General features: G+C 37.1%; 1 protein-coding gene and 1 pseudogene across 1 annotated transcript; one reads left to right on the top strand and one right to left on the bottom strand.

Moving 5' to 3' along the window:
- Positions 1-43,615: 43,615 nt before the first annotated feature.
- Positions 43,616-45,354, bottom strand: LOC149155803 (uncharacterized). Its single transcript, XM_089444529.1, has 4 exons — positions 45,095-45,354; positions 44,449-44,935; positions 43,989-44,188; positions 43,616-43,907 (listed from the first exon to the last, which is right to left on the bottom strand). The coding sequence occupies exons 1-4, from the start codon at positions 45,352-45,354 to the stop codon at positions 43,616-43,618; spliced, it is 1,239 nt and encodes a 412-aa protein (XP_089300655.1).
- A 1,036-nt stretch (positions 45,355-46,390) lies between these two features.
- On the top strand, positions 46,391-47,013 carry LOC149155804 (NAC domain-containing protein 68-like; annotated as a pseudogene).
- The last annotated feature ends 25,076 nt before the right edge of the window (positions 47,014-72,089 follow it).

Raw genomic sequence — 72,089 nt, forward strand, 5'->3', positions numbered from 1 at the left:
ATTATAAGTAAGGAATATCGTCGCTACAGGTAAGTTGTATTTGATTCTATTTTTCAAAAATTCTATGCTAATTAGCTGAATAGACATGTGTTGATTATTAATCATATAAATTGTTAGATTTAATGCTTATTTAATTTCAGGGTTGTTACATTATTTCCTTGCGCAATTCCTGCTCCTAGAGAATGGGGAAGCTCCTATTTCCTTGCGCAATTCCCAAGAGAAATGGCTCACTTGCTACATGCAAACACTGTACAATCACTAGTATACAATAATGATTACTATTATGCCTTTTTCCTCCACTCCACTAGGCAATTTGAATTGCATGCATGGCTAGGACTATTTATAGTAAATTGACTAGTTAATTGAGAGATGAGTAAGTTAACAACATTTACAACTACTCAATTGAACTCATACTAACTCTATTGTAGACTAGATCTCAGATAACTAACTTTTACAAAATATAACTCCACTAGATAGCTAGATATTAAACAATGTAAACTTTGAAACGGGAACTCTAGCAAAAAAACCCCAAAAAAACTTGAAAAACAGTGCTAAAAACGAAAGTGTTGATGTAGGAAAAACATTTTTTTATTCTAGGGGAAATTTTCAATATGTTTTAAAAATGGTAGTGAAAACAATTTTTTTGTGCAAAAAATACCCTCAAAACGAAAAGTGTTGATGTCGCAATAACAATTTTATTTTATTTTATTTTTTTATTTTGGGAAATTTTCAACGTGTTTTAAAAATGACAACGAAAACCATTTTTTAATGCAAAAATTGTGCAAAAAACACCCTCAAAATGAAAAGTGTTAATGCTGGAATAACATTTTTTTTATAGAGTAAATTAACAACATTTTTAAATAATGTTGTAAAAGAATTTATCATGACTCTAAAAAACATTAAAATTTCAAAAGAATAATGAAAACATAAAATTAAAAATTAAAATTAAAATTAAAACAATGAAAAAAACAAAAAAAAGAAGGTAAAAAAAATAGCAAAAAGTAAATAAAAATTTATATTAAAAACAAAACATAAAGGTTAAAAGAAAAGAAAAAAAAAATCAAATAAACAAAAAGACAAAAAAAAGGTAAAAATAAAATAAAATAAAATAAAAATTACAAAAAAAAAATCAATCATAAAAATGCTAAAAAAAAGAAGCAAAATTAACCTATAAAAAATAAGAGTTAAAAAAATTAAAAAATAAATAAATAATAAGAAAAACATATTTTCAGAAGAAATTACATTTTTTTTTTAATCTTCTAAACCATAAAATAATTTTGAAAAAATAAAAAAAAAGAACAAACTAAATTAAAAATAATACAAAATTAAAAAAAAAAAACTTAAAACCTACTAAAATTAAGATTAAAAACATTTAAACAAATAAAAAAAAAAAAATATGTGGGAAAAAAAAAACCCAAAAAACAATTAGAAATTTAAAAAATATACATATTTTCAAATTAAAAACATATATATAATTTTATATTAAAAATAAAAAATTTTGATTTGACATTGATTTAAAATTTCTATTTAAAAAAAATACAAATTAAAAACATTTAAAATTTAAAAAAGCTAAATATATTTTCTATTTTTTTTTAAATAACATTTAAAATATTTAAAATGTTCATGTTATCATGAAGATGAACCACAGGTTCAAAAAGCGTCCACCAAAATTTTCAATATGACTTATTTCGAAAAAATATTTTATAATTAAAAATATATTTTAGAAATATATATAAATTTGAAAAAAAAACATTTAAGATTTATTTAAAAAAAAATACAATTAACATATTTAAAAAAAAATCATTTTTATTAAAAAAAAAACAATTTTATCGGCCATCGCCTGTGGGGTGCGGTCCTGGGCAGCGGAGCTGCCTAGGGCTGCACCCCAATGAGTGGTCATGTGGTGGTTGTCTGATTCCCAGAATCGGACAGCGATGGCCCGGCCACCCGTGGGGGTGCAGTCTTGGGTGATGGAGCTACGTGCAGCTTCGCTGCCCAGGGCCGCGCCCTCACTGGCGGCCGCCAACTTTTTTGTTTTTTGTTTTAAATAAAAAATACTTTTTTTAAGAACATGTTAAATGTTGAAAAAAAATAAATTAAATGTTAAATGCTTTTTAAAAATTATATATATATTTAAATTTTAAATGTATATTTTTCAATCTTTTAGATTTTAAAATATTTGAAATATATTTTTTTAAATGAAAAAATATATGTTTTTTTTTAAATGTTTTTTATTTATTAAAAATGTACGTAGTAATCCGCATGGGGTAGCTCAAGTGGCAATGGCCGTGGAAATGAAGTCTCACCGAACCGGAGATCTTGGGTTCGATTCTTGTGCTACCCTCCCTGGAAATGGGGTGAATAACGGACATGTAAAATCTCGAAAATGAGAAGGTCCCACCTAAGCTTACAAAAAAAAAAAATATACGTAGTAAATTTTTAAATGTATCTTTTTTTTTTAAATCGTAAATATATGTTTTTTTAATATTTAAATGGTTTTAAAAAAAATCATATATATATATATATATATATATATATATAGATATATATATTAATATTTAAAATGTTTTTTTTTTTAATATATATATATATATATATATATCAGTTTTTTTTTTTTTTAAATGTCTATTTTGGTTATTTTAGTTTTTTTTTTAATAGTTTGTTTGTTTGTTTTCTTTTTTTATTCTAGTTTGTTCTTAATTTTTTTGTTTTTGTTTTTGTTTTTTGTTAATGCTTTTTTAATTTTTCTATTTTTAGTTACTTAATTTTATAGCTGTTTTTTTTTTTCTCCAAATTTTTTTATGGTTTACAAGATTATTTTTATTTTTTATTTTTTTACATTTTTTAATGTTTTTTTTGTCTTTTTTCATATATATTTTTATATTTGTTTTTTTTTTTTGTTTTGCTTTTTTATTTTGTTTTTTTGTTTTTGTTTTTGTTTTTGTTTTTGTTTTTGTTTTTGTTTTTTTTTTTTTTGTCTATGTCAAAAATAATTTGACATAAAAAAATTTAAAGTGTAAAAAAATGTAACATTTAAAAAAAATATACACACTTAATACATTAAAAAATTTAAAGTGTAAAAAATTGTTAAATTTAGAGAATAATTATTTACATTTCATATATTAGAAAATTTAAAGTCAAAAAAAGGTCTTTTAAAAAAAGGGTCTGATGCAGAATCGACACTTTTTAAAATCGGCATGCAAATCACTAACATTCTAAAACGCAATGTATATAAAAAAATTTAAAGTGCCAAAAACTATGCTCTAAAAAAATATGTGTTCTGCATCACTCCTTTTCAAAATCGACTCACTTTTTTCTATCTCTACGAAACGGGTAACAATATCAGTTCCCGTTTCAAAGTTTACAATGTTATTAACAGTCAACTCATGCACAACTCTACTTCTTACCCACAAATGCAAATTAATTGACTTAACTAAGTGATTTGGCCATGTCACTCCTGCTAACTACATGTCAACTCATCGCTGAAGTGGAAATTCAAATTTCTCCATTTGACTAAGGCACAAGTCAAATGAATCCTTTTCTTGCTATAATTTAACAATGCATGCATAGTACATGTCAACATTCCAACCAAATTAGTGTGCCCTTAAACCAACACTCTCAACATGTCAATGCATTGGGATGAGCCATATTGTAGATAGTTGTAACTGTTTGGAACTATAATGTAATAACTACATGGTATTATATATATTTGAGGTTGTGAGTGCTAGGAGTGGGTACATGTTAAATTGGCTATTGGATGTTAGGATTTTGTATGGAGGAATAAGAAATAAAAGTTTGAAACACCATGTGGGTATTGTAGGAGACATAGAGAGATTTTGTGACTTATTCTATGGATTGTAATGGGTATGAGTGTAATGTGTTTTTCGTTTCATATTTTGATTGCCTTTTATGTGTAAATGATTGAATTCCTAATGATTAAGTTATGGCATATTTTTTTTTCTTACCATTTACCTCTCTATTTGTAATGTTTATTAGTGCCTCACGTGAGAAAGATATTGAAAAATATTAACACTAAAAGATTATTATTGACTTGAGTGCTAAACTTGGAGCATATTCCTAATAATTCCACTAATTGGTTATGTTGTTAGTGCACATAACATATTTTCTTAGGAAAAAATAAGACTAGGCCTAAAAAACCCTCATGGAATGAGATACAAGATATGATTACCAAAAAGGAGTTTGAGTTTGGAAAGAGGGAATTGTACAACCGACACATAGATCATAAATGGTGGAATGAAAACCTTATATCTTGATAGCTTTCAAAAATATAAAAGCCCAGGTCTAGATGACCTCTCCATTGAATTCTACTTTCCCTATTTTGATTTTATTGGTGATTATTTATTGCATGTGGTGGAATATTCTAAACAACATAGGAAAATCCTTTCCCCCTTCAACTCCACCTTCATCACCCTTATTCCTAAATATGATAAGCCTATCTCTTTTGACCAGAATGAGAGCATCTCTATTTATAGTTATGTTTAAATTATTACCTTTGAGATCATAGCCTTCTGTATAAAACCCTTCTTCTTGATAACATATCCTTGGAGCAATTTGGCTTTTTGAAGGACCGACAAATCCATCAGGCAACTGGTCTAGCATAAGAGGGCCTTCACTCTATCCATACATTGAAGCAAAAAGTTGCTATTTATAAAATGGACCTATTCTAAGGATTTCAATAGAGTGGACTTGTTATATGATATATTGATTCTTCTACACCTGGGCTTCAACCCTCTGTTTGTATCCTAAATCTACAGTTGCATTGGTACATCTTTGATGGCCTTCTTAATTAATGGAACAACTTCCTCCTTATTTAATCCTTAGTGAGGACTTAGAAAAGGTTTCCCCCTATCTCCTCTCCTATTTTTTCTTGTGGTCAAAGCCCTTAGTCAGGCTATCGCCGATGCAAATAGACAACATCTTACAAGGGGTATTGAGATCTCTTATGCTTTTTCTCTTTATGCATATATTATTTCTGTATGATATCATCATTTTTCTAGTGATAAATGGAGGAACTATTCAAACTATAGATCACACTTTAAATTTATTTTCCATGGGTATCAATATGATGATTAACCAATCAAAATCCACCATGTTTGGAAATTCCCTTGACCAGGCAGAGTTTGACCTTGTCTCCAAGGTCCTCTTAGTTACCCCATCATCTTTGGGGGATCCTATCAAATATATGGGTTTATTTCTAAAGACAAATAGTTATAAGAAATAGCATCGGGCCTGCTCATTGCAAAAATAGAACTCAAAATCAGGAATTGGTGCAAAATATGGTTATCTAGAGTTGGTAAACTAGTATTTTGCAAGGTTGTTACCCACCAAAAGTGGGTACCCCTAGGATAAAATTTCTCCTAATCATATTCTTCTAGTCGGCAAATAAAAGCCCTTTACAACCACATTATAGCCAATTTGATGTGCCACCTTATCTCCACCACTTGCATCAGTTATATGCTTCCTCACCCATTTATCAAGAGCACATGTTAGAAGATGAGAAATCCAACCAAAAAGGTATGTTTTTCATTATGAAATCGGGTGCTTGTGATTGTTTTTCATTTGGACATGGATTATGGAGTAACTTGGAGGAAGGAAGGGCTTTGATCATGGTTTTGTTCCCTTACCTTAAATGGGGGGTTAATATTCAATATTAGTCCAGTGGGATCTTCCTGATTGGCCTATGGCTTTAGGAAGGGCATTACTTGGGAAACCCTGATTTTGGTAGCATTATCCCATTTTCCCATTCCACATTTTTCACTTCCCTCCACACATTACAAGCCCTATTCCACCATTTTCATTCTCTAGGTCCACATGACCACTGGGTCCACAGGGAATTGGCACAGCCCCCCCAACCCCCCGCTATCCACATATCTAGGTCAGGCTTGGAAACGTTGCCCCAGAGGTTGATGCAACTAAAAGAATTTTAAATGCATATCATGCCCACAAGTTGGAAACAAAATAAAAATAAAATCGTAAAATTTAAAATATGGTCGAGACATTAATAATAACATGTGGGAAAAGGGAAAGCATGATCTCTACCACTTACCAATATGTCGATCACCCTAATTCATAGGACAATTTGTTTCCCAATCACATCATTAAAGGAACCCATGCACATCCCAACCCCTGGTGGGCAATGAATTTCACCACATTCAAGGGTGCAAATATTGTTATACATCATACACAACATGTTATCATTTCTTAGAGTTTCGAGCAATAATACAAAAAAGTGTAAAGAAAAAGGAAAATAAAGAGGGGTGGAAAAGAAAAGGTTAGGGTAAGTCATGCAACCATGATTGCTCCCTCCTCACATATTTATACCCAATATGTGGACTTACTCATTATTGTTATCCTTGTACCCATGGCATTTAGCCATGAGACCCCTTCATCCCCATTCCATTCCATCATTACTCACATGCCACCTATTGATTGAATGATGTACTAGGGACATGTATTTTCCCTTAGGGGATTGGAGGAGTGTAATAGCCCTATCCTAGGGTCTTCTAACAGATCTATTTCTGATGAATTTAAATGAAATAAGAGGCAATAGTTTACTTTCTTTCAAGACTTTTAAAAAAATAAAATTTTACTATTTACATTCTAATTTCTAATCCTTATAACTTGTGGAGAACATTTCATTTTAATAAATTTACCTGAGTAATCTATAGAGGAATACCTGTATCGATCGCTAGTGGAGATGCCTTTAAGCTGCTACTCCTGCTGAACGCTCCTCTCGACTGACCCAATTGGATTTACCTCCCAGCCAACTAGGAAATAATTTCTAGCCCAGGAAACCTCCACAGGTTCCCTAGCCCTCTCAGCCCAAGCCCAATCAGATGTAGTGTGTGTGTCCAAGATGAATGATCCAGACCAAGATGAACAATATTTCCCTCCTCTCAACAACCCAAGAAACCTCCACAGGTTCATAAGGTCTCCAAAAATCACAACAAATCCTAAAATCACAACCAACCCCAAATCATAAGCAAGGTCCAACCTCCTCCCTTTTCTCCCTTCCCCCTTCCCTTTTATACCCTCCCTCTCTTCTCCATCTCAACCACCTCTCATTAATGTCATTAACTTCTCATCCATCTTTACAGTTGACTTCTCTTCTCCCAAGTAAAGCTGGGAGTATATTTGGAAATGTGACATGAATATAAAATTAGGAAATTAATTGGAGAGGACCATGTCTTCTCTCAAGTAAATCTGAAAGTACATTTGGGAATGTGATAGGAATATATATATTGATAATTAAATGGAGAGGACTATGTCTTCTCCCAAGTAAATGTGAGGGTACATTGGGGAATGTGAGATGTAATTAAATGGAGAGGACCATGTCTTCTCCCTAGTAAGTGCGAGGGTACATTGGGGAATGTGAGATGAATTTATACATTGATAATGAGTTGGAGAGGACCATGTCTTCTCCCTAGTAAATGTGAAGGTACATTGGGGAATGTGAGATGAATATATATATTGATAATGAGTTGGAGAGGACCATGTCTTCTCCCTAGTAAATGTGAGGGTACATTGGGGAATGTGAGATGAATACATATATTATTTGAAATAATGGAAGGAGGCCATATCCTACCTAAGATTCAATTTGAGAAGGTAAGTTGGGAATTTGAATAATAGAAATCATGAAATTTATATTAGACCAATATTTCTCAATATTTTCAAATAATGTAAACATTAATAAAATTTGCAGGATAAGATTTAAGTGGGGCATTACATACACCCCTCCTTCAAAAAAAAATTTGTCCTGAAGTTAGAATGAAAAGATACAAGGAGTTCGAAAGCATAGCAAACTAGAGAGAGTTATAGCAGTAAAGTTTGATAAGTCAGATAATGACATTACTTCCCATCAAGAGTCTCCAACTGATCTATATCCTCCTATCCATCCTAACCTACTTCCATCCCCACCCTATCCGTCCTCTGCTGCTTTATCAGTGGCAATGGCCATACTAACCACTGATAAAATCGACATGGTGGAAGCATCGAATACATCGACCTAACTTCCCCAATAGGCAACTGGAAATTGTCATCACACGTCTAGGGAGCATTTCCACCACTGCCCTCCCATGATTTCAGGTTTCAAAGGATACACGGTGGGAAATGCCTCCACCCCTACTTCAGAACTAGGGTCAATGCCCTAACACGAACCACACTACAAAGCTGGTTGGACTTGTCATTGAATAATCCAGTCAGGTCGTCTTGCCACCTGTCATTTTAATTTTACTCATGTCATAAGAGTGCATATCAAGTAGATACCAAATGTAATAGAACAATGTACATCGTACCTTTCCTCCTTGGTCATCTCAAACTTCCCTAATGGAATAGTAGATCTTGGTTATCATACGGTTCTTTCCAATCTATAGTTTAGTTCTCATCCATGCATATATATAACCAAAATATATATATAGATACATGATCTTAAACATCATGTTTATTAAGCCCAATTTCCACGTGTCAATTTTTTTTGTTCATACTGGAAATAAATCTTACATAAGATAAATCATAATTTCACTAAGTCATTGATTAGATCAATCATATCTATATAAGCCTATATGATGCAACAATAACTCTAACAAGTCATGCACTAGATAAATTGTAACCAAGTAAGTCATACATTTGATCATACATCCAACATTTCCATCATCAATACCAAATCCATCATTTGATTTTCACATGTCCAACCAAATGTATATAATGTTCATAAATAACAACATGGAACTGCAAAATAGAACCTTAACATAGGTGGCTATCTACATTAAAATGGGCATCATAAATGCTCATGTGACATCCTTGTGGAACCCCTCAATAACAATTAGAGTTGAAATAGATTCAACTGTTCGTCATGGAAAATAGCATTTGAACCCGGATATGCTATAAGGTGGTACCAAAACCAAAATAATGGCAAGCAACGGATTAGTGCACTATCAATTCTACTAGAAGGTGCTAGTGTAAGTTTTATGCATATAATTTCTTGAAAACCTTAGAGAATATAAAAGTCCCACTCTTCCAATTTGTTGGTTTTTCATCTTCCAAACCAATTAGTTAATCTTGAAAATAAAAGACTCAAAACTTCAGAAACTGTTTCTAGCATGATTTTCATACTTTATTTTTTTTGTAATTTGAGAGAAATGTCCTCTAAATGTTAAAGGTTAAAATTTATTATATATTTAATCATTGTTTACTAGTACTAAGACAATTTCATGATATATAATGCAGCTCACAATATGACCCATCAAATGAGAAATAATTAAACGAATGGAATAATTGCCTTTGCCCTGTTGCTATTAGTATTTCCCTTCTAAATGGCACCGCATTTCTAAGGATGCCTACTCCTTTCACAAGTGGCCAGTGACCGCATAAGTTGTGAAGAAAGTTGAGGGTCCTTTTATCCAAAACTAGAGACACATTATTTTTCATGATATTTTTATTCAACACTAGAATAAGGGTAAGAGTGTATTCTAATATTTCCACTGGTCTTTTATTGACTAAATAAGCTTCCATTCTAAAATCCCAAATTCTCTACGATTTGATCTTCTCATTTAATTTAAGATCATTAAAACAACTATCATAGTAGCCTTACACAAGTCCATGGTATTCAATCTATGTTGTCACTAGAAAATTCCACCAACTGTTGCATATCCATGGAAAATAATCCAAATATGTGTGATGGTATTCCAGACAATAAACTTCATATTTAGTAAACAGTGAGAAATCCATGTATCAATATTACTTTAAGGGATCAAGGAAATTCACCAGCATTCAGGGAACATCCACCACTAGTTTGTACAAATTATATATCCCAATTATATGTCATGTAAACAGTGTGCACTTAATATGCCATCTGTATATGATGGCAATTGCAAATTTCCAAGTGGAATATGACAGTTATGGCACATGGACAGTGACCATATTTCCCAATATTCGATGTTATCCCCTTCTGTGTATTAGCCTTTAGGCTAAGCAGTCATCACCATAAAAGGTATGCCAACATCAACATTGAGTATGACCATTAGATGAGTTTTGAAACAACAACATATGGATTAAAGGGTATGCTTTATAATCAGCAATTCAAAATGTATCGAGGAGATATTTCCAGTGCTTAAAAGAATGTTCACCTCAAAATTGTCATTATTCATCTGTTGGAAAGTTTTGATCCAAGGTCTTTTCAAGCAAAGGCTTCCAACAATGGGAGTGATGATTTTTGAACTGGAAACTGTAAAGGGAACAAAATGGGGACAAGCCACTGAACAACTTGCTGAAATTCCAATAGATCATCAAATTTATGACATGATTGACAGTGAACGGTCCAAAGGATTGACTGTTACAGAGATATGGAAATGGCTTGGACTTAACAATAAGAGGAATTATTATCAACTCACTAATATGGTCTCAAGGTTTGGTTTGCACTTACAGGCAGAAAGTCACAAGAGATCAATGCTTTACTGTGTCTGGACACAAAGCAATCTTAATTCTTATAGTAACAATGGTCCAGGCAACAATCAACAACATGCATAAAGAGAAGTGGGTACATCTGAACTTGGTTTGCATGGTGGCAAGGATCTTATATTAGTGGGTGATTCATGCAATGCTAGTTCAGAAGCCTTTCTCACCTCTATGAAGAGAAGTCAGAATAAACGAGTAGCTCCTCAGCGTGGCATGTTGAAAATTAAAATAAAACAGATGAGATCAGAATTGGACAAAGAAGATTGTAACCTCGCTGGGAACAGTCGAGCCTTGGTCTAGGCTGATACCACTATAAAACAGTTAGATCCTAATGACCATATAGATGGTGGAACAGAGACTGTATTTCCAAATGATACAAGAACACATCAGATAAAATTTCATGAAAAGGTTCATATGCCTCATCCCATTAATTCTACACCTCCATTACTTCGAGCTGGTCAAAGGTATCCTTGTCTTACGATAACAGCTGCTAGTGCTCAAAGGGAGCAGCGAATATTGGAGAGATTGCAGGTGGAGAAGTTTATTTTAAAGGTTGAGCTATACAGGTGGCTTGAAGATCTTGAAAAGGGAAAAACCACAACCATGGACAGAAAAACATTGACTCGTGCTTTACAGAGACTTCAAAACGAGGGTCATTTTAAGTTAATTGTAGTAAGTGTGCCTGTTGTAACTAACTGTGGATGCAGTCGCATAACTGAAGTGGTCTTGCACCCATCTATTGAAGAAGGGCCAGAGATTTTTGGGCAAATTCATGAAAAGTTGCAGAATTTTGATATGCAAAGTCGTGGACAGGGATTAGCTAGGTAAAAAAAATGATGAATCTGTGCCTATTCTAACTGGTATAAAGAGAACATCCAATGCAAAACCTTCAGATTGTCATTATGAAGAACCCAAGTATAGCATATCCAATGAAGTGATTGCAAGAAAAAAAAACAATGAATGTCATACATATGTTACTGTGTAAATGATGAAACAATGGAGAAATGCTCCCTTAGTGCTTCCAGATGTATACTAATTAATTAGCATTCAAGTGTTATTTCAAATATGAATCAAATTTGAAACAATGTCAAATTTTCCAAAATTCAAGAGAGCAATGCTGTAAATGAAATCAAAGTTTAGATTCTAGCATGTAATGGTCAAAATAGTGCCAAATAAACACATTAATGATGTTCATATATGACAGAAGACACCAACACCAAAGCATGAGACTGTGTATGTAAAACAATGCATCCACAATAATAAAAAAATAGAAGATATATACTAGTTCCAGAACAAGAAAGTTGACATAACAATGATGCAAATACACCCCAAAGTTTGATCATTTAGGATGTTAGCATGAACTCAGGAATTCTGCAGTAAAAGCCAGTACTTGAACCCCTAGCAACAAAAGATAGAACCAGTGTGATGCTAGTATTATTGAGTAGATGTTTGGGCTGTTATCAACACTGATTTAGTTTTGGATATACCTGAGATAATAGTCATGCAAAAATTATCAAAAAGGAAACGTTTTGATAGAGTAGAGTGTGATTTGATTGTAGATTAGCAAACCTTGTTTGTAATTCCAAAGGGCTGAGAGATAGGCTTGTTCATGCGTTAATGTGAGTCTTTAGAAGATGTATCAAGCTATAAAATACCAAACCCATTATGAATACTTGCAGATCAGAATAATGTGATGTGAAACTCCAGACATCAAACTTAAAGAACATAGATCGTTCCAATTATATTAGTCAGATTGTTCATCTTGTTTTGGCATGACTTTGTCCTTGGAGTTTTTTTTTTTTTTTTTTTTTTTTTTTTTTTTTTTTCTGCTGCTAGATTTATCAGAATGATTACAAGAAAGCAATGGAAATACACTGAAAATTAAACCGTTTATGTAGTCAATTGTTCCATCATGAAAGTGACTTGGAATACGTGAATCTCATGCTTTTGAATGTTATGATGAGAAATAAATGATTATTATGCCATTAGTGTGCTTTATTTCTCATAAACAGATTCAAATCTGAAAAGAATTAGATTTGTAGCCCTGAACGTCAAGCAATTAGGGTAGAATTTATTCAAATTGCCAAGCAAGTTGTTTGCCTTGATTTAGGGTCGACGCTTCTGTAATGTGTAGATCAAGAAAATGGTGCAACACTTACCCTAAATCCATAGTATAAGTAACCCAATCAGAAAGATGAGACTTTAAATATTTGGATAGATCTTTAGATGTGACAATTAATGATAAACATAGGTTAATCCTTAATCCTGGCAATGGTAAAGATAAACCATGAAACTATTGTTCAGCATGTGAGATCCAAGCATTCAAAATATATGAGAAACGAAATACCTTTGGATTTAATCAACTTAGACAAAAATTTAACAAGCAACCCTAGGCTGTAAAAACAAACAAAAAGTAAAGGCGAAGAATTTTTGGGGGCTTTTTGGTTGAAGATGTTTGATGGACCAATGCCTTAAGGGACTATGGAGTCACTATGCAAAATCCAAGTGTAGTTAAGGGTTTATGATGAGAAACTGTCGATGCCACCTAGAGGATTGCCTCTCAAGTGTTATATAGGGCTATATTAAGATAAGCTGAATTTGAAGTGTCTTATGCAGTGCCTAAGAATGCTATCATTTGTTATTCGGTATGCAATAAGATAGCAATATCATCTGTGACGGAAAAGAAATCACTTATAAGTGCATCAAGAAGATAAGAGGAATATCTTGAAGCCTTTGAAAGAGGAGGGAAAATTTGATATAGTTGCAATATCTTCCCTAAAATAGGCTGGAAAGAGTTTCTCGGAGATGTTAAGGATATGTTTGTTATCTGTTGTGCCCAAGAGAAAACGAAGGAAATCAAAAAACAAGAAACCTGTAAGTTGCTTACGGTGTAAGACTAAGCAGAATGGCAGCACAAACAAAAGTTGTAGATTATCATAGTCTCTCCATCCAAAGTTCAACTCTTTCTTTAGGAAAGTGCAACCCAAAGACTTTAAAACAGTGTAAATTCCTATTAAAAACCTAGAAAATTATCATTGTGTGTGCAAAAGAAGAGGTTGATCAAGATACCAATGATATAGCATGTGATGAGGAAGCAAAATATTTTGACCAGCAACAACAGTGTTTTACATGAAAATCATCTGATATTGTTGGGTCAGAGCACTTGTGATGATGTAGAGCATGTACGAAATCCCATTTGCAAGATGGATATTGTGTTTTTCAATAGATGGAACAATGCTGGGTTTGAAATGATTGACACCATAGCACAAGGAGAAGGAATCATAGTGTCTAGGATACCACACAGAGCACTTTTGGAAAAGGGCATATAAATGGTAACCCTGTCATGTTGGCTGAACCACAAACTTTCATAAATGTGAGTGGAGAATCGGTTGGGCCATTTGTCGCATAATACAAGATTCCTTTTAATCAATTACTTTTGATATTTGATGATATGGATATGCCATTTGCAACATTCAGACTTCTGCCAAAAGGTGGACATGGAGGCCATAACGGGTAGATTTTAATTATATCCCAGGCCACTCTCATTTAATATTACTAAGTCGTTGTCTCTAATTCCAAAACTGCGCTGTCTTAGTTTGGTGTAAGAAGGACTTTGCATTTATTTGCTTGTCATGTCTCTATTTTGGTCTATTTTATTTTAGTAATTCTTCTTCTTGGTTTCTGGCTTTTTCTGAATTTTGATTTCTCGTGAAAACTCACTGCAAGTTTTTTTTTGTGAGATATTTGTTAGTCATTGCCTTTGTCAAAAATAGCCCTTGTTATTACTATACTTTAGCTACTTTATTTTTTTCTGATCTCGTTTGGTATTTGGGAACTGGTTCTCTGTCTAGAGGATCAGTTGGCTCACTGGATTCCATTATTTCCTACTAGATTTATCTAGGTTTCACCGGAATGCAATAATTTAAAGGACTTAGCTAAGTCAGCATCCCAAATTGTCTGTAAACAACGTAGATATGAATTTAAACTGTTAAAATATATATTAATGATTGTCAAGGATACGTGCTAGCAATATGATGGGTGGGATGAATAAGGCTTATAAAAATCGATGTTGAACACACTGCAAAATACAGACTTTGTACTTGATTTGATGTCGAAGCTTTTATGCATGTAAAATTCAAATTCGGTTGCAGCATGTGAGCTTTCTATGATCCTTGTTGCTTGGATTTAAATTTGCTAGCTCCATATAAAACATAGGATGAAAAGCGTAATTAATCATTTCAAAGGGAGCCGTGAATTTCCGCGTTTAAGAATTGGCATAGGCAGGCCACCTAGAAAGATGGACCCTACAAGTTATGTTTATGAATTTGGATAAGGATTAGGATCATTTATCTAGTTCTTCTCAAGCTACTAATCGGTCGCAGACCTCTAGACTTAAATCAATCCCTGGCTAATCAGAACCTTGTATCATAGTTACATTGTTACAATTCTTTGTTTATGAGCAGTTCATTTCCTTTCCCTGTTTGAACTGATGGAAGACATTGCCCATAGTGTCAAGAAACCCTAGATTATATGTATGCCCATGGTGTCAGGAAAACCTAGATGGCATCAAAGATCCTTCTATTCTGATCTTCCTATACCGACACATGTTCTCTTATAACAACTTGTGCAGACTTCCCAACCCTTGGTAAGAATGTGGGTATCTAATAAGCAGAGTTACCTCGAAGCCTTCCTTATTTCCATATCATAATTCCCCCACCTCCACTTCACCTTCTTCTCTTCTTTATCCTCATTTTCATCCTCAGATGTCTCCTATGTTTCCTTCCTTCTCAGGTTGTAATTCACTAGTTACGGCACTTCCAGCACCCAGGTGGCACAGCATGCCCGAGAGCTTTTCGTCACCACCATTTCCCATTATCAGTGCAGGTAATGAGATTCCAAAGGTTGAGGAGAGTGCTTTGCTTCTTCGAAGTAGGAGTGAAAGCATTCGTTGCAGTTGATCACCTGAAAATGGTGTTTTATCTGAGTGGCATCCTCAGTTCCGTTCCCTTAAGCAAGTTTCCCTCGAGAAGGGTAATGCTACGAAGGGCAATGAGAACAAATTGGAGGATTATAAAAGATCTCGTCCACAACAAGCTGGCCAGAAAGTGGATGGAGAGGTCGATCAAAAGCCTTGAAGAATATTTTTGAATGGAAATTGGTCGATAGTGGGTCACAAAAGGCACAACATGGTACTGGGCTTGGATTGGGGAAGCAAAAATTTGCAACCTCCCATAGAAAGACCAATGAAAAGAAAAACATTTTCAAGAAAGCAGTCTTTGTAATGAAAGATGGAGGAAAAAAAAATAATGCCAAAATTGATAATTCATCAGAAGCAAAGGGCATTACACTTCTTAAGAGGACCCCAAAGGTAGAAGTTGCTGCCAAGAATCCTTCAAAAGTATCTGGCGAGTCACCAATTGCAAGTAACACAGATGCTTATGATTGTCCGAAGGATGTAGATGAAGTGGACTTAGACAATTCTGAGTCTGATTCTCTTGATATATCCTATGGAAAGAGTACCACTATTTCTCGTCATGACGGTGCCTCAAGCCTCCCACGTGCTGAAGGCACCAATTTTGGGGATTTCAGCAACTGCACAGGCAAGGGACACAACAACGCATATCTCGAAAGTAAGGCAAGAGATCACATAAATGGAATGCACAGCGACTATGACATGGAAGAGAGAATACTATTCACACCAGATTATGGAGGCTGGAAGAAGAAGGAATCAGGACTGGAGTTGGCTTCTACCCTTCCGGATTTGAATGATCGCAATCATCTTCCCAAAGGCAGTAATGAGGCTTTGCGAGTTGGGTGCGAAGTTAAATCAAACGAGCCCGGGGCTGTCGAGATTCCTTTGAATCCTGAAGATAGTTCAAAAGGATTGTTTCTTGAAGCCACAGGTGCTCTCAGTCTTGATGATATAGGAAAAAAGGTCTATGTAGTCTCTCAATGTCTCCACATGGCAGAGAACTGGGCAGGTCCCGCATACAACAATTCCCCTCCACCGAGCTGATTATGTTAGGTCCTTGTACTACTAGTGTAAACCCTTATTGTTATTAGTACAACCCCCTTATTATATTGTTGTGCCTATGTAGTCGCCATATTGTTATTATTGTGCCCCATAGAAGCCCACTATTATTATTATTATTGTGCTTTTCATTATTATTGTTATGTCGGTTCTGATTATATTATGACCCCTTAGACTCCTATATATAGAAAGGAGGTCTTTTCATTTGTATCATTCAAGAATTGTTCATTTGTGTAATGTAAAGGAGGTTTCCCCCTCAAGGAGGCTGAGTTCTAAGATGTTCAATTATCTTTTCTATCTTCTTGTGAGCTAGTTTCATAACATTTGGTATCAGAGCTTTGGATTCTAGGGTTTCATTGCTCCAGACAGGTCATTGTGGCATTTGCGCTATAACCTTTTTTCTGCAACATTTCAGACACTACAAAAAAAACCATTTGGGCCGAAATCATTCTAAACCTCACGCCCGAATTTCAGAGCTTTTTGCGCTATATTTGCGGAGATATGATCTGAGGAAGTTGGCCTTTTTGAAGACTCCCAAATTACATTCAAAACAGGTGACCTGGGGAAAATCTTCATAACTTTTGTTTTGAGCATCATATTAAAATTTCGTAAGAAGTTACAGAAAGAGGATGGACTGTAGTTTCCTGTGTATATTTTTTAGATTTGAAGGTCAAAAAAGTGACACGTGGCACTTCATACAAGTTTTCTCTTCTGAAAAGGTATATAATGAGGTCATCTTGGGAGATTGTGCATAACTCTTTCTTGGAGAATCTAAATTTGATCAGACTGGTGGCACTGGAAAGAGGACATACAAGGCTACTACAGGTTGCAATTTTAGAACTTAAAGATCCGAAAGTACAGAGTTACAGTCATTTCAAGATCAAGCTCCTAAAATCAGGAAAAAGCGAGATGAGGAAGTTTGATGGCAAGGATCCTATAAATTGGATACTACAGATGGAGAAATATTTTAATCTACATGGGGTACCACTATTACAAAAGGTATATATTACATCTTCATATTTAGAACAAGATCAATTTTTATGGTATAAAGGGTTTTGTTCTCGTAAACAACTTGTTACGTGGTCAATTTTTACTGAGGAAATTATAGCACATTATGAGAATACAAAAAGAAACACCTTCTTTAGAGCAACACCACAACAATTGGAAGAAAAAAGAGAAAAAGGGATTTGTTACAAAGTGGAAAGCAAAATTATGGAAACAAGGAATTATACTCCTCATAACTATAAAGATGGAATTTTTGTTTCTCCTAGCCTTCCACAACCTACAAGGGTTACACCACAAAAATTAGAAGAAAAAAGAGAAAAAGGACTTTGTTATAATTGTGATAGCAAATGCACTAAAGGTCATAATTGTGCTGAGAATAAATTATTTTACATAGAGTATGAAGAGGAGGAATAAAAGGATCAAGAAATATCAAAAGAAGAGGATATACATGAGGACCCAACCCCAGAGAAAGAAGAAATGAATCCGACCATATCTTGTAAAGCATTGGCAAGAAGTACCACTCCTCAAACTCTTAAGATAGAAGGACATATCAAGAAGAAAAAAGTTAGAAGTGAAATATCACATCAAGAAAGAAGATATGAATCCAACCATATCTTGTAATGCATTGACCGGAATTACCACTCCTCAAATATCTAGATAGAAGGACATATCAAGAAAAAAAATGTTCAAGTGAAAGATCACATCGAGCATCAAGAAATGAATCCGACCATATCTTGTAAAGCATTGGAAGAAATTATCACTCTTCAAACTCTCAAGATAGAAGGATATATCAAGAAGAAAAAGGTTCAAGCAGTGAAAGATCACATCGAACATCAACAACAAGTTCTCCAACTTTTAAAGGATAACGCCACTTTGGTGCAAAATCAAATGAAACAATAGGTAGATCAACATCGTAATGAAAAATGTTTTGAGGTAGGTGATTGGGTGTTTTTACTACTACATCTCAAGCAAGCTATTTATGAGAAGGAAATGTTGACAATACTACATGCAGTTAAGAAATGGCGACCTTATTGAATGGGAAGACACTTCAAGGTAAAAATGGATCATGATAGTCTTAAATACTTTTTATAACAACTGTTATCTTTAGAAAAACAGAAAAATGGGTCACAAATATGTTGGGTTATGACTTTGACATCATCTATAGAAAAGGGAAGCAAAATTTTGTTGCAAATGCACTCTCAAGAAAGGATGAGGATGTGGAAGCATTGTTTTGTGCTATTTCTATTATCCAACCAAATTTGGATAAATGAAGAAAGGGATGAATGGAAGAAGGACGAAGAATTATGGCCACTCATTCAAAAGTTGCAGAAGATCCCAATTCAAACAATATTGCCAGAACTTGAAGAGGAAGGAAAAATAATATTGGAACCTGGAGCATTCACAGAAACAAGAACCCGACAGCTACGAAATCGATCAATTTCAAAGTATCTCATCAAGTGGAAGAACTTACCCGCTAAAGATTCCACATGGGAGGACAAGAATTTATACAGAAGCATCAAGAACTACTCAAGCGTTGAGGACAACACTTTTTGAAGGAGAGGGGAATGTTAGGTCCCTATAATACTAGTGTAACCACTTATTGTTATTAGTACAACCCCCTTATTATATTGTTGTGCCCATGTAGTCACCATATTGTTATTATTGTGCCCCATAGAAGCCCACTATTATTATTATTGTGCTCTTACATTATTATTGTTATGTCGGCTCTAATTATATTATGACCCCTTAGACTCCTATATATAGAAAGGAGGTCTTGTCATTTGTATCATCCAAGAATTGTTCATTTGTGTAATGTAAAGGAGTTTGCCAACTTGAAAAGGCTAAGTTCTAAGACATTCAGCTATATTTTCTATATTCTTGTGAGTTTGTTTCATAACACATTACCATTTCCAAAATTTTCCATGCAAAAACTGAGAAGTGTTTCTTAGGAGTTGCTGCCTTCGAATAATGATGAAATTGGTGGACCTGGAACTGCTGCTACCATAGCAGGTTCTCACTCAGTGCCCCCTTCTTTGACCAGGGATGCACTAGAATATAGCCCTCCTTGAGCAAAGATGCAAGGATTCTCTTTGGATGTGGCCTCCGCCACGAAGAATCTGAGGCTGATGTTGAATCTTGATTTTTATGCTTGAAGAAATTGAGAAATTCTTAAAATAAATGGAGAGTTGTCTAGATTTTCTTACTAAAGTTTCCACGAGTATCCATCTGAGCTTGCATATGAGAAAAATTCAAGGTACCTGCTATATTAGGCAGCTATAGAGGTGAAGTCTTCCCCTAGGAGTGCGTATCTTCTCTATAAAATTGGATATGATCTATATAGTAGCTAAGATACTTATATGCATGGTTTGGAAGATCATCATATCAGAAGAGTTGGAAGAATGTGTACAGATTAAAAACTTCCCAATAGGGTTGTAAGGTTGTTCTCCCGACCTTCTAATTGCTCATTCGTTTACAACAAATTTCATTATGAATATGTTCGGATTTCTGTTTTGCATGTCCTATAAAATGTCTTACTTATTGTTTTAAAAGAAACTTCAGCTATAAGTAAATAATTATTTTATGAGGTTCCATTTTCTGGTTTTGCAGCTAGAGTCATTAGGAGTTTTGCTTTTCTAGTTTGGACAGGCCATGGCCGACTGAATAGGAGAGCTTGGGTGCTGGGATGTTAACTAAAGTTCTTCAAGTTGAACATCTGCAAAGAAATTTTCAACTGCTAAATAATGAATTTAGTTCTCAGGTCAGAAGTGCGACTCTGTGTCCTCTTAATTAACATTTTTGTTCTTTATGAGGGTTACAAGCTCATAATAGTGGAATTTGGGTTAGTGGGTTTTGGGTCTAGATTTTGAACCAATGCTCTAATACCATGTGTAAGAGCCCTATCCTAGGGTCTTCTAACAAATCTATTTCTGATGAATTTAGATGCAATAAGAGGCAATAGTTTACTTTCTTACAAGACTTTTAAACAAATAAAATTTTACCATTTACATTCTAATCCTTATAACTTGTGGAGAACATTTCATTTTAATAAATTTACCTGAGTAATCTATAGAGGAATACCTGTATCGGTGGCTGGTGGAGATGCCTTTGAGCTGCTGCTCCTGCTAAACGCTCCTCTTGATTGACCCAACTGGATTTACCTCCCAGCCAACTAGGAAATAATTCCTAGCCTAGGAAACCCCCACAGGTTCCCTATCCCTCCGAGGCCAAGTCCAACCAAATGTAGTGTGTGTGTCCAAGATGAATGATCTAGACCAAGACGAACAATATTTCCCTCCTCTCAACAACCCAAGAAACCTCCATGGTTCCTAAGGCCTCCAAAAATCACAACAAATCCTAAAATCACAACCAACCCCAAAATCATAAGCAAGGCCCAGCCTCCTCCCTTTTCTCCCTTCCCCCTTCCCTTTTATACCCTCCCTCTCTTCTCCATCCCAACTGCCTCTCATTAATGTCATTAACTTCTCATCCATCCTTACAGTTGACTTCTCTTCTCCCAAGTAAAACTGGGAGTACATTTGGCAATGTGACATGAATATAAAATTGGGAAATTAATGAGAGAGGACCATGTCTTCTCCCAAGTAAATCTGAAAGTACATTTGGGAATGTGAGAGGAATATATATATTGATAATTAAATGGAGAGGACTATGTCTTCTCCCAAGTAAATGTGAGGGTACATTGGGGAATGTGAGATGTAATTAAATGGAGAGGACTATGTCTTCTCCCTAGTAAATGTGAGGGTACATTGGGGAATGTGAGATGAATTTATATATTGATAATGAGTTGGAGAGGACAATGTCTTCTCCCTAGTAAATGTGAGGGTACATTGGGGAATGTGAGATGAATATATATATTGATAATGGGCAAGAGCTAACCAGTCTACCATAGGGCATTAAATGCCCGTATGGTAGGCTGGCTATAGCATGGATGTCGAGGGGGTCATCCTCCATGCATCGTTATTCCGGCGAGAACAAACCACCGTTTCCGGGAACGCGGGACCCGCCATCCACGCGCTGGCACCAGGACCCATTTTCAAACAGCCACCTCCCCTCGCGCCCAAATATCATTTTCATTTTCGAAAACTGCATTCCCGGTTCGAACCTGCTCTGCGTATCCTCTGCAACCGTCTGCGCCTGCTCTGCGCATCCGCTGCAACCATCTGCGCGTTCCCAAACATCCTCTGCAACCGTGGGCGCATCCTCTGCGCTGGTTAGCTCTCGCCCTCTGCGCATCCTCTGCAACAGTCTGCGCAACATCTGCACCCACCTCGCAGGCAATCCCGGGCGCGAGGTAAAAATACAGTCATGCTCTCACATTCCGAATTAAAGAGCTAAGATTAAGTTTATTGTTGATCATTTCTCCGGGTCACTCACCTGCCAACTAGTCGAAAGATACAGATTAAAAGACAGAAAATCAATGATGTAATGAATCTAACATCTATCAGAAGTTGTAGAAAGCACCATCAGGGCAACTATCAAAGCGGGAAAAACTTTTTAAGGATTAAATTCTGGGCAAATGGAAAAATAAAATGAAAAAGCAAACTTATGCTTCCTACATAAAACTTAAAGAAAATAATTTCTCATCTCATTTTGTCAGACGAAGACAGATGAGATTTCATTAAACATTTAGGGGCATTTCAGCCAAACCCCGGCAACCCACCAAAGATATTTAAAACAATTGACATGTACGAAAAGAATACCTACAATGGCTCGCTTTCTCGATTGAAATGCCAATGTTTTTTCTTCCTTTGCGTTAAAACCCTGCAATTCCCTGAGATAAGGATAACAATAACTGTTATACGCTCCCAAACCAATAAAAACTGTTATACTCTCCCAAACCAATCCAGGAGGCTATTCACAGAGTTGGGTTATGTTAGATTAATTTTGCAAAGCAAGAAAGAACGAAAATCAGAGGAATGCGACCGTAGCCCTGAATGAAACCAACTATCAATGCTGAAAATGCTTTCTAAAGATTAAATTATGGGCAAAGAAAAAAATATTATATGAAAAAGCAAACTTACACTTCCCACCGAAATAAAACATAAGAGCATAATCTTCTCATCGCATTTTCTTCTTCAACATATGGTCTCTCTCTCTTGATTGAAATGCTAATGGTATTTTCTTGATTGAAATTTCAATAGTGTGTTAAAACCCTAGAATTACCTGAAATAAAAACAATAACAACTATTCTACTCTCCCAAACCAATCCAATCTAATCTAGGTCAGAGCATTGTCTAGTAGATTTGGGTTATGTCAAATTAATTTTACAAAGCAAGAAAGAAAGTAAATTGGAGGAATGTGACCCTACTTTCGTGGAAGCGAAGACTCTACTGGTGAACCAAGAACGACTGGCTTTAGTCATATCACACACATGCCAATTCTGCATCCAAATCAGTGTATATCGTTCATATTTTGCTCTTCTCCAGGTCACTCACCAACCAACCAACCATGACCTCTTGATCAAGATCGATGAACAGAGCACTACAAAACCCATCAGAATGCTGAAAAACGCGACTTAAGGATTAAATTGTTGACAAATAGAGGAACCCGAACCGATCCAAGGGAGGCAATCATCTAACATGCAGCATGATTTTGCAGATACGTCTTAAGTGGATGGCATTTGCAGCCCCAACCATAAGATCAAATAATTTAGCTATCACTCACCTCCAAACCAACCCACCAACCACGACCTCTTGATCAAGATCGATGAACAGAGCACTACAAAACCCATCAGAATGTTGAAAAATGCGAGTTAAAGGATTAAATTGTTGACAAATAGAGGAACCCGAACCAATCCAAGCGAGGCAATCATCTAACAGGTAGCATGATTTTGTAGATACGTCTTAAGTGGATGGCATTTGCAGCCCCAACCATAAGATCAAATAAATTAGCTATCTACTCAGAGTGGCTTATAAGTCATATGTCCAAATCTAATCCTCACTTAGAGGATGGAAGGTGATTAGCATAATGGTATGGATAATACCTGGCAAATAAATAAACCAGTCAACCAATATTGTCAACTCAATTAGAGTGCAAACTTACTTGTTTTTGCATCAATTCAGTTAGAAGGAAACATATCACGAAATAAATGTGCTGAGAAAAATATTATCCAGCCCAATTAGGAAGGATACATCAACTCTTCATGTAAGTATATGCACGTTTCTGTAATAGTAAAAAACCCTGGCAAAAGTAAATACAATGCCAACTCCTTGTGTGTTATTTCATATATATATATATATATATATATATATATATAGCATAGATTGATCTTTATCCCATATCTGTTTTATGTTGAGGTATCAAATCTCTCAAGTTACTAAATCCAATGGTTACTGCACACGCGACTGATTAACATTTTGTTCCAAGCAGGACATTCTACATCCCAAGTAAAGGGGATCCTTCAAACTTTGCATGTATGTTTGTAATATGTATGTTGAGAGGTATCAAATTTCTCAAGGTACAAGTCCCAAGGTTTTTGCATTCACAACTAATTTACTGCTTGTTTAGTTGTTCCAAGAGGCACATAAATCTGCCAACACAACAGTGATAAGGAAACTACTTTATCACTATACTTAGGGTTGTATCAATTCTGCCAACACAACCCCTTTCATCACGAAAGAGGATGATCATAGGCATCAAGAAACAACCCAAACATCCACAATTTTTCTCCCCAAATTGCATGAAACTTAGGGCTTATTCACACGCTACCCAATCAGCCTATTAAACAGACCTTTACCCACCAACCTTCAACACTCCTTTCTCCTTGATTCTTCCCACTAGCCTTCACTTCAATACAATCCAATAGACAGTCCCAACATGCTTTGTTCTGCCACAATTTGAGCAATATCTTGGCCCCTGTTCCTCACTAAAATACATGTGCTAAATCCTTAAATCATGTGTCCTTATTGCAGAGACATATCCCAGTAGCATGTCACCTGTTAAGGGTCTTGTTCCTCATGATTAATGCAAAAAACTAGGCCGCATAGCGATGAACTTATGGTGAATTTTTTTTACATAAAAGAAGCTATAAACTAGGGCAGAAACTAGACAGAGGATACCTCCAAAACCCTCCCTCAACAGTCCTACACAAGGTATGAAAATCACAAAAGAAACCATCTGCTTACTTGAGTAGATACTTGGCATTCTAGTAGACTATAGAAACCATTCATGCTCCAACATTCGTCCTTCTTCCAAGTGGAATTTCTTGATTTTGCTAAATTTGAATTACTACAAGAATCTCATGCTTCCATTTTTTCCAGCAATTCGTTCATTTTAGTCCCGCTCTTATGCATTGACAATATCTATCCATTGCTTCAACCAGATGACATAACTCAATATCAACCAACTACAGTTTGGTTGAATGTACATGTTTATATTTCTAATGTCAATATCTATTGTTTCATTTCACAATTGTTGGACTTTTAGTTATTTTTTTCTAGAAAGTAGAAATATGCTTTGTGGGTGTTGTTTCCAATGACTTCTCTCATGCTCTGTTTTGTTTGTTTTCATCATCTTGGATACTTACATTTTTCTTCATATGTATCAGTACGCTGTTTTTTTTTTAAACCAGAACTTAATCATGTCCTCTTATGTGATATATGTATCTAAATCATTGACTTTGATCAACATTTCTTCCACTGAGATTTGGTTTTTACAAGACATTGTACAAAAATTTAGAAAACCAAAGACAAAGCTAATATTGTGGCTTCTTGGAAAATATGATGTAGATCCATCAACAAATGCAACATATGGTTCCCTTGTAAAAAGCTTAGCATTTGTGAGGAAATTTGTTGTTGGAATCATGGTTCCAAAGGACTACATTTGCTCGGTCAATACAAACTTGTATTTAGAAGCACCTACAAGTATTGTACAAGATGCACACTCTGCAGGGCTGGAAATATTTGCTGCTAATTTTGCCAAATTATAGCTATGACCCAGTAAGGGAATATCTTCAGTTTGTGGACAACAAGAATTTCACATTTAATGGCATCCTAACCGATTCCTCTGTAACAACATCAGAGGCTATAGGTATGAATTTATTTCTACTTAACCTCCACCAATTTTTGAAATTCCTTATCCATGCCCTCTTGGCCAAAGAGGTATTAGTTTATTTCTTTAAACTTGCAGACAATGCAAACATCAATCATCATAATAGTTATATCAGTGCAATATTTAGCAGCCTGTGTCAAAGCCTTTTTTTTATGGTGCCAATCCATTTCTGCCATCAAAACAACGATTTAAACACTCCCACGGATTTCCCCAAAATTTTCTCATAAGATATTGTCCAGAAATTCATGGTATGGAAAAATTTTTGGGGTCATTAGACAACACCCAAAAGTTTTGAATTGCAAATTCTACGAACATCTAGGGTGGACAACAGCAAAGTCAAACAATTTATGTTTTGTACTGCAGATTCTACGAACATCCAGAATGGACAGCAACCAAGCTAAACAATTTATGATTTGGATTGCAGATTCTGCTAGCACACATGATTTGACTTCATAGATTGGAAACTTTTAGCACACATGATTTGACTTCCTGGATATTGCCTCTTGTTGATGGTGATTTGGATAAGCATAGGAGTGTTTTCTCTATTTGGAACCCTCCACCCAATGAATGCAATCTGTTATAGACATTTTTGTGCCTTACAACTCTAAGCATGAAATGTCCATAATCCAAGGGATCCAAAGTCCCTAAAAGTGTTGTTCCCGCCCCTAAAGGAACAAGGTCAACCAATGACAGCTTCTCCCAGAAGTTCTCCACCAGAAATTTCTCAAAACTAGTCAAATCAGGATCAATTCAGAAGCTCCACTAGCTGCCTGTGTTGCAAAGCACCCAAATGCACTGGCTAGGTGCGTTGCAACGCACTTGAATGCACTACCCAGGTACGTTGAGCGGGAAATGACAAGTGGCAGAGTCATTCAACGAGGTGGAGAGACAATGGAAGCTTCCAGAATCTTCTCCAATGACACTTGCCTCACTGAATTCGACCAGTGATGAGTAAGAGGCTCTCAGTCTCCAAGTGGAAGCAATAACTGACAGAGAGAAGCCACAAGTCAAAACATAAGCTGACTCATCCTCTCTGCTTACATCTATATATGGATCCCTCATCCCAGAGATCCAGAGGCTGGAATTTTGTACTTTGCAGAGAATTGCTGTTGGTTTGAGATTGAGATTAGCACATTGGGTGATTTATGCTTTGTTGGAGGTGAGGAAGGGATTCCTTTGCTGGGAGGTAGATGCTGGATCGGGACTCACTTGGTTGTATCTCCTCTCAGACTTTCTTATCATATCAATAAAACTATTTGAGTTTATTCTACATGCTTGTATATCAGTGATGTTTTGTTATATTTGCATGTTTAGCTTAATCTGATCCTGAGCTTTTTATGAATGTAAATCTATATCTTCGTGTAGTTTCTCTCTTCTATGATCTTGCAGGAATTTAGTGAAGCTGGGCCAGTAAGAGAGCAGGCAGCGGGAAGCGAACAAAGGGAAGAGCGATTGGATCAACAAACTAGCGAAAGACACAGGTTAATTACATCCTTCCTCTTCATTTGCATTTCATAAAGAAGAATACTCAAGCAGTTTTCCTTGTTTGTTGCTAAGGCACTGTCACACCTTAGAGTGGGATAGGGGCGTTCTGAATAGATACTTTTCCCAACAACAGAATGGCGACTCCGCTGGGGATCGTATCTAGTTAGTTTATTTGTGTTTCTATTGTTGTTCTTCTCATAAACTTAGGAGTGGTGAATCGAACTGCATTTTCCATTTACAAATGCAAAGTAGAGATCTGCTACTCTAGTCCATTCACTGGGCCTGTTTATGATCTGAACAGCTGATCTACAAATGTTCTAACTGCCCTTTGTGATAGCTCTTAGTCCTCCTTTAAATCATCCTTCTAATTGTACCTTATTGATAGCTTTTATCCGGCCAAAAACCATAGATTAAACTGCAAACCGTGACCCAGAACCCAGAGAAAATTCTCGTTTCTTCTTCAGCGCAGGCTTTGTGAAGAGGTTCTGCATTTCAACGCAGGTCTCGAGAGGGCTACCTGCGCTGTAATTCAGTTTCTCTGTGCAACAGGTGCGCTGATCAGCCTTTGCCCTGTGCAGCTGTGGTTCTTTGCTTCATTTTGTTCAGTTTTATCTCTGATTTTTGCAGCCTGTTATCAGTGTGTGTACCTATCTGAAAACCCATTTTCTTTGCCTTAATTTCGCCTCAGTTGTATAAAAGAAACTGTATTTGTTACATCATTTGCAGTTTCCCATTACAAAAGTAAACTAGTCATACTGTCGCCCTTAGATCTAGACCTGTCGTAAGTGTCGTTTTGATCTTAGGAGTAAATTTGTTTGCTGTTGACAGTTGATTGCGCTTTTACTTTTGTCTTTTGGTTTTAATTTGTGAATTTATAGTGTCGAAACAAGTGTTTACTTCAAAGTCATAAAGTGTCGTAATCATCTTTTTGATTTCAAAAAGAAACTTGTTTGTGTTTTCACTTGAAATTGAATTCAAATTTATACAACAACTTTCTTTTTAGGCATCAATATTAAGAAAGTGAAAAAAAATACATGCACATGTGCATTTGCATATTGATAGTTTGTATGGTTTGATTTAGGAAAAGTGCATTTACAGTGTGCTCTTTGCTCTTTGAGAAAAGATTGTGTGTTTCTTTTCCCCTTGTAGCTAGGATTTTCATTGTTGAAAAGAGATAAATGCTTGCTTATCATCTTTAGACTGCATTTAGGAATTGTATCTACATCTCGTGGTGATCCAAAAAGGCAAACTTCTAAGAAAGATCAACCTAAAATAAATTGAATGAACTTAACAACGCTTTGTAACTTAACGCACAACATAGAGGTCTAGGCTAGAGACGTGTTCCAGCGTCGTAAAACCTGGTGACTGTCGGCCTCACTGATGGTTGGGTGATTCCTCCTGAGAGACGATAAGTGCCAGTATGGATTGTGCTCCCACGTACCGTCGAGTATATATTGGGAGACCCCTATAGGCATAATACCTTTATCCATAGGAAGCCGTGTCGGCCGCCCTACTGATCGCAATGCACTGAACACAACATTCGGGAAGATTGACCGCCCGTACCCTAAAAAGTATTCTGTGGTTTTGTGATTGGTTTGGCACACCCTCTACCTAGAACTCCAGAGAAGTCCCTTTCGTTCCTTTTCAGACTCCTTAACGGAAAAGGTCCATCTGAGCACTTGTCACTTCAGGCTCATTAAAAATCGAAGGAGACTAGAGTCATCTTTTGCTTTTTCTCGACTCTTTAAAATTGAAAAAGCAAGTTGTGTCCTAGCGTCGTTAAAATTTATTTTAAACGGAATATTCATACCCTTTTTCCTGCGTTGATCTTTAGGTTGAGAAAATGGAGCCTACCAACCAAGGAATTCCCCTTGGTGGAAATCCTAATCCCTTCTCCTCTTGGGGAGATGTTGGTGTGCCCCATATGGCCACATTGTCGCTTCCAGGACTGACAATTGGCTTGCCGGTCTGGCTCTTCTCAACCAATGTCGTTCAGAACACCATTATTCCTGAACAATCGAATCAGTAGTTAGACCAGTCCGGAGTTACCCACCAACCTTCTACCTCCTCTAATTCTTCCTCTCCTCCTTCCTCTTCGCTTGATGGGGCTGGCAAAGCCAAAAGTCAAGTTCCTAAGGAGAAGAAGGAAAAGAAGAAGAAAGAGAAGAAGAAGAAGGAGCCAAAAGCGACTGGGGGAAAACGAGTGTCGTCTAACGAAAATCCACACACTGCACTGACCAGGCCTAAATCGCCATGTGTCATTTGCAAGGGAGACCACTTTCACAGAGATTGTCCCTACATCCCTCGGATACTAAGGGACTGTTCTCCCCGTTTGCACAATCTGGTGGCGTCAACCTCTGATAGCCATGTTGAAAGCACACCGTCAACTAGCGAAAGTGAAGTCCCAGGACAAAAAGGGAGAACTAGATCTCCTTGTAAACTGTGCGAAGGCAATCACGCCGTCCACCATTGTCCCTTATTAGATGAAGCTAAAAGAGTTTTGGATGATCGTCCGGTTTCACCGTTATGACTTCCTCCTGGATATAAAAAACTCTTGCCGAGTCCTTCGTTAGTTGAAAATCCAGCTGGCCCGCTCAAGTGGTCAGCTGAAGTGCCGGTCATCGAAGATGAACCAGCTGAATCCATACCCGACGAAAGTCAAAAGGTTGAGACGGCAGTTGACCCGGTCTTGCCTTCAGAGGTTTTATCTTCAAATGATACAGTCATTGAGGAGAATAAGGATGACACCGTCCAAATTCTCTTCATCAACACAGACTTCGACGAACACGGGGGCAACCTACCCATTCCTTTATCGCAGGAAGGAAGTTCATCAGAGCCGTACCCGGCCGTCTACTCGGTCCCACCTCCAAGCAACCTAGTTGTCTCCTTCGACTGGAATCAACTAGGCAGACCCCGTTTACCAGAAAGCATACCATTCAGAATTATCGTCCAAATATATAGAATGGTCATGGATGGTACCATCATAGATGAGGGGGCTTCTGTGAGTATCCTTTCCTCTACTGCTTGGAAAGCGCTTGGTTCACCATCACTTTTGCCTGAGATGAGAAATCTGACAGGCTTTGATAAAGGAACCAGTCGACCTTTAGGGATCCTCCCCAATGTGCCCATAACATTGAAAGGGAAGACCGTTCAAATGAACGTGATGGTCGTTCAAGGACCCTTGGATTATAACCTACTCCTTGGACGGGACTATATTTATTGCATGGGAGCCATCGTCTCCTCACTCTTTAGAGTAATGTGTTTTCCGCACGAAGGAAGAGTGATCAAGATCGTGGACCAACTTTCATTTCCCGGATCATGCATCGCAAATAGTCATATACCATCCCTAAATGGTCTCTTCGCGCAAGAAATGTCTCAACCCACGGTCCGTCCTCCCGATGAGCGTGAGTAATTCAGAGGGATATGACTGGAACCCAGGGGGCATGCGTCCTGGTCTGCTTCGGCAGGAAAACTTCGGGTATAGAGTAGGTTTCCGCGGGAGAATATGACTAGTCTGTACCCTGTCCGTGATTGAGATAGGGGTTATTCTAGAATAAGATTCTTTTGTCAAAGTTATGTGAGTTGGCGGGCATCGTCGCTCACCTTTGTTTATCTCGGTAGACATCGCCGAAGAAGTGTTTTATTTGGAAGATTAATAGAACAATCTTTGGGTGACCTGAAAGAGGTAGGCCTCTCTCGGTAAAACAATTGTTTTGGCGGAAGTGAAGTAGAGGTAACCTTGAAACTCTGTTTTATACCTGGGGGCATGCAAACCTTTTGGAGTGCAAGCAAAGAGCGGTTATTTATCTGTTTTTTGGATTAGTCGTTTCCTAACTTGCATAAAGAAAGGAAGTGGGAAAAAATCGAAATGTTGCCATTTTATATGAGACATTCTTATCATATGACTGGATTATCGAGCAGTTTTACCACATAGTTCATGCTCGTTAAAAAATAAACATAAGATCGAGCAAGTGTTTCAACCCGTGTTTAAGCTCGTTAAAAAATGAACTATCTTCTGGTAAATAACCGCCGTGAATGTAACATTATCAGCCATTAAAGCCTTGGTCGTGTTTGCACTGTCACCTCCACTTTTCCATTGGCCGATCATTCACCTCCATTTGATTGTTTACCCATTTTGAGGAACAACTGCGAAGAGTGATTTCACTAGCCATCCTTGTGACACTGCCATGCTTGGAAAATTCCAACCCTTACTTGGAATCAACTGCTACCCATTTTATCACTCGTTCCTCAAAAGACGAGTCTTCTTTAAGCTCTTTTCATCTGACTCGTAAAATATGAAAAGATTTCCGAGTTTTGGCCTTCCAGCTCGTTAAAGCGATAGGAAGTGCTATCCCTCCTCTAGATTTTAATCTTTTTTGGACCTGAGGGATTATTGCACAAAAAGATTGAGCGCTTGTTTTGTTCGGCTCGTTAAAACTATCGAAAATTCATCCCTTCTGTATTGTTTTATACTTTTTCGGACTTAAGGGATTAGATGACGAAAAAGGAATTCCGGAGTTAACTTTACGTACCTTTTCAGACTCTCTAAAAATGAAAAGGACCGAGTTATCTTTGTCGTTAGACTCGTTAAAAAGATTAATAGCGACAAACTTGTCTTTAGACGAGAACGAGTTTCACTATCGCTAGGCTCGTTAAAACATAGCGATGGGTTTGCCGGAAGGGAAAATTATAGAACAAGCATATGTTATCCTCCTCAAGCTTGACAAAAATAAAGAGGTACTGGTCAGCAATGACTGGGGAAAATTGGGAAGAAACTCAAAGAACCTTTATTGGTAGCAAGTCGCTCTTGAACATGACACTTCCACTCCGTGCCTGAGTCGGGTTGGGTTGTTTCATTCACCGGTCACATCACCATGGTCTCGCCATATCATCCACCTTTGGGGTAAATGCTACCAATCCATCATATAAGTGTTGCCGATATGTTCAAGAGAAGTCATCCAGAGAAGTCACCCGTGTCCCATCCACTGCCATACATTATACTTCATTCTTTCATGACCGCCACCCTGAACCATATATCATCAGATCGTTTTCACCTCCATCAAAATCATTTTCTCTGTTCCGTGTCATTGATGTGGGATTCATTAAGGCCCTCCTTTTACGGATCACTTCTTTTCGACATCAGCTCATTATCCAAGAAGTTGATCTAGGAACACCCCCTTCAGTACTTTGAAGCTTGCATGCCTCAATGGCAAGTTTCTCACTTCCGGCGACAGGTATACATCAATGACCTTCGACCGAAAGATTTTGCGTGGTGTTCGACGCCAAGTCCTTTATTCACACCACGTGAATTGTACTGCAGTACCTTGAGGGTCATTATCATTATCGGTGATTCCTCTCGCGCTTGTTAACATTTTACATCATTGACTGGTAATCAAGCGATGTCTTTCCATGTTCGACTCCAAAACATTTCTCACATGGATCGACTTGTACTTAGAGTGAAGATCGGACGAGATTGAAGACCCCAGATCTAGTTTCATCCATCCGGGCTGCGATATATATTCAGGAAAAATAAAGACATTGACATGTACAACATTGCAGAACAGATAATCATCCTACCAAAAGGATGATGATTTCATCAGAATCATCGGTCTACCATCAGACGATTGTCTGTCCTATGTACATAAAAATGAATTTATAAAGCTGAGCATGGGAATGCCCGCCTCAGCTAGATCATGAAAACAGTATGAAAAATAATGTATTGTATTGTATCTTATTACAGGTCTCCTCCCAGCATTGAAAGAACTTCGGATCCTCCTAATAAAGCATTTCACCCGATAAACGACCTCATACTTTAGGGGGAAACTGTTATAGACACTTTTTTGCCATACAGCTCTAAGCATGAAATGTCCATAATCCAAGGGATCCAAAGTCCCTAAAAGTGTTGTTCCTGCCCCTAAAGGAACAAGGTCAACCAATGACAGCTTCTCCCAGAAGTTCTCCACCAAAAACTGCTCAAAACTAGTCAAATCAGGATCAATTCAGAAGCTCCACTAGCTGCCTGCGTTGCAAAGCACCCAAATGCACTGGCTAGGTGCGTTGCAACGCACTTGAATGCACTAACCAGGTGCATTGAGCGGGAAATGACAAGTGGCAGAGTCATTCAATGAGGTGGAGATACAATGGAAGCTTCCAGAATCTTCTCCAATGACACTTGCCTCACTGAATTCGACTAGTGATGAGTAAGAGGCTCTCAGTCTCCAAGTGGAAGCAATAACTGACAGAGAGAAGCCACAAGTCAAAACATAAGCTGACTCATCCTCTCTGCTTACATCTATATATGGATCCCTCATCCCAGAGATCCAGAGGCTGGAATTTTGTACTTTGCAGAGAATTGCTGTTGGTTTGAGATTGAGATTAGCACATTGGGTGATTTATGCTTTGTTGGAGGTGAGGAAGGGATTCCTTTGCTGGGAGGTATATGTTGGATCAGGACTCACTTGGTTGTATCTCCTCTTGGACTTTCTTATCATATCAATAAAACTATTTGAGTTTATTCTACATGCTTGTATATCAGTGATGTTTTGTTATATTTGCATGTTTAGCTTAATCTGATCCTGAGCTTTTTATGAATGTAAATCTATATCTTCGTGTAGTTTCTCTCTTCTGTGATCTTGCAGGAATTTAGTGAAGCTGGGCCAGTAAGAGAGAAGGCAGCGGGAAGCGAACAAAGGGAAGAGCGATTGGATCAACAAACTAGCGAAAGACACAGGTTAGTTACATCCTTCCTCTTCATTTGCATTTCATAAAGAAGAATACTCAAGCAGTTTTCCTTGTTTGTTGCTAAGGCACTGTCACACCTTAGAGTGGGATAGGGGCGTTCTGAATAGATACTTTTCCCAACAACACAATCCCTCTTTCAAGATGTGAGCAATAGCTCTGGAAAACATTAACAGTGAACTGCAATTGGAATCACTAGATATAGCAATGTTTTTGAAAATGGATATAGCAATGTTTTTGAAAATGTAACAGGAAAAACCATTTTCTAGGGTTTCTTTAGTCAATCTTACTAAAAGATGATATTTTGAAGTCCTTAGAATCCTTGATAGCATGATAAGGTTTGTATTAAATGATTCATTTCTTCTTGTCATGCTACATCCTCATTTTCGTGAACATGCATGCATTATTAACTATTTATGCCCAAAGTCTTATCACTGATATTTGATTTTCTGTTATTTTTCAAGGATGTGCATTCAAACTTGAGGTAGCATAAAAATAATCAATTTCAATCAGGATATTTTGTCATATTAAAGTATTCTAACATGAATCTATTTTGTTTTTGTCACTATGCAGTGCTTCTAAGCTCACGGAATGGTGGAAAAGTGGACACTGTGCATTGAAGTATCATGCCGCCCAAATCCGGGTTGAGCATCTTTAAAATTTGTCCTTCACAATGGGGCAAAAAATCATGTGACTTATAGAATATGGGAAGTGCAGGGAAAGACAACCAACAACGAAGCATACTACATTACACTTGTTGCGGGGTTAAAAGAGGCAAAACACAATGGGGTGAATAACATAACAGTGCTGACAAACTCAGATTTAATCTGTAATCACATGGAAGGCATCTACAATGTTCGCGTAGACAATTTGAAGCCCCTCTACAGAGAGGCAAAAATATGGAGTGCTCGATTTAATTCTTTTTCGATAAAGCACATTGTGGAGATCCACAAAATCTCTACTGATCTAATGGTTGGAGCAATCTCAAGTGTAGATGCAGGTGCCAGAGATGATTCAGAATCATCGTTCATTCCACTGGCAAACATTGATCAGCATCAGTATAGGTCTCGACTATGTGTATACACCATGGTTGTCATTTTTCTTGGGATTCTCATACCGTGGTTCTTTCAGTAAAGAACTCGTTAATGTACTTTTTTTTTGGTTTTGTAATATCATTCACCTTAGATGTCCAATCATGTTATAACTGAATTCATGTGTCCAATTATGTACATTATATTTGAGGTGAACTAATTATTCTTAACCTACTAGTGGTTTAGCGAATATTATTGTAGCTCCGTTTGAATTTAATTTTAATTTCAAGTTTCAGATGCTACCTCTTTAATAGTGTTGATTTCCACGTGGATGGATGCCATGGGAATAAATGAAAGTAACAAAATAAGGTTATTTACATCTGGTTTGTTGGTTTTCACAACATTTAAGAAGTATAAGTCATTTCTGATGCAAACCCTAGCTATATCCATATCTATATGATGACAAGCCGAAAATAGTTGATGCGTGATCTAATGTGAGATGAAGAATTTCATACCATGAAACCCTCCTAGGAACATTGATGCATAATAATGACAAACTCTAACCTAGTATGAAGTTAATTTTCTTAGGTACATGGTTTGCCCTAGAATGATGCAATGTACGCATATATCAATGAAGCCCTACATGCCCATGATGCCTTTGAAGATGCCATAATCTTAATAAATAAAGTTAATAAATAAAGAACACAAGTGAAGAAACGCTCATCTTTCAAAATTGCCTAAAAGATTAAAAATATGGAGTCTGTAAACTTTGTCAAAATCATAATGATAAATTCTGCTTCAAAAAGCTTAATCCCCCATTTTCTTAACATTTGTTTTTCTTGACATGTCCCTTGTTCGTCACACCCACACTAATCTTCCAACTAGGACACCTTTCAAACAAGCACAAGAAATGCTCTAGAGTCTAGTGTCCCATGTTTCCAGCACCGGAACCAAAAACTAAGGCTTTGGAATTTGCAAGAATGACACCAACAATAACAACTAGAAATTTAAAGCGTAATGCCCCATAATATTGGCCATCTCGTTACCACAGGTCTAACTCAGCTAATGGCCATAGCTCATCATCTAATCAAGAACACTCACTATTGACTTTACACCAAAATCAACGGTGATGTGCGACCATAAAAAGCATGCCATAAACCATAACAGGGAAGTACATCATCACCATCCATATTCATCAAAGTGTAACGAAGAAAGATGTAACAAAATACCATGCTTATTAACATATACACAACAACTACAAGAATCCTGATGGAACAGAGTAGGTTATCAAACATTTAGAACAATGCTCCATTCAATATCCACACAATATGGCAAGAACCCTTCAATAGCATGCCAAAACTAAACAATGTTACCACTTGTAACAACACAAAACTAGCAACAACCCTAAACTGTTCAGAGCTCAAGTACTTGTACACCACTACCTGCTCAATGGCAATTTAGGTAACCTTTACAACATTTCGTTACCTTGATGTACATGCATCTTTCACATCCAAACTGGTAAGTAAAGCAGAGTCGTTTCCAAAGAAACGTTACAATGAGTTCGAAGCTCTCTTAAAACTTCCAAGCTTAAAATGAATATCACTTTACATTTGACCAAGTCAAATAATATATCTAAAACGGGGATTAATAACTCCCCAACCAAGTCAAATAATATATCTAAAAGGAGGATTACTCGCTGTACCATATAATTCATCTTTAGATCCCGTGTAATGCATAAAGAGGTGGAATACTATGTTATGGAGCCCATGTACTATTATCACAAGCATCACTTTCACTTATATCAAGGTGTCAAGGTTATTTCTATATTATATGTTAATTAGAGTCTAGCAGTGAGCAGCTTGATTAATTCATATATCTTGAAGCCTTATGAATAATTGTATAGCTATGCTTTTATAGAGATGTAAAATTGGTTGTGTGAATGGCCTAGAGATGGCCTGTGCTCATGGTTTTTTGGAGCCAAGGCTAGTTTACATATGACATCACTATGTTTTCACAATCATAACAGATTATATCAGTTCATTTACTAAATGAACTAAATTATGGTGCATCCAGAAACCAGATTAGTGTGGTATTAGAAATTTTATTCATTAGATTTTAAATCCAAAATGTTTCAGTGTAATGCCTTCTGGACCTATTTTCACAATCATAACAGATTAAATCAGTTCATTTACTAAATGAATTAAATTATGGTGCACCCAGAGACCAGATTAGTATGATATTACAACTTTTTTTCATTAGATTTAAATCCAGTGTAATGCCTTAAGGACCCTCTTTGGTATATGGGTTGTTATCTATGTAATGTCCATAATAATTGCAACTTTTACAATAATACTGTCTTTCCTCCTCCTCACTGATTGAAGAACAAGGATCCATTAAGCTGCCAATATCCTCCATAGACAAGATAACCGCTTAGCCGTATGGCTAGTTACACAGATCAAACTTTACAAAAAAAACTCGTTGAAAAACCATGGTGCTTTACAGGCCTTATCTTCCCAAGCATATACTAAAAGAATACAATTTTGTATAAATATAGTGAAATATGCTACAAATTACAATGAAATTTGAAAAACTCCATCACTAACTCTGCTTTCCAAAGCAATGGGTGTCTCACTTGGAGGAGGCTCACAACTCAAGTAGCCATGGAACTGCTATTATAGCTATGTTCTGAAGAATAGATAACTCTTGATACATAATATAGCCGAAAAGGTATAACAATAACCAGATCGTTTTGCACGAAAGTGATATAAGGTTAGACTAAACATCTGAAAAGAAACCTAATATATTCTTAGTGTGAACAGGACTTTATTAGTTATGACTTCCACCTGTTGCACCTTGTCACCATCCTATATGAACCCACTGACTCCCTGATCAGAGAATATGTGAGATGGATTTCCAAACAAACTTGGAAAGGCTAATTTTATTCACTTTCATGGACATCAAAAGACAACTATAACTGCAAGGAGATGATGATTTTGCCATAAAAAATTAATAATCAGCTCAAGATTGCAGTCGATTTCCACACAAACTACTAGGTGATGCCTGGCGATTAATTTACTGGAAACATGAAGCACAAAACAATTTAGAGAACTGATATTGTAGCATGTACTCTTTGCTTGAGTTTAAGTGTTGTTTGAGAATTCTAGGGGGCAACTGCAAACTTTCAAAATTTTGAGTGCATTCTTTAACTCAAAAATTCAAGAACAGAAAAAGCCCAAAGCAGAAAAATATCAAGGTCAAATGTCACAATTTGGAACGAGCTTGATTAGCATACCTCTGAAAAACGCAGGTGTCTAGGTTGTGTACAGGTTGACTTCACAATGGTTTCCCACAGTAAGCCAGTCTCTTCTGCTCTCACAAAATTCAATATCTTTCCAGCATAGCTCTTGAAATTAAATCCATGCTGTCTCTAATACTATACAATGAGACCCTGTCTGTTTAATAGAGCAGCTGATCATTTCATGCCAACATCACTATGCAAGCAATCCTCAGAGGTGTTATGGCCAAGCATGAATAAATTTCTATTTTATAGGACTTATGGATATTTATCTCTTGGTTCCGAGAGAAGAGAAACTAGTCCTTCAACAAATGCTTCAAGAAACTTTTGTTTCTTTAGGCTTGATGGCAGACACTTGCTTAGTAGTAAGCCATGTCTGTGATTGAAAAGATCACCCTCTATATTTGGAGTAGTTTGTTAGGATGTAGTTGACCTTTTAAGGTTCTCACTTCAATTGGCCTTGAATGCATTGTTCAAAGTGATGCCTAATATATTTAAAAAAAATGATTATATAGAGACTATTATATTAGTTTCTTTTATATTCCCTGTAGGCTATATTTACATATAAATGGTATGCGTTGTTCTTGGTTTCAATGTCAATTATGCCTACATACATCTTGGATGTTGGGGGAAATAAATTGTGCCAACTTCCAAGAAAGCATTTTCTTATCAATTTAAATAAGTGATGATGTCTCCAAATAGAATGATTTGGCAACAATAGTCGACATTGCATTCAAGAGGCTTCACTTGACATTCAATAACACATGAATCTTGGGCTCCGTTGGAAGGATCCTTGACCTAAACATGAACAAAGTTAACATTTTCGTAGTTGTGGACATGAAAGAGGTCACCCTTGGTGTCAAACACACAACAAGGGTAATAGTAGTAACCAAGACTAGAGGATCCATTCAATACACTTCAAACTTAGCAGCCCTTTCATCACAAATATCATATGTCTTTCACGCGATCATCCTAACTCCAACTGATAATGATTTCTAAATGAAAACCAAATATAAGTAATATAAGTTTACACATGATCACATGAAAATGATGATAATATTCACATTGTGACAGTCAAAATATATGCACATTGTGGTCCTCTAACAAAAGTCTTGGTGACTTATAAAGATGTAAATATGAAGAAGATTAATTGTTTTTTAGTTTATTTCTATATGTATCAAACAAATACCTATTAGATTGGTGCATCATATCATTTCAATCAACAATACATTGGATCTCATGCTAGGTAGGTTAGGCTAGGTTTTGTAATAAAAGCAAACATATTCAAAGTGGGCACAGACATTGCTACATATGAAGAGAAATCGCCTCTATTAAAAAATGACACACACAAATAAGTGAATGAGATAGCACCTACGTTGTATAAAATATCATACTTGGACACTCACTTCTCTATTATTGGTAGAGCTTGTGAAGCATATACAAGAGAGTATTTGCAAGTGAAAAGAAGGGTACGAATTGGAATCCAAACACAAATTAAAATTAGGTGACTCTTTGTTAGAAAATGAGTGCTAGTTAAGCTATGGTTGAATAAGGGTGGTTCAATGGTCATAGTGTACATGTCATCTCATGTAAAAAATTAAAAAATTAATAATCAGCTCAAGATTGCAGTCGATTGCCAAGCAAACTGCTGGGTGATGCCTGGTGATTAAGTTCCTGGAAACATGAAGCACAAAAAAATTTAGAGAACTGATATTGTAGCATGTACTCGTTGCTTGAGTTTAAGTGTTGTTTGAGAATTCTAGGGGGCAGCTGCAAACTTTCAAAATTTTGAGTGCATTCTTTAACTCAAAAATTCAAGAACAGAAAAAGCCCAAAGCAGAAAAATATCAAGGTCAAATGTCACAATTTGGAACGAGCTTGATTAGCATACCTCTGAAAAATGCAGGTGTCCAGGTTGTGTACAAGTTGACTTCACAATGGTTTCCCACAGTAAGCCAGTCTCTTCTGCTCTCACAAAATTCAATATCTTTCCAGCATAGCTCTTGAAATTAAATCCCTGCTGTCTCTAATACTATACAATGAGACCCTGTCTGTTTAATAGAGCAGCTGATCATTTCATGCCAACATCACTATGCAAGCAATCCTCAGAGGTGTTTTGTTGCAACTATAAAACCAACCAGACCTACTGAAGAATAGCCCAAAAGTCATATCATGAGGAAGCAAAGCAATAAAACCCCAAAATGAAACACTTTGAATACACTGACCAAAAGAAATGACAAAACCATAGCAAGAAACAGGTAATGGCAATTGTTTGATTCCTCCCTTGAAAGGAAGGCTACGAAGTATTTTAGTTGCAATAACAAACATGAAATCATAAATCATCTTTCAAAGCAGCACTATCCAATCCTAGCATGGCTCAAACAATTTGCAAGGCGAGATCAATTTAAACTGTCACTGAATTTTGGGCAGTTGGGTTATTGGCCATAACACCATTAGGATCATCTAGGTTCTTTTCATTCCAATAAATATTTTGGCACAGCAACCCAACTGATCAGAAAACTTACTTGGCATAACTGAACCACCAACCCCTCCCCATGATGATGGCAATGCTCTTCAACAGAATTAAATTGCAGTCAGAGAACACGGTGTTCTAAGCTAACTTAGAAGTTAGAACCACCATTCCCTATTTGATCTAATCCAAAATCTCCACATACACTAACAGTTTACAGTTCCAAGGCCATCAAAAATGCAGGGAAACCGAGCAAAAAGGGCAACTGCAAATGGGTAGAAATGGAAATGTAAACAGTAAGTCAGCAAGCATGGATCCTTGGGCCTGTTATCTGTAACTCCCAATGTTTAAGCAAGCAATATCATTATGGAGGCCTGGGAAGTGATGAAAAATGGTCAAACTGAAAAAGAATTCAAAAGAAATATGGGGAAACTCACCTTGTGGTAACTGATAACGAGATGAACTGTGGTTTGAAGAGCATTTGGAAGGCTTGTGAGGCTGTTAAGATTTTTCTTTCCTAGAAGGATTAGTTTCTCAGATATGGCATGTCATTTCATGATCACCAGCTGTGGGGGTCCCCTCTTGTGAAGTTTGAGGGCAGCTACTGTTCGACTCTCTCTAGGTCTTAACTTTAAGGTTTTTCAAGAAAGTCATTTACAGTGAAATTTTCAGTTTTAACATTATGGTTTAGAATATAGATTCATGATTTAAAAGACACCTTTTTATTTTAGATCCAAAATTCTGGTCACGTAGTTTTTACACCAAAAGTAAGAAGCAATAAGATACTTTTTTCAGCCCCACTGAAATGTATTTTAGGCATGTTTCAGCCGTGTTTTGGAGTTTTTGTACTGAAATGTGGTTGATATGCAGGGGGTACATTTCCTGCAACATAGCTCTACAATAATTGTTTTTATCCTGCTAGGTCCATCCTTCCTTCATGAGTCATGACATATTGGACTTGAAAGACATAGCATTGAGTATGCATAGATGGATTCCAACTCCACAATTTTCAATCATTCCAGACACCAAAGCACTGACTTTGATCATGTCAATAATTTTCACCAATTTTCAGCAATTTTCATTGAAATTCATTTTGTATTGAAGCAACATGCCAAAATAACATCTACAATAATGAGCGAACCTGATATATAAGAGTTCCAATTCTGCCTTTATGTACAATACACTATACTGTTATCCAAAAAGGATGTATCAAGCTTATAGTAGAAAAAAGGCAAATAACCTTTTCCTGGAGTTTGTTAGATTTCAGCCAACATTTACACTGAGATTTTATATGCTTTGAGTTCAACAAAAAGATTTCAATAGCTCAATATGATAACCATACAAAATTGAAATTAGATAATGTTGTACATATCCAAAAAACATTTTCAACCCATCATGTAGACAATATGTTCTTGGATTAGGAGATCCCTTTATAGGGTTATGCCCATATTATATCCATGAATACTCAACAACTCGAATATTTATCATCTCGCCATTGATTGCTGGCACTTTGATTGTTCTCTTGACCCGCTATTTCCTGTATAGAGTGCAAGCGGCGATACAATCCGACTGGTTGTCCAATAGGGGGCATCACCCTAGGGTGTGGAACCAAAATGTTATGGGTTGAAGTAGGATGCCCAATGAATCAATTTGGTGGAATTGGTGGAAACAACCAGGGGGTTCGATGATCAAACGGGAGAGGTGGACGTGGTGAATCAATGAACCCCCCATATTTGGATCCACATTATTATCATGAAATAAACGAACTTGGCAACTTGAAGTATTATGAGATGTGGAATCTTTAGCTGTAACAAAAAAAAAAAAAAAAAAAAAAAAAAAAAAAAAAAAAAAAAAAAAAACATTGTTATGCAATTGCATTGAAGGCAATGAAGATAATGATATTTTGAATTTCACATAAAATGATACATCAATTGATATTTCCATACCAGTATTTTGCAAAATAGAACCTTGTACCCTTCTAGATGTGTGGTCCAGATTGATTTCTTTTGTAGAAGAAATCTCCAATTGTTCATTCATGCTTCTTTTCCTTCCACGACACCGTCCAACCTTTAGAAACTGTGGTCCATATTTTCTTGATTTCAACGCAGGAACACTTTGCCCCCCTTTTTTTGTTGGGCTCAAGAAACTATGTCGCCTCTTGGTAGTGACCTTGGATGGAGTTACAACATCAAATTTCTTATTATTGTACTCTTGGCTTACATTTTTTACCAATTGATTTAGTGCATATGCCTGCTCCAAAGTTGTGGGTGTTATTTGTAATAAACCCCTCAATCTCTTATGAGTTGATGACATCACAAGTTTAATTTCCTCATCGATTGTTAGGGCGCTATCTGGCCTTACAATGGTTGAATCAGTGGAAGGAGAAGCTGGAAGGTTCATTTCAATTTCTGGGCTCATTACAAATGATTCATTTAAATCAAGTAAATATCCAGGTCTTTCTGTAATAGACCTAGAGACATTAGGCAATTCATTGCCCCTTGAAACATTGCTAGTCACTACCATCTCAACTTTTAGAATATGCTTACAAATATTTCCATTTAGGGCCCATTTGCAATTACAAAAGTTTAGGTTCAGCCCTTTATAGATGACATGATACCATGTATCACGAGTTGCCATAGTTTGGCTATGAACCAAATACTCACTTTCCTTGTTTCTATCAGCCATACAATCTTCATCTGAGATATTATTTGCTTTGCACTTACTTAAATTTATTTGTTGCCCAATTTTTGAAGCTCGGACAAAACCAGCATTTTTTAGACGTTGGATGTGAATGTAATACAACTCAACCTTTTTTTAATAATAGGTGCAACAATCAATCCACCCTTCTATGGGACGCATTATTCTTCTCACAGAGGTACCTTTGCTTTAGATACCGGTGATAAGATTCGATAGCATTATTAGTATCTTGGTTGGAATGTGGGATGTCCCTATATGCTTTTGCCCACATATCTGGAAAAAAAACATATATTAGATGCGAAGAAACAATAGAAAATGGTCAATTACAAAATAAACCGATAAAATGCAACTTTAAGAAACTTACATAATTTGTTGTTGTTTAACCAGTTGGTTGCAAAATAATCCAAAAAAACAGTTTCTTCTTTGAATTCATCAAAGAAACTTTGAATTTCATGTTGCACAGATGCATCATCTTCACACGAATGCATGATTAATCCTAGAGCACGGAAGATATGAACTTTATTTTCCTTTCCCCTGACTTTGGTTCCAACATTTTTCAACCACGCTCTACGGACATGCCATACACACAATAATAGTGTACAGTTTGTGCAAGTCCTGAAATAATATAACATTATAAGAGAATATCCTTGAACATTATTGCTTTTTATCTCTTCTAAAAAGAAAAAACTGGTTCACCTTAATGCCTCGATTTCCGCTGCTGCATCATCTGTGATGACAGCTCGGACATGCCAATCTGGGTTTTCCTTTTTCCCATTTGCAAATAATTGTGACATCCATTTACAAATATCAGGAGTACCATTCTGTGATGATATTACCCATGCCACTGGAATCCCATTGTGATGATCATCAAAAGCCATTATGGTGTACAGTTGATACTGCATTACAATAAGAAAACAAGATTATAAGCATATAAGAGGACGACATTGAAATAAAACAGGAAAAATGAAGTTTTGGTAAATATGTTTACCCCATATTTGTTAGTGCTAAAAGTGGAGTCCATTGATAACATGTTGTTGTGTGAGTATTTCACCATCATTGAAAGCATCCACTTAGTTTGTATGCCTATAATGAAAGGGATGTTTTTAACAACATCTTGTTGTTGGTAGAAGAAAAAGCTCTCTGGGCACTCACTAACCCAACAATCCACACTCATTGGATCACTTTCATGCTTCACATACTCTAGCCTCTTGATATTATTGTACATGTTTGACACATCCTTTCTTGTCATGAAAGAATCTCGAGGTGCCCCTGTGAACAACTCACCAGATCCATACCTTAAATCAAAGATAAATTTTTCCCAGATCATCGTAGCATTAAAACCATCACGAACCAAATCTTCAACAATAGTTTGTATATGCTCTGTTAAATGCGGCGCAAAATTGAATTTCTTGGGCATGTCATTTGCCTCATTTCCATGACAAACCACATTTTTGTCATCAATATGTCTGCATGCTGTATATATTAGAACGACATCATTTGGTCTAAGAGCAAGTCGTCGCATAATAAAGTGACACTGACAACCAACTTTGATGCTGTGACATGGAAGACGTTTCTTAGTTGTGGATCCAGGTTCAGCTACATTGCTGGATTGTACATGATTTGGACCATAGGCACACCAATATCTGTGATCAAGAATTTACCAAAAATTAAATAAAATATTTATGCATGTTTGACATAGTGAACTTAAAATCAAAATTATATATATATATATATATATATATATATATATATAGATAGATAGATAGATAGATAGAGAGAGAGAGAGAAAGAGAGAGACTCACACAACATATTCTAGATATGTTGAAGAATTTGTCCTCTTGATATCCTTCACATCTTTAATTCGTCGAGTTTTAGCAACAAATTGAGTAGGTGCACTTTCCCTCATTTGCTCTCCACTTATAAAATCCTCAAGTCGACAATATGGAATAATTGCGACTTGGTCTCCTGCTACTTCTGTCCATGTCAAATCTTCCGCTGAAAACTCTATCATTCCTTCTGGGTCCTCAACCTCCAACTCATTGATCAAGTCCCACTTCTTCATTCTTCAAATCCCTATACAAATGAGGGAACACGAATATTGACTAAACATATGAGCAACAGTTCATACTATAAATATTGAACACCACTTGAAATGCAATTTTTTGTAGTGTGTACAATTTACACTCAAGACCCCACCAGATATAAACACATTTAGAGCATAATTCCCTATCTCCCCTTCAATATTTCCTACCCATGCACAAAACAGTATTATAGACTTTCAAATGCTTCATCTTGGTATAATCAATACATTGCTGAAAGAAACATAATAACATGCAAAATCTGTTGCAAAGAAAATCCAACAACTCCTTGATAAATATGGATCATGACATGGGTTTATATTCTGAAGACCCAACCCTATTACTGAAACCTCTGTCTATGTATCTCAATTTAAAACAGAACCCTCAATCTCTTGGCTCCAAGTCGTCTGCAAAGATTCCCCACCTCATTGTTCTTTATCCAAATCCCTGAAACAAGAACTTCTTGCACAGAAGCTACTTAGTAGATGTTGCACAAGCACTTTTCTGAGTTTTGAGTTTTACCAACATAACTGTTTGAACCCAATGAGTAGCTGGCTGCATTCGCTAAAGTCCTATGAAAATGGGAAATGTTTTTGTTCCCAAACCCATATCTGCTACCTTTTGAAGTGTATTGCTTATGAAGGTGTCAAAATAACCCTAACTCCACATTATTAGTATGAAAAGTTAGTGCTGCTATAAGATGATGTTATAATGTCTGATTTCACAGTGGCTTTGACTGATTGCCATTTATCCTGCAGTTCCTGCAGTTCCATACCAGAGGGAAAAAAAATTGGCTCCTGCAACATCTCCAGTTGTGGATATAATGAAAGGTATCCCTACCTTGTGTTCAGAAATTATTGTTCGAAAATGCCATTTTAAAATATTCTTCTAGGCAGACATGACAAGGTTGTCTAGACTGAAATATTACTGTAATGATGCATCATTTATTATATGTTGTGTTAGTAGAGATGATCAGAGCATCTCAGGAGTATTGAGAAGAAAACACTAGGATAAACATAGCCATGGGTATGAGTAGAAGAAATGCAGAGGCTGACTTACAGTTGCCTCCTGGATTTAGATTCTTCCCTACAGATGAAGAGCTGGTTGTGCATTACTTGTGCAAGAAGGCAGCCTCTCAGATGATCCCTGTTCCTATAATAGCAGAAGTGGATCTCTACAAATATGATCCATGGCAACTTCCAGGTATATTTTTCATTTCTCCCCTCTAATCCTTGTACCCATATTTCTAAACAGATTATAGAAGGTGTGATCAGATGGATTTCAGGACTTAACGAAGAGCCTGTTTTTTTCTTTTTTCTGTTTACAGAGAAGGCCCTGTTTGGAGAGAAGGAATGGTATTTTTTCACTCCAGGGATAGGAAGTACCAGAATGGATCAAGGCCCAATAGGGCTGCTGGTTCTGGATACTGGAAAGCTACAGGTGCTGATAAGCCCATTACTGCTAAAGGTGGAAAGAAGCGAGTGGGCATCAAGAAGGCTCTTGTCTTCTATGCTGGGAAAGCACCCAAAGGCACAAAGACAAATTGGATCATGCACGAATACCATCTTGCTGATGTTAGCAGACCTGCAAGGAAGAAAGGAAGCTTAAGAGTAAGTTCTTTTGTCCTCTTTGTAAGGTCTTGAGTCGGTAGTTTTGGAAATACAGTTCACTGGGTCAATTTGGCTTCTGGTTGTTATGTTCCATGCTTTCCCCCTTCTGTTTCTTCCCCTGTTTGCTCATATGGGCATTAGCAATAAGGATATTGGTGCTGAATGCTTGATTCCTCAATTACAGATATTGGTTATGTATTGGATTGGAATAGAAATAAAAGACAGGGGACTTAAATGATTGATTACTCAATTGAAGCTATTGTCAGTGGAATGTTTGGATTTGCATTTTTTATGGGATGAATTATTGTATTTTTTTCTATCAGTTCTCTGAGTCCCAAAGGCTGGGAATTGTTTTTCCTTGTCTTGGATTTGGCCATTTGAAAATAGTTAGAGAATGAAATATAAGTTAGGGACTGGATTCTATATTTTCTTGTCTGCTCTGTCATTTATTTTCTTGTCTTGTCGGTCCCTGGTTAAATATTTTTTTATAAGAGTCTGCCTGTACAGCTTATCCGGCTATAGTTATTTTCAAACCATATTCTGAATCTCTCGTTTTAGCTTCAAAATCATGTACAACTTGATTCTTTGGAGACAACCTTTGACATAAAACAGGATTGGATGCCACAGATATTCAGTCTATCTTAGGTCCCATGCTATTTTTAGCAAAAGGCCCACCTCTTTTTTAATCAGAAGTTCCACTCTTTCTGTCCGAACTACTTTTTGAATGGTTGTAACAATATAATATTTTTAATGTAATATAAGGCTGGAATTGAAGGAAAGGAAAGTTTAAGGACAGGAGCTTGCCATGTACTTTAGCATCTTTGTTGAATGAAAGGAAATTCAATCAGTTTGTCCCACTTTGTTATACAACTTTAATCAGTTGTTTGTCCCCATTCAACCTATTTGATAAGGAAAATTTATGACAATGTTCAGAGTTATCAGATCTGAAAGAATCTCTGTTTCGACCATAAGTCTGTAAACGGGCAATTCCCATTCATATCAATTCCATCGGACTAGGGTACTTAACAAAAGTTGCAGGTGATGAGCAGAGGGATGGATTTAGATTTTTCTGAATGTAGATGCTTGAAAGCCTTCAAGTTTGCAACGCTTTTGTAAACCCGTTACTCTGACAGAATATCTGCTCATTATTTTAAACATCTAGTGTGTTGGCGGTTCTGACTGTACAGTTTGAGAATATCTGCTCATTAGTTTAAACATGAGAGTGTGTCTGCAGTTCTGATTATTTGTTCGTTTGAGAATTGTTTAAGTAATTTCAGATTCCTAGTTTAGGGACTTTGTTCATGAGAGGTGCAGATTTGTATATCATGAACTAAATTTCAACAACAATATGCTTCCTCATCAAATGAGATATGCAAAATTAATAAGTGCATATTTAGTATAAATGTTTTTCCATGGTTTTGCGGAATTATAAAAGCAACTGTATGAATCAAGTATAAACAACATCCAATCTGCATGCAAACATGCGCTTCCACATTTTATATCTCATACATGTAAGAATAGCTACATGAGCAGTTTTCAAATGTGCTACCGAGACTCTTTATAAAATATGAAGGAAGCATAAGTTTGCTTTTTCATTTTATTTTTCCATTTGCCCAGAATTTAATCCTTAAAAAGTTTTTCCTGCTTTGATAGTTGCCCTGATGGTGCTTTTGTTGGAAATAATACTGAGAGGGGGGGTGAATCAGTATTATCAAATTCTTTTCATTATACTTTGAATTATTCTTCAGATATTTTATGTCGGTACCATAAAATAATGATCATGCACAAGAAAAACAGATAGTCACACCAAAGAACACCAGATATAAGGTGGAAACCCAATGTGGGTGAAAACCACCTGCTGCAATATGTCTCTATCTTCTTTCAATTAGAAACTCCTTTTACAATGATTTTGTACTGGTGCAGTCCTTTACCAGTACGTAGGCTACAACCTGCAGAGAGCTACAAATCTCTCTCGTTTTCCAGTCTCTCCTGGAAGGGAGCTACAACACCCTACTTCTTTTCTTTCAAGGACCACTTTTCATTAAATTTCAGACTGGATCCAAGAACATCAAATAAACATCAAGTACATGAGAATCAACCAATCTCCTTATACAATCAATCCAATGAGCCACCCAAGCTTCTCCGAATGCTGTAAACAGAAAATCAACACCAGTAACCTAAACCCAGAACACAGCAGCCAATAGAAAATAGGTAGCCAAAAAATATTTCAAAACAGGTCCGCAACTTCACCAATATAATCCTACGGATACCCGCACTTCACCTTCAGCTGCACTGCGTATACCCGCACTGTGCCTTCTTCTGTATTGCGTACCTCGCACTGCGCCTTCAGCTGCGCTGCGTATACCCGCACTATGTCTTCCTCTGTACTGCGTACCCCCGCACTGTGCCTTCAGATCGTCTGCGAACCTCTTATTAGGGCCAAATTAACAGTCCTCCAATGTACCACAGACAGTCAGATCCACAGATCTGATCATGTGCCCGAGAGATCACGACTTAGCAATAGATTCGCCTTTAAATTTTACCTTGATTTAGATCTTAGCTTTTAAAACTGATAACCCAAAATTCAGATCTTAAGATATTCAACTTTTTAAAGATGTCTCAGCCAAGAGATCTCCTTCCCTATTTATAGTCAAGTCCTTATTCACACCATGGAACAAAACCATCAATGACCAATACAAGGGATCCAAACCGGGGCTAAAATAGATCCTATACCACGGGCCAAAACCATAGGATCATGAACGACGGGATAAATACCACGGGCCAAACATAAGAAACCCCACGTGAGTGCACTTCTCTGCCTTGAAGTGAGTGAACTGGGGGACCACAATTTCTGAACGGGTAACCTGCGAGTATGACCCCACTTCATGAATGACGAACCTGCGGGTCCGCACCTTTTGAAACATTCACTTGCGAACCTCGTAATTTTCATCATTTTGAGAGCCTTAACAGAGTTTTGCCATTTGAGTGAGTTGCCATCAAGTACAACACCTGTATCAGAGAGCCATACCCAAATCATAATGCCAACAATCTCCCCCTTTGGACTTGATGGCAACCTCAAGATTCTCAACGTCATTCTCCCCCTTTGACATCAAGGGAAAAGGGTTATGCTCCCCCTGAGACCATGCTCCCCCTGACTATAAACCAGATCTGCAAAGAAGAACCATAATCCACCAAACACCATAAATGACCATGAAAGAGATAGAGACATATTGCAGCAATATTTCTTCTGTACTTCCTCCATAATGCCAACAATGCATTATATGCTCCCCCTGAACCTGTGCCATTCGATCTTCGACCAATCCACAACTCAGCAAATGTACGCATATACCCCAGATGAACCTTGCGTACAACCAACAATCAAAAGAGAGTCAACAACAAGATGATGCATCAACAACCCCCAGCTTTTGCCTGAGGTATTCAAAGGTCTCCCTGGGCAATGGTTTGGTGAGTATATCAGCAACTTGTTCCTTAGAAGGAACATACTCCAACTTGACCTTTTGTTCAAGCACTTGTTCCCGGAGAAAGTGATACTTGATTGGTATGTGCTTGGTCTTTGAATGCATGACTGGGTTCTTTGAAATGTTGATTGCACTTGTATTATCACATAAGATGGAGATAGGTGGTGTACAAGTGATTTGAAAATCCTGCAAGGTCTGCATCATCCAAAGGAGTTGAGTGCAGCAAGATGCAGCAGCCACATATTCTACTTCAGCTGTAGATAAAGCAATTGAACTCTGTTTCTTGCTGAACCAAGATACTAATCTGGAACCCATAAAGAATGCACCACCACTTGTGGTCTTCCTGTCATCCACGCGTCCGGCCCAATCCGCATCTGTATAAGCACGAAGTGTGAGATCTGTATCTCTAGGATACCATAAGCCATAGTTTTGAGTCCCTTGAAGATATTTGAAAATTCTCTTCACTGCCTGAAGATGAGTTTCCTTTGGATTTGCCTGAAATCTTCCAACTATTCCCACTGCATGCATGATGTCTGGTCGGGTACCTGTCAAATAAAGTAGACTTCCAATCATAGATTTGTAGGTTGGTTGATGCACTGCTGCTGATTCATCATTTGCACTGAGGTTACATCCTATGACCATGGGTGTACATACTGGTTTTGCTTCTTCCATACCATATTTCTTCAAAATCTGCTTGAGATACTTGGTTGGAGACAAGAAGATCCCTCCTTCATTTTGTTGGATTTGCAATCCAAGAAAATATGTCAGTTCTCCAAGCAAAGACATTTCGAATTATTTCTGCATCACCAAGGCAAAGCTTTGACTCATAGCTTCTTCATTGCTACCAAAGATAATATCATCTACATACACAACAAGTATTAGCAATTTGTCATTTTCATTTTTTATATAAAGATTGCTATCTGCTGATCCTTTTGAAAAACCTTGTTGATGAAGATATTTGTCCAAACGATAGTACCAAGTCCTAGGAGCTTGTTTAAGACCATAGAGAGCCTTTTTCAGTCTGCATAAAAGATTTGGATCATTTCCAAGAATGAAACCATCTGGCTGCTCAATGTATACTTCTTCTAAGTCTCCATTTAGAAAGGCTGATTTCACGTCCATTTGAAATACTTTGAACTTTTGAAAGCTTGAGAGAGCAAGGAACATTCGGATGGCCTCAAGTCTTGCAACAGGAGCAAAAGCTTCTTCAAAATCTATTCCTTATTGCTGGGCATACCCTTTACAAACAAGTCTAGCCTTGTTTCTAATTACTTCCCCATTTTCATTCAACTTATTCTTGAAGATCCATTTTGTCCCTATAACATTCTTATCCTTTGGTCTAGGAACCAACTCCCAAGTGTTATTCTTTTCGATCTGCTCAAGTTCTTCATCCATTGCTTTGACCCAACATTCATCTTTGCATGCCTCTCTTACATTTTGAGGTTCAATGGAGGAGAGTAATGCCAAATAGCTTGAAGCTTCTGCAATCGTTCTTCTTGTTTGTACACCTGCTTCTTTCTGCCCCAAAATCTGAGATTCTTGATGATTCTTCTGAACGTACCTTGATGGAGTCTTCTCTTCTATCCTTATCTGTTCCTCTGGTGCTCCTTGAGGTTCTTCTTCTTCATCATTCTGTCTTTGAGGGTAGTCTTCATTTTCTTCGATATTTTCATGATTTACTTGCCTAGGAATGTATCCTTTTTCATCAACCACTACATCAATGCTGTCAACAATTTTTCCAAGTCTTTTATTGTAGCACTTATATGCTTTGCTATGTGGAGAATAACCAAGAAGAATGCCTTCGTCTGCTCTAGGTTCAAGTTTGCCAAGTTGCTCATCAGTATTCTTAATATAGCATTTGCTCCCAAAAATTTTGAAATGCTTTACCGAAGGAGTCTCACCATAGCAGAGCTCATGAGGAGTTTGAGTGCTATTCACTCGAACATTTGTTTTGTTGAGAATAACAACCGCAACATATGCAGCTTCACCCCAAAAAGTTGCGAGAGTTCTAGACTCATCAAGCATAGCACGAGCCATTTGTTGGAATGTTCTGTTCATCCTTTCCACCACTCCATTTTGCTGAGGAGTTCTAGCTGTAGAGAATTCCCTTCTTATCCCATGTTCTTCACAGAAATCGAAAAATTCATTTGAGGTAAACTCCCCACCTCTATCGGACTTGAGGCACTTAATTTTTTAACCTGATTCATTTTCAACCAAGGCTTTGAAGGATTTGAATTTTTCGAATGCTTCGTCTTTGTGCTTCAAAAGTCCTAACCAAACAAACCTGGAGAAATCGTAAATGAATAATATCAAGTATTCTTCTCCTCGAGGTGACCTTGTCCTGAAAGGACCACATATATCTGTATGAACTAGTTCAAGGGGCCTGCTGGTTGATCCTTCCTTCTCTGGGAAGTTGGTTCTGGTTTGCTTACCAAACTGACATGATTTGCATATGGTGTTGTCTAGAATTTTGATATCTGGAAGACCACGAACTGCCTGATATTTGCATGCCTTCCTTATTTGTGAAAAGCTTAGATGCCCCAACCTCCGGTGCCACAACCAATGTTCATCATCCTTGCTCAAATAGCATTGTTGTTGTCCTTCTTCAAATATGTATAGATTATTTGGAGTTCTTCTACCTTTGATCACTGTTTTCCCTGTATCAAAATCACGAACACTACATCCACTTGATTGAAATATTACCTCGGTTCCTTGATCGCACATCTGACTGACACTCAGAAGATTATGCTTCAAGCCATCAACATACAAAACATTTCCAGCTTTGACCTTTTATTTCAACTGAGCTGTGCCTTTTCCTTTTATAGCTGCAGGAGTATCATTTCCAAAAGAAACTTTCTTTCCCTTTTCTAAAGCAGAATATGATTCAAGTTTTTCTTTATCACCTGTCATATGCTTCGAACATCCACTGTCGATGTAACATAGATTTTCCTGTCCCTCTGCATAAAAGGCTATCCCACATCTTTCTGATTGTGGTTCTTTTATTCTCCATGTTTTGGTGCTTGAGGCTTGTTCCTTTGTCTGCTGAAACCTGCTCCTGCATTCAAAATCTTCATGACCGAAGTTATTACAACTAGAGCATTCAATTTCATTTTCAAGAGCCGAAAATTTGTTATAGGTCCTTTTTGTAATCCCAGTCATACTTTTTTGTTTTTGAGCTTCTCTAGTCATGATTGTTTTATATGCAACACATTGAGCTGCTTTGTGACCAAAGTTATGGCAAGAGAAACATTGGCCATTGAAGAAACTTCTGCGGTTATCAAATCTATCGGCCAAATGATTGTAATTTTTATTGTCATCCATTCTTGAAGCAAATTGAGAAGATTTTACCTGTGGCTGGTTGTAGCTTTTGTTCACCCTTAAGATAGATTGCCCCTGGTTTACCTGGTAGTCATTGTTTGTTCTTGTTGTAATTCGTCCCTGCTTTACCTGGTGATCTCCATTGTGCTTTTGCTCATTCCTTCTTGCTGCGTCAAGATAACTCTTTGAGGTGGATGCTTGAGATGTTTCTCCATTATACCCCAGACCTGTCTTGTTTAGCGGAGAACGATGTACATTGATGATCTTATCCAGAGTTTCAGATCCTTTGACAAACTTAAGATTAATAGCCTTTGTTTTCTCAATTTCTTTTCTAAGGCCAACAATTTCACATTCTAACTTTTCAAGAAATTTTTCTTTTTCATCAATTTGAAATTGTAGAGTATCAATGATCACATTCTTTTCTTCTATACATGTATTGAGTCTAGAAATCTCTTCATAAAAGCTATCCACATCTATAGCATCCATGTAATCATCATCTTCAAAGGCCATTAAAATTTTATAGTCATTACCTTGTTCATCTTCATCACTATTTGATAGACCATCACTGTCTTCATGAGTGTAGTAGCTTTTCTTATTTGCATTCTGTTTCTTGTTCCATCTAATAGGTTCCTTTCCCTTGTCGATCTTATCCTTATGAGGACATTTGGCAGCATAGTTACCTACTCTTCCACAAGCAAAGCATTTGAAGGGTAACTTACCTCTGAACCGTCCAGCACCCCGTTGAAGATTTCTGACAAAATTTGATTCTTCTTCTTCTTCTGACCCATGTCCTGATTCATAGTACTCTCCTTTGCCTGAAGCCTTGAAGACAACTTCTCTCCTTTCAGATGGACCTCCTTTCCTCATTTCATAAGCAGTTAGAATTCCATGCAGTTGTGACATTTTAAGATGTTGTAGATTCTCCTTTTCTTCTATAGCAGAAACTTTAGATTCAAACCTAGGTGACAAAGATCTTAGAACTTTTTCAACCACAACAACCTCTTTTATTTCTTCACCAAAATTTTTCATACAATTAACAATCTCATCCACACGAAGAAAATAGTTAGCCACACTTTCATCATTATACATCTTGAGATTTTCATATTGAATCTTGAGGGTTTGAAGTTTTGCACGTTTTACCTAATCATATCCTTCATAGCTCAGAATAATCTTGTCCCATATTTCTTTTTCGGATTTATACTGCATAACTTTCACAAATTCTGATTGAGATAGACATCCTAGAAGAATATTGACTGTCTTTGCATTTGTTTCATATTTCTTCTTCTCAGCTGGATCTGTAGGAGTAGCTGATGGAAAAGTATACCCTGTTTCTATGATGTCCCAGACTTCTGTACCCAAAGATTGAAGATAGGCAGTAACTCTTACCTTCCAATACACAAAGTTTGTCTCATCAAAAATCGGTGGCCTGATTGATGCTTCCCTCTCGTAGTTGCTCATGATGGATCTTCCTTCAAGTGATCAAGCTCTTTCAAAAGGACCTGCTCTGATACCAATTGTTGGAAATAATACTGAGAGGAGGGGTGAATCAGTATTATCAAATTCTTTTCATTATACTTTGAATTATTCTTCAGATATTGTATGTTGGTGCCATAAAATAATGAGTATGCACAAGAAAAACAGATAGTCACACCAAAGAACACCAGATATAAGGTGGAAACCCAATGTGGGTGAAAACCACCTGCTGCAATATGTCTCTATCTTCTTTCAATTAGAAACTCCTTTTACAATAATTTTGTACTGGTGCAGTCCTTTACCAGTACGCAGGCTACATCCTGCAGAGAGCTACAACTCTCTCTCGTTTTCCAGTCTCTCCTGGAAGGGAGCTACAACACCCTACTTATTTTCTTTCAAGGACCACTTTTCATTAATTTTCAGACTAGACCCAAGAACATCAAATAAACATCAAGTACATGAGAATCAACCAATCTCCTTATACAATCAATCCAATGAGCCACCCAAGCTTCTCAGAATGCTGTAAACAGAAAACCAACACTAGTAACCTAAATCCAGAACACAGCAGCCAATAGAAAATAGGCAACCAAAAAATATTTCAAAACAGGTCCGCAACTTCACCAATATAATCCTGCGGATACCCACACTTCACCTTCAGTTGCACCGCGTATACCCGCACTACGCCTTCTTCTTTACTGCGTACCTCGCACTGCGCCTTCAGCTGCGCTGCGTATACCCGCACTATGTCTTCCTCTGTACTGCGTACCCCCGCACTGCGCCTTCAGATCGCCTGCGAACCTCTGATTAGGGCCAAATTAACAGTCCTCCAATGTACCACAGACAGTCAAATCCACAGATCTGATCATGTGCCCGAGATATCATGAGTTAGCAATAGATTCGCCTTTAAATTTTACCTTGATTTAGATCTTAGCTTTTAAAAATGATAACCCAAAATTCAGATCTTAAGTAATTCAGCTTTTTAAAGATGTCTCAGCCAAGAAATCTCCTTCCCTATTTATAGTCAAGTCCTTATTCACACCATGGGACAAAACCATCAATAACTAATACAAGGGATCCAAATCGGGGCTAAAATAGATCCTTTACCACAGGCCAAAACCATAGGATCATGAACGACGGGCTAAATACCATGGGCCAAACATAAGAAACCCCACGTGAGCGCACTTCTTTGCCTTGAAGTGAGTGAACTGGGGGACCTCGCTTTCTGAACGGGTAACCTGCGAGTATGACCGCACTTCATGAACGACGAACCTGCGGGTCCGCACCTTTTGAACCATTCACCTGCGAACCTTGTAATTTTCATCATTTTGAGAGCCTGAACAGAGTTTTTCCACTTGAGTGAGTTGCCATCAAGTACAACACCTGTATCAGAGAGCCATACCCGAATCATAATGCCAACAACTTTCTACAACTTCTGATAGATGTTAGATTCATTACATCATTGATTTTGTCTTTTAATCTGTATCTTTCGTCTGGTTGGTAGGCGAGTGACCCGGAGAAATGATCAACAATAAACTTAATCTTAGCTCTTTAATTCGGAATGTGAGAGCATGACTGTATTTTTACCTCGCGCCTGGGATTGCCTGCGAGGTGGGTGCAGATGTTGCGCAGACTGTTGCAGAGGATGCGCAGAGGGCGAGAGCTAACCAACGCAGAGGATGCACCCATGGTTGCAGATGATGTTTGGGAACGCGCAGATGGTTGCAGTGGATGCGCAGAGCAGGCGTAGACGGTTGCAGAGGATACGCAGAGCAGGTTCGAACCGGGAATGCAGTTTTCAAAAATGAAAATGATATTTGGGCGCGAGGGGAGGTGGCTGTTTGAAAATGGGTCCCGGTGCCAGCGCGTGGATGGCGGGTCCCGCGTTCCCGGAAACGGTGGTTTGTTCTCGCCGGAATAACGATGCATGGAGGATGACCCCCCTCGACATCCATTGACATCCATGCTATAGCCAGCCTGCCATACAGGCATTTAATGCCCTATGGCATGCTGGTTAGCTCTTGCCATTGATAATGAGTTGGAGAGGACCATGTCTTCTCCCTAGTAAATGTGAGGGTACATTGGGGAATGTGAGATGAATACATATATTATTTGAAATAATGGAAGGAGGCCATATCCTACCTAAGATTCAATTTGAGAAGGTAAGTTGGGAATTTGAATAATAGAAATCATGAAATTTATATTAAACCAATATTTCTCAATATTTTTAGATAATGTAAACATTAATAAAATTTGCAGGATAAGATTTAAGTGGGGCATTACAAAGAGCTAATAGGATTGTCTATTAACCACTTCTACCTAGGGAGGTAAAACTATTACGTGATCAAAGCCCAAAGTTTGCAAGAGAAGCTCCATATAAAGTCTAAATTTTCCCTTGACTGACAAGCTTGACTCGCTTAGATGCATTAATGATTAATTGTACCAAATGGTCAAGATGCAACACTAAACATTGTGTGTGATTGGCAAGTGGTTTTCATCATGGACTGGGTGAATTAACTAGAGCCAAATTCCACTAGAGGAACATATACTACCCTACAGGTGAAGCGTTGAGAGCCAATATGGGACTCCTACTACTTGTAGAGAATCACTCCATTCCATTCACACCTTCAACACCACAACGGTTTGTACTTTTCCCCACACTATTCATGGGATTATGCACTTGTACTAGTATGCTCCCAACTAGTTTAGCAATGTACACACAATTTGGCAATTGATCTGAAGCCCAAATGGGGTTTGTATCACCCTTCGAGACATGGGAGGTCTAGTACCATTCTCTAAGCCCTAAATGTTGGAACAGATCTAGGCTATTCTATCACCGGGAGACCCATGAGACCTAATTGGTAACCTAAACATGAAATTGGGTCAACATGATGATTTCCATAGATATCTAGGGGCCAATGACTACAGGATGATTTTTGGAGCCCTATTCACTCAATTCAACACTTGAGGAGCTCAATATGTACCTCCAAGAGGCCCACAAATTGATGATGTCAACCTTTCAGCCATTTTCTGGGTTAATTCTTATGATTTTACATTGGTTATGAGGTTTCCTTGTAACCTCAAGTAGTTTTTTCCATCAATTTACAACTAAGAGGTGCTTTTAAGCTAAATTAGACCTCATTGGACATGTATAAATAATACATATGTAATTTGAATCTCTCATCATCTGACTTGGAGAATTCAAACCTCATAAGAGAATTTGCACCTGTTCCTTCTTGGCCATCAGACATTCTTGGAATGCATTTGGAAGCAATTTTGGATTGTCTTTAGAGCTATTTATTTGGTGAATGGATGTATATACTACTTGTTATCTTGTATACACTGATATGAGGTGTACAAGGAATGAAATGAAATGCAAGAAAGTAAATGGAACACACATGAAGACATATAACATAGATTACAATAATATGGTGGAAACCCAACTTTTATTAATAACTAAAATAACATAATATTGTAGAACACAAATTGGTTAGAATGGTGGTAGCTATTGCTAAACATAGAGAGATAGAAACTATGCACATTCATAAGATCTATCACAAGATGCCAACAAAATGGCCTTTTAAAAATAAATAAAGAACCCTAGAGGTCGAAAATATAAACCTAGAAGATGAAAAACTAAAAGGTTTGTAAGCCCCAATGGGTTTAGTTGGTACATCAACTTCTCAGGGTTGTAAATTTCGCATAAAATATTTGTTTGGCACACTCGGTATGCCACTAGAAATGTTTATCTGAGAATTACACATTTTGACTAGGGCCAAGAAAGATCCTACAACTATTTCCTCGGCCCCCACCACATCAAGAAATCATCGTTTAGGGCCTCAAAACAACCCCACAAGTTTAAGACCTAGAAAAACTAAAGAAAAACTGCTAAGATGGAGAACTATGCTTTGAGCCAGTGGAATAGGCAAGTGACCACCAATATCCACCTAGATCAAATACTTGTGTAGTCTCCTTACAAAATTTAGACTTAACTTTAGTGAATCATGTCATTAAGGAAAACTATCTAAATCCAAGTGTCACCTTCAAATATATTTCCCACCAAAAATTATACTCAACTATAACACAAAATTATTATCTAATAGTTACATCATGTAGGTAACTTTAATTCAGATAGTAAATATCAAGTAAACATGCAACTAAAAGCATCATTTTAAACAATACAATAAATTATTTCAAATATTTTACCTACCACTAAAGAAGGGTGTACTCTTTTCCACCTAACCATAAGCTTATTTGTACTTATCTCTGTATACAATAGTCCACCCCCTAGCCAAGCCATGATACCGTTATCAAAACTTAGTTTCTTAAGGGAATTTTTGGGTTTGAAGGCCACTCTCCTTCACAGAATTACAATGGTAAAAATCTCTTTACCCAATAAGCCCAGGACTTTCGTAGATTATATAAATACCTTCCTACTTGGTTGCAATTTCACAAGGGATTCCCTTCATTACATGTGAAATCCTTCATAAACCCCCTCTCTCAATGCATGTTTCTCTAGCTAGCCAACATCATAATTGACATCCCTCTTTTACTAGGTCAAGTTCAAGATTTCAAGCTCAATTCCAATAGATAAATTCAAGTTTTAACAATTCTAATTACTTATTAATTGATCCAACTCAAGAACCCTTGGGAATGATTATTGGCATCTCAAACAAGTTCTATTTTCTTATAAATGATTAGCAATAAATCCATTTGTCAATCTACTTATTTTCCACCCATGGGAATTCTCATTACTAACGAGAATTTACAGAACTCTTGGAAACTATTTTATACACCTGTTGTGTCTTCTATCCACTCTTCTCACATTGAATAATAATCACCTTGACCCCCATCTGTGTCCTCTTGTCCTTACCTAAGAGAACTCATGATTTCCCTGGCTTGTGGAAAAGTAATTCATGGGCCATCTGGGAAATTGAGGTAGGTTCTTGCTAGTACATTTGGATGATGGATTTTAGCCATCTCATACAACTCTTGGTACATCCATAACTATGGTTGGTTGGCTTCCCAACTACCCATCTATCATTTAGTAACTACTTTTGGGAAAGTGGGAAGAAAGGGAAACAATTTTGAATTTATATTTTGGTAATCTAGAAATATGGGTTTTTGATAAAATATTTGCTTGGCAAGTAAGGTAATCTCCCAACCCACTCACCAATCCCTGCTTGTGATATCATGGCTAGTACTGTTGATTCACCCTCATGCAATTTTTAAGATAATTCTCTTCATTCATCAGCCAAATGTTATTACAACAATTTTAATTATCTGTCACAATTAAAAAATAATCAGAATGTCTTTTTTGCGACTTGCGACAACACTAGGTCATAATTATAATTACAAATTGGGGAAAATAGTGTGTTACATGTACCTCCTAACAACACATATTCTACACGGGAGAACAAATATCCTTTTCAAAGGTCATGTGTGGTACTTGATGCCTTATCCATGGCCCTAAAGCTAGAGGTGCATTATTTAATGCCACAAGCACTTATTTTCATCCCTCAACCAATATTGAGGCTTTGATAGATGTTTGTGGTGCATAATACTTCCTAACAATACTCATTTATCCACACAGAGCTGAAATATCCCCTACACAAGTTAAAGGGTGGTTCATTCCCTCGTTCAGGTGTATTGAGCACTAGAGGGTTTATTAAGGTAGTAAGTCAATTATTTTCATCCCATAAATATTAAGAAAGATTTGAATTCAATCCATGGAGGGAAAAGATTATTATCACACTCCTAGTCTTAGTTAAAGTCCAAGATCCACTACATAAGTTATATTGTAACAACCCTGGAAGATTTTCCATGTAAATAAAATAAAACCAAGGTCATGAGACATGTATTCCAAGCTGAATGGTGGGAAAACAATATAGTGGGAATCACTTATGGTTTATTAATGGATATGTAAATTGGCAAAGGTATTGGAAAAGGAAGAGAGGCAATAAATGACATTCAATTATGAGAAATAAAGGAAAATAGGAGAAAAGGGAGATGAAGAGACACAAATATGGATGCAAGGGAAATTAGAGAGAAAATGAAGGAAAATGAAAGAAAAAGGAAAAAGGGAAGGAAGAGACTAGACATCAATGATAAAAAGGCATCAAAGAAACAATTGATGACTTTTTGACAATTTTCGGCTCAACTCTTGTCCATTCTAGCACTCATACACTCTTTCACACTTAGAGCATTCTTGGAGCATTCTAGCATTCACTTGGACTTAGAGAGAAGCAAGAAAGAAAGCAAAGGAATTTGTGGACAACAATAAAAGAATGTTGGATAAACTATTACAATAGGATTACATTGCAGGTAGCCAGTTGCATGTGTGATTTTCTTGGTGAGATTTGGATGCATGGTACATGCATTTGGTTATTTTATTATTTTTTGTCATTTGCATGGAGATTTTCCTATATTGACAGTGGTTTCATCCTTGCCTTACCATTTCGCAGATAACGATGATGTAGTGGATTCTTTGTTTGGATCTTTTATTGGTTCTTAGGTTATTTTTGATGTTATTGGACCCACCAACATTTTGGGGATCTCCCCAATATGAATTCCCAACAAGACCTCAAACCATTTGGAGTAGGAGTCCTAGCAATGGGTGGTAGTGTAATGCCTTAACCGTGGTAGTGCGCAGAGGTAAGTATGATAACTTTGGATGAGAGCAAGTGTTTGACCCCACGGAGAGTCAAGTGCGATGCATGAAGGTTCTAACACATAGAGGGGAAAATGAAGTGTGCCCCTTAGAAGCCTATAATAGTACGCAACTTGAAAGGAACACACAAGTGGAATTACATCACAAACTAAAATGAAGAATAATCCACAAATTAAAGTGATGAGTTAATCCAACAACACACATTCAACAAGATTCATACAAATGCATACAAATTAGTTCATAATCAAATGCGTAAGTTAAATAACATACATTTCTAAAGCAACCAAAATAGTCCAACTACATTAACAACATATGCATGAAAGTTGGACTAAGCCATGAACTCCCGCGTGTCCTCACTCGTACTGAACCTTGGCTACATGGGATGGGAGCCACTGAGCAGTAGCAGTTCTAATGGCAGAGTTGTGTCCTCGCACATTGCAGAGAGACCCATTGCTCGAATCCTCCAGTGATCTATAGATGTCCCTATTTCCTTGAGTGGAAAGAGTTGCAAGGGGAAGAAAGAACGCGGAACAGAGTACCGAGGGGTGGTGAGAGGCTGTGGGGATCTCAAAGCCGGCAACCTGAGATACTTGATAAGTCACAAACCCAAATCTACCATGCATGTACTTTCACCCTCCCCTTTGAGAGGCCGAATGCTGATACAAAACAAAAAAATCATTGAGATAACAATCAATTGCTCCGGCAAGAGGCATGCTGAAACCAGAGAAGAATCGAACTCGAAGGAGGCAGACGAGGTTTTTGCAGGTATCTTCAAAGCAACTATTCAGCCCCGTGACTGAGATCACAGTGTTAGATGTTATCACTTAGAATAAAAATTTTATGCATATAGTCCTTGGTCCTAGTTCAATGTCAAAGGTCTGTGTCATATGGTTTTCGTTTTATGTTTCATACTTAGGATTTGGAGTTTTAAAGGTGTTTGTTTTAAATTATACTCTAATCCTATTGGTTCTCCTCCACCATCATTGTGTTATAAGCCATGTCTTGTCTTATCCTATTCACCGAGTCTTTTCGTGATTTCGCAGCGTAATCTCCTATTGGCCAGTTTCGCAGCGTAATCATTGTTCAGTCATTTCGCAGTGCGTTATCATTAAGCCGTTTCGCAACGCATTATTAGAATTTTAAACTAACCGCGCTGTGAAATCGCGGATTCGTGCATTTCGCAGCGAATCTTTCCTAAAGTGTCAAGTCTGTTAATGAGTCACCAATTCTGTCCTCTCATGTCAGTTTTTGTGTGCCTCCCGTAGCATGTCTAGGCGCTCATTAGTCATCACTCCACCAATAGATTTGATGAAACGCACAGAAATATCATTCCGATGGATTGTACCGTGCATGGATCTTGATGATGATCGTGAGTGTTACATAAGTGACAAGCTTATCGGATGATGTATTTGAGTTTTCAAGCGAGGCTGTTTTCAAGCGAGCCTGATTACAAGCGAGCCCGAGTTAAAAAGAACTGAACCACCATTTCAACTGAAGCTGTTGGTCATTGTGAGTGTAAATATTTCAAAAAGCAAATGGAGAGGAAAGAACACTGATCTGGAAAATGCCAGAGGACCGAACCTGAAGGTTTAGACATAACATTGAGGGATGAAGGCGTGAAGAAAGCATTCAAAGATGCCGGGTGCTGGAACTTCTGTAAAAAGATGCAAGGAGGACATGTGCAGGTAACCAAAGAGTTTGCTTTGAACTTCACCGGTTTAAATTCAAAAATAGCTACGTTGGAAGTTCAAGTGTCTCCGGAGGCAATAGCTGCTGTAACAGAAATCCCAAGAGGGCAGCAAGAATGGTTTAAGAACTTTAAATTTGATATGAATCCATGTAAAGAGTTCTTAAAAGAGGCATATGTGAATGAAGACCTAACAAAAGCAGTGCCCAGAAACTATGTTAAGGAGCATTATGCCCTTCTTCTCACCTACATTCAGAAATACTTGACATGTGAAGGAAGATACAATAAGGTCTACTCTTATCATTTCAAGTTGCTTTTACATTTCACTGGGAAGGCTTCCATAGATATTCCTTTTTACTTATTTCGCAGTCTAAGTAAAATGTGTGATAAGGTGCAGCTGAGAAAAGAGGATTGCGAGACTTCTTTATTTCACCATGGTTTGATTAAATTGTTAGTTTTAGATGGCCTCCAGAAGATAGGCAGAGACTGGAATTCGTTCATCTTCATGGCTGGATTCCAAAGCAAAACTGGCCTTACTCCACAACCAGTCAGAGAACAACCAGTCAAAGAACTCACAATAGCTGAGCTTCAGAAGGAGGCCAGAGCTAAAAAGAAAACCAAGTCACAACTTAAAAAACCAGTGAAGCCACTGATCATTAAAGAACAACCTCAGCAAGCAACAAAAGAAAAGACTCAGGATGAGAAGACTGTAGCTGAAACAAGCAGAGCTGAAGCAGTTTCAAGAGTAAGGACAAGAAGCCAAGTAAGTAAAGAAAAAGGTAAAGCCTTAGCTGTTGAAGAAAGCCCAGTATCTAAGGCAAGCCTGAATGATTTATTGGAAGCCATTGAGTTTGAGCAAATTGAACCAGTGCATATTGATTTGACACAGTCATCACCAGAAAGTACCAAGAAGCCTAAGGCCTCAAAAAGGCTGAAGTTTGATGAACCTGGTGAAGAATTCATCTTCAAACCCAGAAGACCTATTACAAGGAAACAAGTAAAGGAAGCTGAGAAATTGCCCAGAACAGAGGAAGCCGAGGAATTGCCTAGAACAGAGGAGGCAGAGAAAATTAAGCAAAAAGACACAAATAGAACAGTCATCATATCTCAAGGAGGTAATATTATAGCTATAAGGAACCAGTTGGAAGCAACTAAACATGAGATTGCTCAGGTGAAGAATGCCACTAGGGAGTCTGCAGTCAGGTATGCAAATTATCGTAAAGCTGTATTGAAAGGAAGTGAAAACCTAGTAAACCAGGTGGATTCAGTAGCCGATGTTTACACATGGACAGTTCCCGCAATTAAGGAGGCCAAATTCATCAGAAAGATAAATATGCATCTAAGAGCTGAAAATAAAGCTATGAGGAAGAAAGTTGAAGACTTGAAGGCACAGTTAGACCAGTTAGCTGCGAAATGAAGTTACTGTTCAAAGAAAGGTTTTGTTCCAAATTTTGTCAAATTTTGCTTAGTTTATATTGTTTTGAGGACATGTATATCCCTGCTATATGTATCAAAGATCAAAAGGAGTTTTGGCAATCAAATTTCTAGGCAGTAAATACCTCAGGAAAAAGACAAGCTGTTTAAACAATTCAGCAGTTTCGTAGCGCACTACGAAACTGCTGTAGGTGGTGTTTTCAACGCAGAAAAACAGTTTGGTAAAATGATCGGGAATTTTCTAAAGGAAACACCTGAAGGACATGTAAGAGACCAAATGAACCTATCACAGCCATTCAGATCAAGACAGGTGTACCTTTAAAAAGGTGAAATGTTTTGACTCAAGTTTAAAGTTTCTGTTATAAAGCCACTTTATTACCGGTCATTAGGGTTTTGAATGAGTTACATACGAGGGATTTTGGCCTGCACACTTGCCCATCGACGAAGTCTCCAACACATCAGGAATATGGTGGTGCTCTATATTTTTGGGTTATTAAAGGGCTAAAGACATGCTGCTGTATATTCGAGCAAGTTATGGAAGACTGGAACCGAAAAGCAAGGGATATCTCCCAACATCACTGAGCAGTTAAAGCATATAGGATCCAAGGCCAACGTGGCTCATCTCAGCCATCTCAGCCATACTGAAAGGAGCCCAGGTGTCAGAGAACAAGAAGGAATCATTCTACGAGGAAGATAGAGTTAGAGTTATAGTCAAATTAGAACTCTTTAGAACTCCAGTTAGCATTAATTGTATTTAATAGTTTGTTGTAAAGCAGATAGGTGTCATCATAGGCAGAATTCGAGTTCCCCTCATGTTGGAGGAGGAAGCTCGAAGTAGTTAGAATAAGGATTTTCTATATATAGCTGGAACATCTATGTAATGAGGGTTGGATATTTTATAAAAACAGAGTGTTTTTTTGGCTTGTGTAAAGAACATAGTTCAGTAATATAAGATATATGCCTTTCTTCTCAGGATTCATACAACATTTCCATGTTCAAGATGTGTTATTTTATTTTGTCCTTCATGTCTTTTTTCAGTTGCTTAGATGAGTAATCACTCAGAATTCACTTATGCTGCTCTGACTTCCTGTACTCATCTATGAACTGTGGTTTTATAAGAGTTGTATTTTGAACATTTAAATGTCACATGCCTTGATTTCTATGTTAAAGCAATATCATTATTTACTGAGGTTTGACTGACTCCATAAGCCCAATGGAAACTTATGTAATGTTTTTCCAGCCTTCATATTTGTTAATGTTATTTCAAGAGAGTAAGCCATCTTATTAATAGTCAAAATCAATAACCCTTTGAGAGAGCCCTCTCAGGCTAAGGAGGCTAAGCCTTAGTCAAAAGATTGGTCTGAAATAGTTACTTGAAGTCTTCCTGGTCAGCAGCCTTCCAGGGCCTGATTTTGAGATAACACTAGATCCATTTACCTATATGCTATCGGCATTGAGGCCTGGGAAAAATTCCCCCCTGCACACCTTAGCCATAAACCTGAGCTTGACAATGCTGCCCTTGCATGGCTATTGCATGGATCCAGGTTGATCCTTCCTACTATGGAAGGGAGTATTATCTACAAATCCACCTTTGATCTGACAGATCTGACATACAGTAGACTGAACGGCCCACACCAAACCCAGATCTAGAGGCCTGCATGCACTAAGTCACCCTTTTGTCTCGGATCACAGCGCCAAAATGCAGAGGAAGGTAAAACATGGGTAGAGTTTTCGGGAGTTTGGAAACCCTAAATACTTTTGCCGACCCTCTCAAATCACGCACCATATTTGATAAAAATGGAACTCAAATTCCCAAAAGGCTTGACAAGAAAGTAGATCAACGGCGACCTAGTAGGCTGGATCAGGATGAAGCTCTGGGAGAAAGCAATGGGACAACTAGACCTGATAAATTTAGGCAGTTTGGTAAATGATACTGCAACACCGCAGATGGACACACACCCAAATAAAGAGGATCCGATGAAAATTTTCATTAAAACACTGGAAGGCAAGACGGTTTGCTGGAGGATCTGCGAAGGAAGGAAGATCCAGGGGCTAAAAAACAAGATCCAGAACCAATTAGGTATTCCAGCACATCGACAAAACCTAATATTTTTAGGTCATAGCCTACAGGAAAATCTTACACTGAAGGATCATGGCATCAATGTAGACACAACCATAATAATTAACCTGTGATTGAGGGGAGGAAGTGCCAAAACTAACTCTAAAAGCACAGGCTCCTTCAAGGAAGCAGTCAAAGGCAACGATCAAGCGCATGTCAAAACTGCAACACTAGTGGAGCTTCAAGAGCCCCACATAGTAGAACAAAAATCTAAGAATCCTACACTTACCATTGCCATGCATGAGTTAAAAAACCTATTCACAGATCTTTTCTCCAATTCAGTTATATGTAGATTCAATGGGTTCTGGCCAAAATTTGATGTTTTACACCAATGGATATATGAGGCTTGGTCACCAGACTGTGAGATCTACTTATGCCCCAAAGGTTTTTTTATAGTCAGATTTAGAACAAAACAAGAAAGAGAATACATCCTCAACAAGGGGCCATGGTTCTGGGGCAATGTAGGACTATTTATGACCCCATGGTTCCCATAATTTGACGCCAATACAATGGTGGTATCAAATATGCCAGTGTGGGTCAGGCTGCACAACCTCCCGTTACATTTTTTGCATCACAAAGTATTAATCGCCATAGGGAATGTTTTGGGTAAATACCTCAAGACTGATGAGGACAGAATCTCAAGGGGGATTCTAACATTCACCAAGATATGTGTTGAGGTAGACCTCAGTGAGGGACTACTGGATGGTATCAATTTGAATTTCGATAATAAATAGTGGACACAACTACTAGATTATGAAAACACAACTTTCCAATGCCGTGGATGTCTACAAACAGGACAACTCCACATTGCCTGTCCTAAAGCAAAGCAAACCCCCAAATGGAACAAGAAGCAACAAAAATAGCCAAAAGGATGGCAATGTATAGCCCCCCTAGAGGAAGAAGTAGAAAATGCAGAAACAATAGTATACCAAGCAGAAATAGAGGATCAAAAGAACCAGAAGAGCCCATTAAAGGAGGAGGAAGACTCCAGCAAACAAACACAGCATAAAACATCCCAACTAACAGGAATGGAAATAATGGGCATCAAGCGAACTCATGGATCAAAAGGATCTGAATCTGACAAAGACACTCTCACTGAAATTTAGCTTTCCATTGTAACGACCACTCCCAATACTGGAGGTTGACGTAAGGTGGAAAAGAGGAAGGGGAGAAAAGAACCGTAGTCAATCATTTTTACATTTTTTTTTTACTTTACTTTTTGTCTGCCAAACATCATGTGAAAATAGGTACAGGCTATATGCATATGCTTTTTAGCATCTACAAAATGTAATTTTGTCATTATGAATAAAATTACGACTTTTTCGACGGGAAAAAAAAACATATGCATGAAAGCGTGATGGCCCTAATACTATTATTATAAATGAAAGTTCCATCCATACATACACCATTGACGACCACTAGCCCTAATAGTGGAGCATTATAGTCTAGAACTCCAGCTCCTCCAAAGAAGTATACTCACTCTACACTATGGAGAAGTCAAGGCTCTTCACAATGCTCCCAAGACTTCTTTGAGCCTAAGCCTAGCCAAAATATTAGCTCCCAAAGGCCCTCTCTATGAGTTATGAGGTTCTATTATAACAAAGGGTTGGGTGACCCTTGACACTCCCCTTTGTGACTCTTTGACTTCCCTCATGACTCTATAACTTCTTTACAAGTGAATCACTACATAAGATGATGACTTTTCACATTCCAATATTGACACTTGGGATTTCAGTTACAACATAATTACAAATAATATTACATTTTGCACATGTTCCCATATAAGAAAAAATAGGGTAGAGACAAATTGACAACATAACAAGACAAAACACTATGACTCATTTGTTTTTGGAAACTCTAGCTCAGTAACATCCACTTGATGCCTCTCGGTCACATAGTGATGCCAAACTTGGTACTGTGTGATTGAATCCCCAAATTGTGTAATGGTGTCTTGCTGAAAACGGACTCTAGCCTCCATGCTATCCAGGTACAATGTCTTGGAACCTATCTACACTATGTTGTGAAGCATGAGAAACATTGTCTTGATCTTGACAATACCACCGATGACTTCTGCATTTTGTATGCATTTAGCTCCAAGTCTTCCCTGGTGGCTTCTTGTATTAGCTACTCCAAGTACTCATCGATCTCCTATATGACTTGTCTATTTGGTTCGGCCTGAGTGAGTGAGCCAACTGATGGGATATTGTGTGTCAGGGTAAGTAGGTTTTCATTTGTCAAATGTCTTCAAATTACTTAATGGTAAATTTGAATAAAATCAAACTTAATATCATGGATGCTGGCATAAGTTCAAATGTCACTGTCCAAAACATCACCATGGGTGTGGTCATCAAGAAGTTCGGTAGAAATCATGAAGTTGTCTTGAGTTATTGGGAAACATTATCAAAATCTTGTGTAATTGAGTCATGGGTTATGTGTCAACAGTGGGTCTGTCATGAGGTTTACATGAGACAGTGATAGTTGAAAATATCACTGCTCAAAGCAAGATAGCTGTTGAAATTCCACCTTTCTTTTCTCCCCCTAGTCTAGTATTTTTCCCTAAACATTATAACCTATATTTTACATTCCCTATGTTTTAAATCCCCTACCCTACTCCCCTATACATCTAATCATTCTTCACTCATAAATCATATAATTATCACAACTCCCTTTCCATTTCCACCTTCAAAATCTATGATTGCACATTAGAGATGAAATTACCCATATAATCCTCCCACGACTCCAAATATTATGCTAAAACAAATATTCTAATGATTATAATGCCCAAAATATCATGTTTTGCAAAGGAGGCGTTGTATGACATCACACAACAGGAAAAAATAGTAACAATTTCAAATGAAATGGATAGACTGCCATATCTTCACACAATTGTCTGCATTACTGAGTTCAAACTGGTTAATTATCATGGTTGAAGAATGAATATTTATTTGTAGCTAAGCCAGTGATCAAGAATAAATTATAACCATCACAGAGTCATCGCTGCACACAACGCTACGCAGTCACTGCGCAACATCATTCCAAAGCCACACATCCTTGATACGACTTGATTCTCACTTTTATGCTAATCTGGAGGTAGGGTCTTAACAATCAAATCCTAATGAATGAGTCTAAATCAGGGTTAGAGTCGTGATTAGATCACTGTTTCTAAAGTGTTGCACAAACCCTGTTTCGCTGCATAGTGTTGCAAAAATACTTTCTTTTAGTGATTAGTTTGAAATGATTATTCCGACCACATGGAACCAAATTTAAAAATATGGAAAGAGTTTTTCTCAAGAACAAACCAAATCACAATAACCTCTTCCATTTTTTTCACAGGTTTCATAAATTTGGAGTTTCGAATGCATCTTCAAGGTCTATTTTTTAGACTATGTATTTTCATGTTTTAGTCATTATTTGGAAGATCCGTTTATGAAGCGCTGGGGAGGAATTTGAAGAATCTGAGAGAGGTTAATATCTAAGACACGCTCATCTAAAATAACCTCCTTGTGTTAGACAGGTTCTTCCATTTTGGAGCTATAGGTGTTTCTTCGAGGCCTATTTTCGCAATTTCTGCTAACAAAATTATGCAATTTTTGGAATTTGGTTTGTGAATGAGGAGAATTATGCATACATTCTTGCAGTTTTGGATGTTGATGGTATATCAAAAAACCTTAGATTATTGGTTGTCACTATTTTGTTCAGTTTGGAGTGGGAACACATGGTGCAACCACAGATTCAAAATTCTGCTTCACAACCACTACGTAACTTAAGTTCTCTGTTGTTTCTATATTTTATTTTGGATCCGAACTATGTTGTCATGATCAAGGATACAGATAACATTGGAATTGAATGGATAAAGCCATTAGGTGGATAAGATAAAGAGATTTATGTTTTTTTTTAAAGATAAATGTTGTAGTTGTTATGGTTAGCTTTGTTTAGTTTTTTTGGTTCAAAAAAGAAACATGTTATTAAAGTCAGTTGATTCGATCCACCTAGTGGATAAGACATGAAATGTATCTAGTCAATGAGCCTACTATGTAAAAAATGTATTTAAAGCCACAATAAATATGAAGAAGGGGTTCATATGGGTTAGTGTGTGAGAGATAGTTCATGGTCTGCAAATTGTAAATATGTTTTGAGATTAGTGAAGCTTATGCAAGTCAGAAGCAATTGATCATGGTTTTCAGAGATTCATGTGATTGTGTTATTTATGTATGTTTCTTTTCCCAATGTATGTTTCATCTCCCATATCAGTTTGATCTCAATATTTCCTTCCTTTATGTGCAACATAATCAATGTATATGTATCAAAACTCATCAGGAATTTGATGCTTTGATTATGTATTTGATTATTTCTTATATTGTTTGCTTAAGATTTACTTAGGATTCATCCTGGTTAGATGCCCTAAGTTTGAAGCATTTATGTCCTTTCTTCAATCCATTATCTACAATGACCTTTCTATCAGCATAAGGGATATTTTGTACCTTGCCTCTAAAATTTAACTAAATCAACCAAGTGTTTTCATGATTCATTAATCTATACCCTGAATGACTCCATGTCCAATGAATTTCAACTCACACCTACCATCAAACCTTCAAAACAAATTCATTTCTTTGTCCTTAAGAACTAGCCTAAAAGTATAAACCAATCAGTTATTTAATTGAATGAAAATATTATAGAGAGAGCCCTCTCTGGAGTTGGAAAGGCTAGGTTCCAATTCCGCAAGTGGTTTGTGGTTACCCCTATGATCCCTTTTTCAACTTGGAGGAATTACAGGGTGCTAACATTGTGTGCATTCACCAGGACATCGAAACTATTGTATATCCATACATATGAGGCTTGAATACTGCTAATGGATGAGGCAAGATTTCAGTTGTTTTGGATTGACATATGAAACCTTTCTTTCTACAACCCTACCTATGGCTTCATCATCTT

Source organism: Pinus tabuliformis, chromosome 9, assembly GCF_031772625.1.
Source record: "Pinus tabuliformis cultivar Carrire ecotype Pingquan chromosome 9, CPIR1, whole genome shotgun sequence".
Taxonomy (NCBI): Eukaryota; Viridiplantae; Streptophyta; class Pinopsida; order Pinales; family Pinaceae; genus Pinus; species Pinus tabuliformis.

What these genes read in the sequence shown, in the direction of transcription:
- LOC149155803 (XM_089444529.1), bottom strand. Translation starts at nt 45,354, where the DNA reads ATGAAGAAGTGGGACTTGATCAATGAGTTGGAGGTTGAGGACCCAGAA. An exon ending in CAATGAGTGTGGATTGTTGG is followed by an intron (nt 44,189 to 44,448) that starts GTTAGTGAGTGC and finishes ATTGTAATGCAG; the next exon opens with TATCAACTGTACACCATAAT. An exon ending in GCGGAAATCGAGGCATTAAG is followed by an intron (nt 43,908 to 43,988) that starts GTGAACCAGTTT and finishes ATATTATTTCAG; the next exon opens with GACTTGCACAAACTGTACAC.